Source organism: Salvelinus sp. IW2-2015, linkage group LG4q.2 (assembly GCF_002910315.2).
Source record: "Salvelinus sp. IW2-2015 linkage group LG4q.2, ASM291031v2, whole genome shotgun sequence".
Lineage (NCBI taxonomy): Eukaryota > Metazoa > Chordata > Actinopteri > Salmoniformes > Salmonidae > Salvelinus > Salvelinus sp. IW2-2015.
In genome coordinates, this window is record NC_036843.1 from 17297723 (window position 1) to 17362047 (window position 64325).

A 64325-nucleotide genomic window follows, 5' to 3' on the forward strand; every position below is an offset into this window, starting at 1 on the left:
CAAGTTAATGTTTAACTTCTGAGTTCTTAGATTTCTTGGTGGGGGGCCAACGCGAACTGGAAATGGGAACGTGCCTTTGCTGTGCCTTGTAAGTTTTTACAGCCTGGTGCCAAGGAACAACAACAACAACATGGGTAGCGGTAGTAGTCGAGGAAAGAAGGTTGCTCCTGCCAGTGTCAACGAGATAAACTCATTCAGAAGAGATGACAACACAGTCCACGTTTTGAAAGAGGAAAGACACGTGTTCAAACCATTGAAAATAACCAAATCTACGAATTTAAGTCAGTCACGAAATAGAGCACAACAAGACTGCCACAGTGAAGGACACGATTCTGAATTTTCTGTAGAGGATGATGACATTGATGTGGAACTGAATCGAGTTCTACAGGAATATGACAATCGGGAATTGCGTTCCAAGAGGAAAACGTATCAAACGAAACCTTTCATCAGGTCTAATACATATGGGTTATGTCATTCCAGTCGAGTCCACAATGAAAGCGTTTTCAATTCAACCCCTCACTGGCAGAGTTCTGAATTGTCGGAGGGGCCTGGGGCATGTTGTCCATATAACGGTTCTGTTGGAGTCGAGGACAAGAAAAGCATCCCGGTCTTCAACCAGTTTTGCAAAATTACACAAATTCAGTTCTCAAGCGGCACTCAGGAAAATGTAAGAATATTATTTTATCTAGTTCTGGTCAGTTATGATGGACAAGGATAATCAAATTGACAGCATGTTGAGCTACGATTTCCTGTTTTAAAATGACTTAACCAATGGTATGGGTAACAGATTAAAACATGTGTATGTTTTAAGTTATCTGCAAACTCTATATTGTTTTCTGCCAACTCTGTTGTCAAAACTCTTAACAGGACTTGTTGACAACGGGGTCAGCTTGTGTGGAGTCAGTGCCTCGAGCAGAAACAGACTCGTAAGTAGCCTATCCTGCTCTTTCATAAATTATTCATTTTTAGCTCAGTGTCACACACACACGATTTCTGTAGTAACTGAAGATCGGGCAAGATCAAATTCACCTTGAGCATATCAAAATACCAAGCCATTGTGCTTTGGGCAGATCAGATTAGTTCCACGTCTGCAAACAACTTGGAAACAAACAGGTGTTTTATTGTGGCTCATTTATTTATATTCTTTAAAACATGGAAATATGCTGTAAATAAAGACTGTAATAACATATCTAATTGTAATTTTTTATAATTTGGAAATAGACCGTGGCTATATATATATATATATTGCCTCTATGGCGCACTGACTGAGCCCATTTGCGCATCAGAATTTGGTCCACAGTTTCATTCAACCTATTTCTTTAGGCTATGTCTGAAACCCTCTCTGCCAGTTATTTTATTGTTCTTACAATTATTGACATATCTATCGGTTCCTCCCCAGAGTCCTGGACGATGGCAATGGTCCCTCTCTCTCCATGCCTGTCATTCTGTATGATGGATCAGAAGTGGACCTGATGGAGACCATAGAGAGAGAGTTTAGTTGACCTCACAGGAGAGACTAAAATAGCAGGATAACTTTTTAACCAAATATTCGTTTTTTGAATGGATGGTGAAGGTGCATAATGATGGAGGAATTCAGATATGATGCCATTGTTTTAGCACTACCACATATTTTTTTWAAGTAACTGGCCAGTGTTTACAGATTTATATGAAATAGGACCTATAATTAACTACAATATGAATTTAATAATTGTCCTTAAAAAAGTTGGCAATTAAGTATGTTAAAAAGCTGTTTTTCTGTGTTGAAATGGTGTGGGCGTACTACAACAACAGAATGGTGTGGGCATATACCYTTCATTAAAAATGTTAAGGCGAGTAGACTGCTGATTGCCCAGCTGCCATCTTCCTCTATGAGGAAATAGTAGGTGGTTTTTTTAGGTGGTTTTTTTCTTCTCCAATTTATGCTTTTGCCAAAAATTTGAGTATAGAATGAGTCAAAAACATTTGAGTTAAGAGAATATTAACTTTTAAAAGTGAGATTATCACAGGATAGTTTATAATAGGATACGTGACATGGTTCAATGTGCCAATAAATCAGCACAATCTACTTTTTAGTTTTTTCCAATTGCCGCCATCTTGGAGCTAAAATCGGGATCAAGTTTACTGTGCTAAAGCAGATACAAAAAAAAAAATTGTAATAGAGAGCATTATACAATATAGCAAACTCTTTATGCATGTCCGCTATTGTTTCGTAAAAACAACAATGCAGAGAGAAAAATAGAAAAATATATAACACAAGGAATAAATACACAATGAGTGATGATAACTTGGCTATATACAGTGGGGCAAAAAAGTATTTAGTCAGCCACCAATTGTGCAAGTTCTCCCACTTAAAAAGATGAGAGAGGCCTGTAATTTTCATCATAGGTACACTTCAACTATGACAGACAAAATGAGAAAAAGAAATCCTGAAAATCACATTGTAGGATTTTTAATTTATTTATTTGCAAATTATGGTGGAAAATAAGTATTTGGTCAATAACAAAAGTTTCTCAATACTTTGTTATATACCCTTTGTTGGCAATGACAGAGGTCAAACGTTTTCTGTAAMTCTTCACAAGGTTTTCACACACTGTTGCTGGTATTTTGGCCCATTCCTCCATGCAGATCTCCTCTAGAGCAGTGATGTTTTGGGGCTGTTGCTGGGCAACACGGACTTTCAACTCCCTCCAAAGATTTTCTATGGGGTTGAGATCTGGAGACTGGCTAGGCCACTCCAGGACCTTGAAATGCTTCTTACGAAGCCACTCCTTCGTTGCCCGGGCGGTGTGTTTGGGATCATTGTCATGCTGAAAGACCCAGCCACGTTTCACCTTCAATGCCCTTTCTGATGGAAGGAGGTTTTCACTCAAAATCTCACGATACATGGCCCCATTCATTCTTTCCTTTACCAGTCGTCCTGGTCCCTTTGCAGAAAAACAGCCCCAAAGCATGATGTTTCCACCCCCATGCTTCACAGTAGGTATGGCGTTCTTTGGATGCAACTCAGCATTCTTTGTCCTCCAAACACGACGAGTTGAGTTTTTACCAAAAAGTTCTATTTTGGTTTCATCTGACCATATGACATTCTCCCAATCTTCTTCTGGATCATCCAAATGCTCTCTAGCAAACTTCAGACGGGCCTGGACATGTACTGGCTTAAGCAGGGGGACACGTCTGGCACTGCAGGATTTGAGTCCCTGGCYGCGTAGTGTGTTACTGATGGTAGGCTTTGTTACTTTGGTCCCAGCTCTCTGCAGGTCATTCACTAGGTCCCCCCGTGTGGTTCTGGGATTTTTGCTCACCGTTCTTGTGATCATTTTGACCCCACGGGGTGAGATCTAGCCCCAGATCGAGGGAGATTATCAGTGGTCTTGTATGTCTTTCATTTCCTAATAATTGCTCCCACAGTTGATTTCTTCAAACCAAGCTGCTTACCTATTGCAGATTCAGTCTTCCCAGCCTGGTGCAGGTCTACAATTTTGTTTCTGGTGTCCTTTGACAGCTCTTTGGTCTTGGCCATAGTGGAGTTTGTAGTGTGACTGTTTGAGGTTGTGGACAGGTGTCTTTTATACTGATAACAAGTTCAAACAGGTGCCATTAATACAGGTAACYAGTGGAGGACAGAGGAGCCTCTTAAAGAAGAAGTTACAGGTCTGTGAGAGCCAGAAATCTTGCTTGTTTGTAGGTGACCAAATACTTATTTTCCACCATAATTTGCAAATAAATTCATAAAAAATCCTACAATGTGATTTTCTGGATTTTTTCTCTCTCATTTTGTCTGTCATAGTTGAAGTGTACTTATGATGAAAATTACAGGCCTCTCTCATCTTTTTAGTGGGAGAACTTGCACAATTGGTGGCRGACTAAATACTTTTTTGCCCCACTGTACATGGGGTACCAGTACCGAGTCGATGTGCAGGGGTATGAGGTAATTGCGGTAGATATGTACAGTTCATATAGGGTCAGTGTTTTATTCGAGACTGAGTCAAGACCGAGACTAGAAAAATGACAGTCCAATTCAAGACCATGATTGTAATTGTGTAAAATTGGGACCAAAAAATGTCCAGTACTTCTGTGTTCATATTTCAGAAGAACATATGGATTCTTTAGACCAGGGATTCGTAAACCTTTTCAGCCTGGGACCCAAATGAGAAATTCTGTGTTTTCCTGGGACCCAACCTTACGAAAACATACCCCCTTTTGGGGGTCCTAAGTGAGATTTTTMGGGGGAGGGGCACCCCACCTCACGGGCAAACATTTTTAGTGGCCCTTCTCTTGACTGCATAGAGAAAAAAGTTTTAAAGTTAATTTCCAGCAATTATACACATTCGGCAATTGGGAGAGAAAATGCTGCAGTGTTAAAGCACGTGTTCCTCAAGTCTGAACATTTTGCCATGAGAGGGAGAGAGCATTTAGCAATTTTATAAAACATTTCATGCAATTCTACTCATTTTGCCATGGGGCAGAGAAAAGAAAACTGCATTTTTAAAGCTAATTTCCTGCAATTCTACACATTGGGCCATGACTTATGCCTTGTTAATATGATATCTGAGTGAGAGTGACTAACAAAATCAATGTGGGCCCCCAGTAGGTCAGGGCCCATGGGCAAATGCCCTGCTTGTCCGGTCGGTATTCGTCCATGATAACTACAAGTTTAGATAGCTGGCTAGACTAACTTACCAATCTAAAAACTGTTAACTGAGATGGCTAATTGAGTGACAAACATAAAAAGAGAAAAACTGCTGATGCACAACCAAATTTCAAAATTGRACCTTGTGTATTCTACATGAAATGTGTGGTCCTTTGTAGCAKAGTTGGTAGAGCATGGGGCTTGTAAGGGTAGGCGGTTCGATTCCCGGGACCACCCATAGATCAAATGTATGCACCCATGACTGTGAGTCAATTTGGATAAAAGCTTCTGCTAAATGGCATATTTTCTAACTCTCAACAGTAATTTGAGACCCTGACTAAGTTGCTAATAAAAAAAACACATCTGCAACCCATACTTTAAGAAAGGCTGCTTTAGACATTCAGAATGGTGAAAAAATGCCTGCTGAGTGCAAATAGGGAGCCACTCTACAAATGATCACTAACCCAAACAGATCTATAYTAGATAAAAATACAACTTCCTCCGGTCTCCCCTTACTAATAGTGAGGACGCAACTTTAAATAATTCCCCCCACTCTTCCCTAACAGCGAATTAAGGAAGTTCTGACGAGCGCAACGAAGTTTGAGGATATTTTTCAACAAAAGTTAAGGACAGTAATGTCATGAGTAAAGTAGGAAGCCCTGGTTTCGATAGGTGATAAGATATTGTCATAAAAGGGGTGTGGATATTTGGCCTGGCAAAGCGGCTTTATGCGCTGACTGAATGGGAGCCGAAATTCTGAAGGTTTTACTCTGCTGGTCTCAGGAAGAAATTACAAGTCCTCATTGTCCGAGACCAAGTCAAGACCGAAGAAATAAGTGTCGGACACAGAGACTAGACGAAGAGACTTAATATCTGGTCTTGAGTACTACAACACTGGGTAYGGGTAAAGTGACTATAGGCCAAAGGATAAATAATAAACAGRACAGCAGCGTATGTGATGAGTCAAAAGAGCAAAAAGGGTGYATGCAGATAGTCCGGGTAGCGATTTGGTTAACTAATTATCAGTCCTATGGCTTGGAGGTAGACGCTGTTCAGGGTACTGTTGGTTCCAGACTTGGTGCATCGGTACCGCTTGCCGTGCAGTAGCAGAGAGAACAGCCTATGACATGGGTGTCTGGAGTCTTTGACAATTTTTAGGGCCTTCCTTTGACACCGCCTGATATAGAGGCCATGAATGGCACGGAGCTCGGACTCAGTGATGTACTGGGCCATACGCATTGCTCTCTGTAGCGCCTTGCGGTCAGATGCCAAACAGTTGCCATACCAAGTGGTGATGCAGCCAATCAAGATGCTCTCAATGGTGTAGCTGTGGAAATTTTAGAGGATCTGAGGGCCAATGCCAAATATTTTCAGCCTCCTGAGATCGAAGAGGCATTGTCGAGCCTTCTTCACGACTGTTGGTCTGTGTGAACCATGTTAATTAATTCTTTAGTGATGTGGGCACAGAGGAACTTTAAGCTCTTGATTAGTGCCATATTGATGCAGATGTATATACAGTGGGGAGAACAATTATTTGATACACTGCCGATTTTGCAGGTTTTCCTACTTACAAAGCATGTAGAGGTCTGTAATTTAAAAAAAATTACAGACCTCTACATGCTTTGTAAGCAGGAAAACCTGCAAAATCAGCAGTGTATCAAATAATTGTTCTCCCCACTGTATGTATATATATATATATATATATATATATATATATATATATATATATATATATATATATATATATATATATATATATATATACTGTACCAGTCAAAAGTTTGGACACACCTAATCATTCAAAGGTTTTTCTTTCATTGTACTATTTTCTACATTGTAGAATAATAGTGAAGACATCAAACATCATGAAATAACACATATGGAATCATGTAGTAAAAATGTGCAGCACCCCATCACTCTCCTTCTTGGTCAAATAGCCCTTACACAGCCTGGAGGTGTGTTTTGGGTCATTGTCCTGTTGATAAACAAATTATAGTCCCACTAAGCGCAAACCAGATGGGATGGCGTATCGCTGCAGAATGCTGCGGTAGCCATGATGGTTGTGTACCTTGAATTCTAAATAAATCACAGACAATATCACCAGCAAAGCACCTCCACACATCACACCTCCTCCTCCATGCTTCACGATGGGAACCACACATGCGGAGATCATCCGTTTACCTACTCCACGTCTCACAAAGACACAGCGGTTGGAAACCAAAAAATTCACATTTGGACTCATCAGACCAAAGGACAGATTTCCACCATTCTAATGTGCATTGCTCATGTTTCTTGGCCCAAGCAAGTCTCTTATTATTATTGGTGTCCTTTAGTAGTGGTTTCTTTGCAGCAATTCGACCATGACGGCCGGATTCACGCAGTCTCCTCTGAACAGTTGATGTTGAGATGTGTCTGTTACTTGAACTCTGTGAAGCATTTATTTGGGCTGCAATCTGAGGTGCAGTGAACTCTAATGAACTTATCCTCTGCAGAAGAGGTAACTGGGTCTTCCTTTCCTGTGGCGGTCCTCATGAAAGCCAGTTTCATCAAAGCGCTTGATGGTTTTTGCGACTGCACTTGAAGAAAGTTGTTGACATTTTCCGGATTGACTGACCTTCATGTCTTAAAGTAATGATGACTGTCATTTCTCTTTGCTTATTTGAGCAGTTCTTGCCATAATATGTACATGGTCTTTTATCAAATAGGGCTAACACAGCTGATTGGCTCAAACGCATTAAGAAGGAAAGAAATTCCACAAATMACCTTTTAACAAGGCACACCTGTTAATTGAAAGGCATTCCAGGTGACTACCTTATGAAGCTGGTTGAGAGAATGCCAAGAGTGTGCAAAGCTGTCATCAAGGCAAAGGGTGGCTACTTTGAAAAAATATATTTTGATTTGTTTAACACTGTTTTGGTTACTACAAGATTCCATGTGTTATTTCATAGTTTTAATGTTTTCACTATTGTTCTACAATTGAGAAAATACCAAATATAAAGAAAAACCTTTGAATGAGTAGATGTGTGCAAACTTTTGACTGGTACTGTATATATATAATATATAATTAAATACTGCATTTGCAGCACCATGCAGGGCTACAGACACCAACCAATCTAATAAACTATTAATTATCTCCATGGATATGTCTGTCAATGGGTAATAGACAGAATCATCCAGTGGTCTATTCCAATGTGGGATTCAACACCGTGTCAGCCCACAAAATTGCTGCAAAAACAATTCGGTCTTACAAAACATTTGTCATTGAGCAATGTCCTTGTAGTTTTGTAGTCTTAAWGTTGCGAATTTCAAAGTCTGGCATTCTCTGGATTTATGGTGCTTTCAAAACAACTGGGAACTCGGAATCAAACAAGGCCGAATCATGATGACGTCATTGAGCTTCAAGTCGTAGCTCTAGAAAGAGGCCGGATTTACAATTCTGAGTTGGATGACCGTTCAAAATGTTTTTTCCCAGTCGGAGCTAATTTATTCCCGATTTCCCAGTTGTCTAGAGTTACACAGCTCAAAGACTTCACTTATTTCAACAAGGCTTATGGGCATGCTATAATAGTTGAACAAAAGGCATATTTTTCTCTCAATGCCTACTTTTAAAAGGTATGTGCTAGGGATGTGTATTTAAGTTTCATTTCCTGACCACAGTTCTAGCAGTGTCCCCACCCTTCCTCAGAAGGAATGCACAGTATCCAGCAGGGTTTTAGAGGGGCTGAATGTGGCACATTCTTTGGCATCTCACTTTCCACTGACAGAGAAATCCAGTAAGAGATAGTGAGTTGTACTTCCCCACTGTGGTGAGAAAAATTAATTGCATCTGCACACAGAAGCGCTTACACAATATTTTGAATTGGAATTCTGAAATGTTTAATTTCAAATTAAATTGTTGTAATGAATGAGGTTACAGATTTTCTAATGTGATATTGTAATGGTGTATTACATCTGTCCTTGTATTTCATTCTGCTCAGCCTATATGCTCTAATAATGACAATAGACATTTTATAACACTGAATTTATAGTTATATTGTACATCAATTCTAAATGATTGGTTTTACCCCTCGCCTGTAAAGCTTTGAATAAATAAATGGAAATGCCTACTATTTACTAAAACTACATACTGTGTATTAATAGTACAACATACTATTTACAATGTACTGTTTAGTAAAAATGTATGCAGTAAGCAACAAATATCAACATACCACTCAGCCATAATGAAATGGCGTCATCTAATGCTCAAACGCGCTTGTTCCCTGCTATTTGTACATTTTTGTAGAGCATGTCCCCTATTCTGTTTATCAGCTGTTGTCAAATACTTGTGTGAAAAGACAATTATCTTCCTCAATAGTGTGCAGCAAATTCATAGAGATAGTTAGAGGACACAACATTGTACCTGTCCCATTATGGCGTCTGTGAGAGCATGGGCAGCGCCATTGAGGCCATCTCCATTTTAAAGTAGTACATTTTAGTGCAGTTGGTAAACAAACTGAAAGGTTGCGTACTGCCATCCGGAGTGTGTTGTCTGAACAGGTATAAAGCCAAGGTTGGCGATTTACTGCCCCTACAGTCATGGAATGTTTGCGCACAAGTAAAATTRAATGGCTGATCCATCCTTGGACCTGGATGGAATTATATGAGCCTTCCTTAACCCATAGGAAGTCCCACCCAGTTAACTACTTCAAAATGGTGAAATTCCTCAATGCCCATGATAAAACAAGTTTTTGGCCACTGGAGTCCTCTGTCATTCTCTATGCGCAAATTCTAATTGATTTAAAGCCAAAATTAGTATGACATTCTTGCACTTAAAGCATACTACATTTTCTAAATGACACATACTATAAATAAAAATTGCATACCCAAAAAGCCTTCTATTTAAGTATGGGTATTCAGACACACCCATAATGTTGTCCATTTAATTTGTTGATATACATGAATTATTTATTAAGAATGCACCACTATTGTCATTAAAGTATAATGTTTGTAATTCTAGAGAGGGAACGAGTCTTAAGTGGACCAAGTTGAATGAATCTCAAAGAAACCAGTAACTCAATGCTTTATTACTGTGTAATTGCCACTTCACCCTGTAATGTGTTAGTAAATACAAACATAAAGCCTACTCTGGAACATGTTAGGTGACCCAGTTCTACTCTGGGCTTAGGGTCCTTCCTTATGGAATATGTAGCATAGCATTGTACGGAGTTTAATGCAAAGCTAATGAAAGGACTGGAAATAGTGTATAAGAAGGATAGGACAGTGAGATAGATACCTGTCTCATGAGATCGTATAAGATGTGGACTGGGTACAACCCTTATCTTCATCATCTGAGACATGTTACATCTAGAAATGGCACAGTTGAGTCTATATAAATATAATTTATGACGTAACACACATTTGAAGTCTTATGAGATATTCTACGATGATCATCCCTCCACTTCTCTGGTAATGGAGGTGAAAATCCCTCCGGTTCCTCATCCTCCGATGGAAGCACAGGGGGTGGCGTGGTACTTTTACTAAGCTTCCTTCTCACTCTAGCGTACATTGGATTCCACCCCCTGTCACAGAAACCCTCCTCTACCAATGAGAGAGGGCTTGTAAGGTCAAGCCCTTCTGGCTCTGTGACTGTGGTTGTTATTGGCTCATCGTCAGGCAGTCTGGTTGCGCTCAATTTATGGACCAGTTCAGCTATGGTTTCATACCCAGGGGTTATCAGATCCCCTGGCTCTGTGACTGGGGTTGTGATAGGGTCATCGTCAGGCAGTGTGGTTGCACTCGAATCCTGGACCAGTTAAGCTATAGTCTCATAGCCTGTGCTTGCCAGGTCCGCTGGCTCGGTGACTGTGGTTGTGTCATCGTCAGAATGTGTGGTGGATTTATTGACCAGTTCAGCTATGGTTTGAGAGCTTGGGGTTGCCAGGTCCACTTCCACAGAGTGTTCATCAGGATTGGGCTCCCCAATGATCTCATAGGTATGCTGGGGTCAGACACACAGGGAAAGCCCCTGGTTCTGGTCCTCACCATCCACATGAACCTCTACTTCAAGCTGAGGGTTAAAGCTGGAGCTGAACTCCGCAGGGGCCTCCAGGAGGTCAATGTCATTCATGATGGGGAATTCCACAGGTGCAAGGCTGTCCACGATGGGGACGTCTATGATGGGAGCATCCAGCTCCAGGGTGTCAAGAACATTTACGATGGGGGTATCTGGAGTGTCAAGGTCATTGATGACAGGGATGTCCACAGGTTCAAGGCTGTTTACAATGAGGGCATCCAGCACCAGTGTGTCAAGACTGTTGATGACTGGGGCATCCAGGTTCTCTAAGCCAACTGGAGCATTCGGGATATCAAGGTCATTAATGACAGTGGCATCCGCATGTTCAACAGGTTCAAGGCTGCTCACGATGGGTGCATCCACAATTGGGGCTTGCAGAGGTTCAAGGCTATTCACAATGGTGACATCCATGATGGGGAGATCCACGTTGGGGACTTCCACAGGTTCAAAACTGCTCACGATGTGGACATTCACGTTGGGGACTTCCACGGGTTCAAGAATGCTCACGATGGGGACAACCAGAGGTTCAAGGATGGGGACAGCAACAGGTTCAAAGCTGCTCACGATGGTGGCATCTAGGGTGTCCTCTGAATAGACAGGTGGGGATAAAGATTCAAGGGGGGTGTCGACTTCCACCATGGCAATGGGGGCTGGGATAAAGTGGAGCTCAGGTGTGAAGTTCAGGACATCACTCAGGTCACCTACAAGGTGAGAGAAGTAGTAAATAATTGAGATGTTTCACTTAACCTTAAGCTTGGCCAAAGAGAGATTGAGCCCCATTAGTTTGAGGAAATGCACATGGGTGATTTGAGATAGCCTACCAATGTCGACGGTTGTGGGAGGCGAAGGAGATATAATCGTCATGGCCATGTGGGTTCTGTTGGCAATCTGCAAGGCACTTGGAGAATCACCTGCAGGGCATCAAAACACACCTGTTAAACTCACCCACTACACTTGTGCTGTGTGCCAATAATATATAACTTTTTCTAAAAATGTTCACTTGTTCTACTTCCCATGAATCTAATAGCAATGGATTGGTGGAGGCAAGGGAGTTTATATCAATATTCCTTATGCCAGTTATTTCCTTTCAAGTCAGTGAAGGGAAGTGAACATGTTGGGAGGTAGGAGAGATTGGGATGCAACCAGACACATGGAAGAAATACGGAGGGAGAGAAACTTAGAGAGAGTGAAACAGAGATTGGTGAAGGTAGCACCTTGATCAGGTGCCTGCCTGTGGCTCCTCCAGGGTTTCAACCAGGTGACATCCTGCTCAGCAGGAGGCTGCTCTGGGACACCAATGACACTGTCCTCAGGTCTGGGACTGAAATCTAACCAAGGAGGAGATGAAAACCAAACACACACCGTAAAACAACCACTTCTCCTCTCTGCTTGTTGTAATTAGATAACACCTGAAAAAAAGTGGAACAGTTGGGTTTCCCACCACTCTCATCTTTTCTGATGTCATTGATCATTGAGTTCTCCCTGGCGGCCAAGGCATCCTCTAGCTTCACCTGTCAATCAAATATCATCATCAGCAAATMACATCACAGCTATACTGGTTTCAGAATAACCCATCTCTCACCACTGGTCTCTAGACAAAGTACTCACAAAAGGATTCCATCCATTGCATCCCTCCCTTCTACTCATTCCTTGRTTCCTCCGTATCTCCCTACCTCCAATCTAACCGACTTCTGAGCGCCTACCCCCACCCCAAGTGTAACCCTGGACAGGACATAGCGGTCATCATTGTTGTTGCCTGTCCCATCTCACCACTCTGACCAGCTGTGACTGGGTTCTGTCCACMTCCTCACCACCATCCCGCAGCGTATAGGAATGCCTGTGGAACACAAACTAGAGAATCAGAACTTGTACAAGAAATATCTACCAATGCTTACAGTATGCTTAGCCAGCAGCATGCCACCCTGCATCCCAGTGCTGGCCTGCCTCTGAAGGTAGGCAGGGTCGGTCCCTGGATGGGGGACCAGATGCTGCTGGAAGTGGTGTTGGAGGACCAGTAGAAGGCACTATCCCCTCTAGTCTAAGAAGATCCCAATGCCCCAGGGTAGTGAAGGGGACATTGCACATTCATCTTTCGGATGGGACGTTAATTAAACGTGTGTCCTAACTCTGTGGTCATTAAAATTCTCATGGCACGTGTCGCACGAGTAGGGCTGTTAACCTCGGTGTTGTGGCAAAATTCCCAAACTGATCGCATTTCCATAATAGCCACCTAATAATCCTACTCATTACTAATTGGCATATATCACTCCTCACCTCTCCACCATACTAACTGATGTGTGGTGAGCGTTCTGCTTCTACTAAGCGACACACACAGTGCATCTGGAAAGTATTTAGACCCCTTGACTTTTTACACATTTTATTACATTACAGCCTTATTCTAAAAGAGATTTAAAAAATATAAAATCCTCAGCACACATACACACRATAATGACAAAGCAAAAACAGGTTAAGAWTTTTTTTCCAATGTATAAAAAATTTAATATATATCACATTTACATAAGTATTCAGACCCTTTACTCAGAACTTTGTTGAAGCACCTTTGGCAGTGATTACAGCCTCAAGTCTTCTTAGGTATGACACTATAAGCGTGGCACACCTGTATTTGGGGAGTTTCTCCCATTCTTCTACGCAGATCCTCTCAAGCTCTGTCAGGATGGATGGGGAGCATCGCTGCGCAGCCATTGTCAGGTCTCTCCAGAGATGTTTGATCGGGTTCAAGTCCAGGATCTGGCTGGGCCACTCAAAGACATTCAGAGACTTGTCCTGAAGCCACTCCTGCATTGTCTTGGCTGTGTGCTTAGGGTAATTGTCCTGTTGGAATGCGAACCTTTGCCCTAGTCTGAGGTTGAGCGCTCTAGAGCAGGTTTTCATCCCACATCTCTCTGTACTTTACTCCGTTCATTTTTCCCCTCGACCCTGACTAGTCTCCCAGTCCCTGAACAACTTCCCCACAGCATGATGCTGCCCAACATGCTTCACTGTAAGGATGTGCCAGGTTTCCACCAAACGTGAAACTTGGCCTTCAGGCCAAAGTGTTCAATCTTGTTTTCATCAGACCAGATCATCTTGTTTCTCATGGTCTGAGAGTCTTAATGTAATTTTGGCAAACTCCAAAATGGGCTGTCATGTGCCTTTTACTGAGGAGTGGCTTCCGTCTGGCTACTCTACCATAAATGCATGACTGGTGGAGTGCTGCAGAGATGGTTGTCCTTCTGGAAGGTTCTCCCATCTCCACAGAGGAACTCTAGAGCTCTGTCAGAGTGACCATCAAGTTTTTGTTCACCTCCCTGACCAAGGCCCTTCTCCCCCGATTGCTCGGTTTGGCCGGACAGCCAGCTCTAGGAAGAGTCTTGGTGGTTCCAAACTTCTTCCATTTAAGAATGGAGGCCACTGTGTTTTTGGGGACCTTCAATGCTCCAGATATTTTTTGATACCCTTCCCCAGATCTGTGCCTCGACATAATCCTGTCTCAGAGCTCTACAGACAATTCCTTCGACCTTATGGCTTGGTTTTTGCTCTGACATGCACTGTCAACTGTGCGACCTTCAGTAGACAGGTGTGAGCCTTTCCAAATCATGTCCAATCAGTTTAAATTTACCACAGGTGGACTCCAATCAAGTTGTAGAAACATCTCAAGTATGATCAATGGAAACAGGATGCAACGGAGCTCAATTTCACATCTCATAGCAAAGGGTCTGAATCCTTATTTACATATGTTTTTTTTGTTTTTTGTTTTATAAATTWGCAAAAATTCTTAAATCCTGTTTTCGGTTTGTCATTATGGGGTACTGTATGTAAATTGATGAAGAACATTTATTTAATACATTTTAGAATAAGACTGAATCTTAACAAAATATAGATAAAGTCAAGGGGTCTGAATACTTTCCGAATGCACTGTACTTCCATACATTTTTGCAGCTGGTACCGGGGGACCTTCAGACGAGTTTTGGGAAGCCTGTGGGCATCCTAYAGCAAAGCAACTGACATATACCTTTCCACAGATGGGGTCATGTTAATGTAACCGATTTGAAATGGCTAGCTAGGTAGCGGTGGTGCACGCTAGCAGCGTTTCAGTCGGTGACGTCACTTGCTCTYAGACTTGAAGTAGTGGTTCCCCTTGATCTGCAAGGTCCGCGGCCTTTGTGGAGCGATGGGTAACGATGCTTCTTGGGCGACTGTTGTTGATGTGTGCAGAGGGTCCATGGTTCGCGCCCGGGTCGGGGCGAGGGGACGCCGTAAAGTTATACTGTTACATTGGTGCCGTGTAGCCAAAACTGTTCAGATGCTACAGAAAGTTGGCAGATCGGCTGTACCGACTTCAGACAAGTCCCAAGACGCTTGTGGGGGTTGTAGAGCAAAACAGAACAAGATTGTGTTCATGAGAGTCTCATCGGTCCATAGATGGGTCATAATTAGTCGGCCAAATCGGACGCGACAGACAATTGTGAGAAGACTGCTTTTTGGGATGTCTCATGGTCTGACAAACACACTCTAGCTCTGTCACCTTTCACCACAGATGCGGAAGTGCGACAGGCGCATGCAGTGGACTGAAATGTATCCAATGCAAAAAAAAACATCTCTAGCTTAAACGGACAGATTTTATTATATGCTAATTAGATTTCCATAAGGGCATCGACCTTAGGGGGTTGAAGAGCAACTTCCCCTAAAAACCAACTTCTCATTTAGAAAACAGCCTTTGGTATCAGTATTTACACTGACTACAAAGTGTAAATAGGATAATTTTGGTCATAAAGTCAATCTAGTGCAAAGCAGAGTTGTGAGACTTCACAACATAAATGAAGGTTGGGTATGTTTCAACCTGACAACATCTGGCACAAGTAACCATCAATACAGAGTGCTGCTGCACACGACCCAATCGTAATGGCTGTGGTAAATTTGTGTAGACTTTGGATATCCCTATGGGGTCATTTCGGGATAGTCAGTAAATTACACATGGGACAATATGTTAAAATTCCAATAGCTCAAAATTACTTAAAAACATCAAACAAACTAAATTGTATTAATTCATATACCAATATTGACAGGATTTAATGAAAAAACTAAAAAGGTGTGCAACGTGAACATTGTGTAATTTATTGACAGTCCCTAACTAGCCCCGAGACACCCACAAACCATACCCCAAAGGTACATTTTTTTTTTTTAACTAGGCAAGTCAGTTAAGAACAAATTCTTATTTACAATGACGGCCTACTGGGGAACAGTGGGTTAACTGCCTTGTTCAAGGGCAGAARGACATATTTTTACTTTGTCAGCTCAGGGATTTGATCCAGCAACCTTTCAGTTACTGGCCCAATGCTCTAACCACTACTGTAGGCTACAGTACCTGCCACCCCGAAACAAACTCCTTTTTGAATTCAGTCATGGCCGCTATAATTTGTTAATGAACCAAATCTAAACGACACCAAATCAGGAAGTGCAATTGCCTTTTAAAAAGGTCCAATGCAGTCGTTCTTAATATCAAATCATTTCTGGGTAACAATTAAGTACCTTACAGTGATTGTTTTCAATTCAAATGGAAAAGAAATGAAAAACAAAAATAGCTTCTTAGCAAAGAGTAATTTCTCAAGCAAGAATTTAGTCAGGAATGTCTGGGAATGGTGTGAGTGGGGAGGGGAAAACTGAAAACTAGCTGTATTGGCAGAGAGGATTCGATCTCTTTCTTATTGCTCTACTAACTCATTTACCACCTGGCGATGTCACTAGGCACACCAAAACAGGCTGAAATTCAGGTGGTCTTACACTAAATGGGAATTATCATAATTTTCACAGTACTATTCCAACCTCAGTGTTGAAACGTAGAGAAAAACACAGGAAAATTACCTTGAAGACTCCATAATGCTCAACAACTGTGGGAAGCATTGGAGTCAACATGGGCCAGCATCCCTGTGGAACACTTGACACCTTGTAGAGTCCATGCCCCAACGAATTGAGGCTGTTCTCAAAAGGGGGTGCAACTCAATATTAGGAAGGTGTTCCTAATTTTTTGTTCACTCAGTGTATTGTTGAACATATACTCTACAGCAGTGGTCAAACTTTGAGTCAATATTACTTTTGCATTTAAAAAGCACGTCTAACTTTGATAACAAAATAGATCAGTTGGTGTAGCACTTGCAAGGCACAGCTGAGCATACATTTTAATAATTCGCTTTATGTTACGGGACTGATGGTACACTACATGYCCAAGAATATGTGGMCYCCTGCCCGTCGAACATCTCATTCCAAAATCATGGGCATTCATATGAAGTTGGTCCCCCCTTTGCTGCTATAACAGCCTCCAGTCTTCTGAGAAGGCTTTCATCTAAAATGTTGGAACATTGGAAACAAGTCCCCGCAGCATTCATCCACAAGAGCATTAGTGAGGTTGGGCACGGATGTTTGGCGATTAGGCCTGGCTCGCAGTCGGCATTCCAATTCGTCCCAAAGGTGTTCGATGGGGTTGAGGTCAGGCCAGTCAAGTTCTTCCACWCTAGACTCGACAATCCATTRCTGTTTGGACCTCACTTTGTGCATGGGGGCCTAGCCTGAACCATGATTTGTCCATTGGACTGCCAGATGGTGAAGCAAGATTCAGCACTCCAGAGAACGCGTTTCCACTGCTCCAGAGTCCAATGGCGGCGAGCTTTACACCACCCATCCAACACTTGGCATTGCGCATAGTGATCTTAGGCTTGTGTGCGGCTGCTCGGCCATAGAAACCCATTTCATGAAGCTCCTGACGAACAGTTCTTGAGCTGACAATGCTTCCAGAGGCAGTTTGGAACTCAGTAGTGAGTGTTGCAAGCGAAGACAGACGATTTTTAAAGGCTCCACGCATCAGCACTCGACGGTCCCATTCTGTGAGCTTGTGAGACCCACTTCGCAGCTGTTGCTCCTCGACATTTCCACTTCACAATAACAGCACTTACAGTTGATTGGGGCATCTCTAGGGTAGCAATTTGACAAAATGACTTGTTGGAAAGGTGGCATCCTAAGATAGTGCCACGTTGAAAGTCACTGAGCTCTTCAGCAAGACCAATCTACTACCAATMCTTTCCTATGGAGATTGCGATAAAAAAAAAAATTTATCCCGAGTTCCCAATGGTCTTGAACTCACTGAAGTTGGAAGTCAGATTTCTGAGTTCAGAGTTGTTTTGAACACAGCATTAGTCTCAGCAGAGAGAGGGAGAGGGCAGCAGAAGATCTGCCTCTCACGGTCCCACTCTCTCCTTCCTTTCCTCCAGCAAGGCTGACCAGAAAGAGGGGACAGTCTTCCACCWGWTWGCGAATCTCCTGTCGCACCGCATCTGCCTCAGAAACAAATTCATGTTGTTCCTATGACCAGATAGTGAAATATTCCTCCATATTAAAATAGACAGGACTAGCTGCTGCTAATAATAATAAAACCGCAGGCCTATCGGCTACTAATTCATTGCAGTTGCAGCGCAAGCAGACGTAGAGAGAWGCTTGTTTTATGTTTTGTAGTAGTGTTGAATAAAAACAGTGTTGACATTGCTGAATAAAACTTAGACATGAACTCACTCATAAAAACAGCAGCTCTTTGCTGTATTATTTGACAGTCTCTCTCTAGTCATAAAATCTATCATAGGCTAGTATCGAACTTTGCTGTGGCCGGGGTCATGGAGCTATAGGTAGGCACGGTGATAACTAAAAGTAGCAGAGATCACCCTCTGGAACTTTGATATGTAAAGTATATTATGTTCAACAATATATTGAAAAATTATCCAAATCAATTTATATTTTCAATATTCATGATTATATTTTTTATATTCATAAATGCATGTAAGAAATGTGTTTTTGAAATCAAAATACTACTCATGTTACAGAGCAAGCGGTAAAGCTTCGTGTGACACCAACTTTTGCTTTGTAGCACCTACAGATTAAACATTATGGAGTTTTAAAGGAAGCCTGGGTTAGGCCAAAATGTCATAAATATGCCGACTTTGATTAATTATTTCTCAATTATGCTTCCAGATACAAATGTCAAATACATGTCAACAATCCTGCCACCAAAGGACCCTTCTACGGATACAATTTAGTGAAAAGCARGGTCTTTTTGTTGTTGTTATAGTTTCATGAGGAATGACCCATTAGTCTGATTGTAACACAGGGAAGGTGGAGTGTGAACTCTTGCACTGACACTATCAAATCATTGGAGACATGCATGGAATGCAGTGTTTGAAGGTATGTGTATTCTCTCTCAAAAAGAGAGAAATTTATTTTTTCCTTCAGACAATGAGTGATCTACTGGTGGCATCAACATATACGCGTTACATTATGTGAAATGTGTTGTCTCGTAATGTATCGCCAGATGGATACCAGAGGAATTCCTGGAGTGTGTGTGTGCGAGCATATTAGTGCATGCATTAGAGAGATATAGGTTTATGATTATCTAGAAGACAAAACCACTCAATATGGCATCCAAAGACTCAATGTCCCTATCAGCTGTAGAGCATCAGGAGGCTGCTGAGGGGAAGACGGCTCGTAGTAATGGCTGGAACGGTGCAAATGGAATGGCATCAAACATGAACAAAAATGTGTTTGATACCATTCCCTAGATTCCACTCATTACCACAAGCCCATCCTCCCCAGTTCACCCTTGGGGAGGACACGTACTACTGCGGCGTAGAGTATGTCATGATACTCCTGCGGCGTAGAGTATGTCACGATACTTCTGCGGCGTAGAGTATGTCATGATACTCCTGCGGCGTAGAGTATCATGACATTGATCAAGCATACATTGATAATGATTCATAAGTACCCAGTGAGCATTCCTACATATACATTACTTTTCTAGTCATGGTTTACATGTAAAACCACTCTCGCCATAGCCACAGTGGGTAGGAGAAAGTGTTCTGTTATTTTAGCCTGAGTCTATCATGTACTGTAGGGAGGGGTGAACTGGTTTTAGCCTGGAGCACTTAACTCCATGCATGTTTCATTCATACATTAACCTACAATTCATACCTGTAATCCTGCCATGTATGGTCATATACTCAGGCATCAAATGCTCTCTCTTATGCAACAAAATATGTTCCTTCAGAAATGCAAAATAGTTGATCACTGACCTTCTACAGTTAGTGCAGAGGGCGAGGATGATGGAGAGGAGGAGGAYGAGCAGAGAGAACACGACGAAATCTGAAGAGAATGACCCCAACCCTGGAGCTGCCCATGGCCCCATGACCTCTCTCACCTGCACCATGGCAACTGCTGTTTTAGGGGGACACGTTAGTGAGCGAGGTGGAGAGAAAGTGGGTAGGTGAATACATGCTTTCGTGGGCTTGGTTGAAATACAAGCGTTTCATCTACTGAAATAAGTGTTTAGTTTGTTTAGTTTGATGTCAATATGTACTTARGGACACTTATGGTTACATGATTAAAGAAAAGTTGCCAAAATAGAGCAGAGTACACAAGTGTACACAGAGGATCTAGCTACACCCTACCCATGTACAGTTTGCACATAATATTATTAAAGTCATGTTTAGAGTTCTTTGTATATTCACAATGTTGACTAAATTCTCATTGGGTGATTCCTTACGAAGCTATAGGACAAAAATACCATGTTGAGGATTTTCACAAAATGTAATCCAAGAATGGTCCTTTGGATGAAGGATTGTTGACATATCTAAAAGTATAATTAAGAAATAATAAAAGTTGTCATATTTGTGACATCGGGCCTTACCCAGGCTTCCTTTAAAACTCCATAATGTTTCACCTGTAGCTGCTACAAAGCAAAAATTGGTGTCATGTGAAGATCTACCTCTTGCTCTAAAATGAGTAGTATTTTGATTTCAATGAAAATTTCCTTATAGTAAGTTATGAATATTGAAAAATATAAACATAATATATAAAAACAAAATGTTGGCTTATTTTCAATAAATTGTTGAATATACTCTACAGACATTTCAAAATTCCAGATACAAATGTCAAATATTTTCCCAAAGGAAAAAGTAACAGAGTGAAATACTTTTTTTGCCCTAGTTTAGTAAGGAATCACCCTATTTCATGCAAAACCCACCTCTGTCTGCACCCATATCTACTTAAGGAGGTGCTGGTTGCTTGCTTATGCACTTGAGGGTGAGAGGCCTGCTTAGCCCCTTACAGTAGATGGCAAGACAGCAAAAACATTGCCACTATTTTAAACAAAATAGTGAGGGATTTATATTGCTGGCAGTAAATCAGCACCAATATTTAAAAAAAATGGGCCTAAAAGAATAAACGTGCACATGAACAAAAAAAAAGGACAGGGTAGACAGATTCACTGCATAAACAAGAGGGCACTGAAGATTGCTGGAATACAATCCAACAAATAAGCCTGTAATTATGAGAGCAGAGACAACAATACAGTCCTGTCACACCCTATTACCTCCGGACCTCATCAAATACATCACTTACTGATGATTAAGTAAGAGTAGCTGACTTTTCCAATCACTTACTGCACTTGCTCAATCAGTGAATGTGATACCAGCAAAAACAATGTCTGTAGGTAAATGCAGTGTTATCAACAAGTGTGCAAATCATTCTAATCAAAGTAAAACAAATTGAAATGGTGATAAACACATGTTCATTATATGCATGGCTTCTACAGATAGCTTGTAACAAAGTTACAGTATTTCYTACAAAATAACTTACCTTGTGATTCACAGGGATAACGTCTTGACTGTTACAATCCAATCAAACMCATAACCCAAGGCCATCTGTCAACATCCTGTGTCCAATAGCAGAAAGAAAAATACTCAGTTATTAACATTCAGATCAAATAAACATCTGACKACTGATATCATTAAGATTGTTTATATTCTATTCTACCATTCCAAGTGTGACCTAATGTCAGTTCCATTCTGTGTTCTCTGAAACACTTTCACCTGGTGGGAGGGGTCTCACTGCCTCTGCCAATCAATGACCCATTGATTTGAGCCAATCAAAATGGGATGCTGTTCATTGAAACACATTTTTATAGGATGATACAAAAGCCGGTGCTCATAAAAATGAGGGCGCTCGTTTGACTCCTCGCTCTGTACCTGGGGTGTATTCACTAGGAACCAAACAGAACCAAAGGGAACAAAATGGGGGAAGGACCTACATACATTTGTAAAATAGAACGTTTTTGTTGTAAAACCCAACTGTTTTCAACAGTTTGYACTAATGATTACACCCCTGATGGGAACAATCCAAACAATCACAAAACCCAAACAACATACAGTGTATTGCAGATAAATCTTTAAATAATATTGAAATGCAACATTTTTATGAGCAAATACTGTAATCCTTGCACGAAGGAGCAGGTTGTTTCGACCACACCAGAAAACTCACACTTCAAAGAACAGTGTTAATGAACAGGTATTCCCTGACACCTAAAGCTTTGAATGTAGCCTACGGCAATCTTACAATTCACAATGTGACCGCGCCACTGTATCGAAACAGAATCCTCCCTCCTCGAAAGCCAGCCAGTTTACTCATTGACAGCCTTGAACACACAGGACAGAAGGCAAATACTGAACAATACTGGCATTTGTACGTGTTAAAGGGACATGACTAACTTTCACTGTACAGACTGAATGCTGTAATCCTGAAACACACCATCTTTCTCTCTATTTCTTTCATTCATCTCTTTCAAGAYGCTCTTGTTTTGTTGTGTGTCTTGTGTTCTGGGAATTGTGATCAAGCAGTTGTTGATGTTCTCGTACAAGACCGACAGAGTATCTCTTGCTGTGGGACAGATAAGGGGTTACTGTACAATGATATCAAACTGACTATTTAACTATATAACTATTTTATCAGTGCACAGCAGCCGCCAACTGATGTTTAACCCTTGATCACTGGTGGTGCGTAGTGTGTTGTGACCCCAGCTGTGTGTGCCACTGAGATGATAGAGGGAGAGAAAGGAGATGAGAAATACCAGTTGATATTGTGTATGACACGACAGTTTGAGGAGATTTAAAATGCAAAAAATAATATACAGTGTTCATGGAGTATATACAGTATTTACACAAAGGTCCACAAGCACACACACACTAAAAAAACTAACACACAGGTGAAGAGAAATTATTACTCACAGATTAAAAATCTTTTGCAGGGTCAGAACGCTTGACCTCTGACCTTGTCACAGACGGTCAACAGAGAGCGACACCTCCTCACCCAAATGTGCCATGTCAATGTCAAACGGCAGAAGCTTTTTTTTTCTTTAACGAGTACGACGAGCCCGACATGAACAACATACTGCTTTCCCGGGAACAGGCCCACATCCCCGTAATTTGTATGAAGAGACGACGGAGAAAAAGAGGACGGAGGTCGGGCTGCCTTCTGAGAATTCCTAGGCGATTTACATTCTTCTAGCTAACGTGCAATCATTGGAAAATAAAATCGACGACCTACGAGGAGGATTAAACTACCAACGGGACATTAAAAACTGTAATATCTTATGCTTCACGGAGTAGTGGCTGAACGACGACATTATCAACATACTGGTTATATGCTGTATCGGCAGGATAGAACAGCGGTGTCTGGTAAGACAAGGGGTGGCGGACTATGCATATATGTAAACAACAGCTGGTGCACAATATCTAAGGAAGTCTCAAGGTTTTGCTCGCCTGAGGTAGAGTATCTTATGATAAGCTGTAGACCACACTATCTACCTAGAGAGTTTTCATCTGTATTTTTCGCAGCTGTCTACATACCACCACAGACCAATGCTGGCACTAAGAACCCACTCAATGAGCTGTATTCCGAATTAAGCAAACAGGAAAACGCTCATCCAGACGTGGCGCTCCTAGTGGCCAGGGACTTTAATGCAGGGAAACTTAAATCTGTTTTACCAAATTTCAGCATACTAAATGTGCAACCAGAGCAGAAAAAAACTCTAGACCACCTTTAGTCCACACATAGAGACACGTACAAAGCTCTCCCTCGCCATCCATTTTGCAAATCTGTCCATAATTCTATCTTCCCGATTCCTGTGTACAAGCAAAAATTAAAGCAGGAAGCACCAGTGACTCGGTCAATAAAAAAGTGGTCAGATGAAGCAGATGCTAAGCTACAGACTGGAATATGTTCCGGGATTCTTCCTATGGCATTGAGGAGTACGCCACATCAGTCAATGGCTTCATCAATAAGTGCATCGATGACGTCGTCCCCACAGTGACCGAACGTACATACCCCAACCAGAAGCCATGGATTACAGGCAACATCCGCACTGAGCTAAAGGTTAGCTGCTGCTTTCAAGAAGCGGGACTCTAACCCGGAAGCTTCTAAGAAATCCCGCTATGCCCTGTGATGAACCATCAAACAGGCAAAGTGTCAATACAGGACTAACATTGAATTGTACTACACCGTCCGCTCCGACGCTCGTCGGATGTGTCAGGGCTTGCAAACCATTACAGACTACAAAAGGGAAGCACAGCCGAGAGCTGCCCAGTGACACGAGCCTACCAGATGAGCTAAAATACTTCTATGCTCGCTTCGAGGCAAATAACACTGACACATGCATGAGAGGAACAGCTGTTCCGGATGACTGTGTGATCACGCTCTCCACAGCCGATGTGAGTAAGACCTTTAAACAGGTCAACATTCACAAGGCCGCAGGGCGGAGGTCAGAGATCTGGCAATGTGGTGCCAGGAAAACAACCTCTCCCTCAACGTGATCAAGTCAAAGGAGATGATTGTGGACTATAGGAAAAGTAAAACCGAGCACGCCCCCATTCTCATCGACGGGGCTGTAGTGGAGCAGGTTGAGAGCTTCAAGGCCTTTGGTGTCCACATCACCAACAAACTAATATGGTCCAATCACACCAAGACAGTTGTGAAGAGGGCATGACAAAACCTATTCCCTCTCAGGAGACTGAAAAGATTTGGCATGGATCCTCAGATCCTCAAAAGGGTCTACAGTTGCACCATCGAGAGCATCCTGACTGGTTGCATCATTGCCTGGTATGGCAACTGCTTGGCCTACGACCGCAAGGCACTACAGAGGGTTGTGCGTACGGCCCAGTACATCACTGGGGTCAATCTTCCCGCTATCCAGGACCTCTATACCAGGTGGTGTCAGAGGAAATCCCTAAAAAGTGTCAAAGACTCCAGCCACCCTAGTCATAGACTGTTCTCTCTGCTACGGCACGGCAAGCGGTACCGGAGCGCCAAGTCTAGGTCCAAGGGGCTTCTAAACAGCTTCTATCCCCAAGCCATAAGACTCCTGAACATCTAATCAAATGGCTTCCCCGACTATTTGCATTGCCCCCCCCCCCCCTCTTTTACACCGCTGCCTACTATCTTTGTTATCATCTATGCATAGTCACTTTAATAACTCTACCTACATATAATATTTACCTCAATTACCTTGACTAACCGGTGCCCCCGCACATTGACTCTGTAACGGTCCCCCTGAATAGTCTCACTATTTTTATTTTACTCCTGCTCTTTAACTACTTGTTACTTTTATTTCTTATTCTTATATGTACAGTGGGGAGAACAAGTATTTGATACACTGCCGATTTTGCAGGTTTTCCTACTTACAAAGCATGTAGAGGTCTGTAATTTTTATCATAGGTACACTTCAACTGTGAGAGACAGAATATCTAAAACAAATATCCAGAAAATCACATTGTATGATTTTTAAGTAATTAATTTGCATTTTATTGCATGAAATAAGTATTTGATACATCAGAAAAGCAGAACTTAATATTTGGTACAGAAACCTTTGTTTGCAATTACAGAGATCATACATTTCCTGTAGTTCTTGACCAGGTTTGCACACACTGCAGCAGGGATTTTGGCCCACTCCCCATACAGACCTTCTCCAGATCCTTCAGGTTTGGGGCTGTCGCTGGCAATACGGACTTTCAGTCCCTCCAAAGATTTTCTATTGGGTTCAGGTCTGGAGACTGGCTAGGCCACTCCAGGACCTTGAGACGCTTCTTACGGAGCCTCCTTAGTTGCCCTGGCTGTGTGTTTCGGGTCGTTGTCATGCTGGAAGACCCAGCCACGACCCATCTTCAATGCTCTTACTGAGGGAAGGAGGTTGTTGCCAAGATCTCGCGATACATGGCCCCATCCATCCTCCCCTCAATACGGTGCATTCGCCCTGTCCCCTTTGCAGAAAAGCATCCCCAAAGAATGATGTTTCCACCTCCATGCTTCACGGTTGAGATGGTGTTTCTGGGGGTTTGTACTCATCCTTCTTCTTCCTCCAAACACGGCGAGTGAGTTTAGACAAAAAGCTATATTTTTGTCTCATCAGACCACATGACCTTCTCCATTCTCCTCTGGATCATCCAGATGGTCATTGGCAAACTTCAGAAGGGCCTGGACATGCGCTGGCTTGAGCAGGGGGACCTTGCGTGCGCTGAGGATTTTAATCCATGACGGCGTAGTGTGTTACTAATGGTTTTCTTTGAGACTGTGGTCCCAGCTCTCTTCAGGTCATTGACCAGGTCCTGCCGTGTAGTTCTGGGCTGATCCCTCACCTTCCTCATGATCATTGATGCCCCACGAGGTGTGATCTTGCATGGAGCCCCAGACCAAGGGTGATTGACCATCATCTTGAACTTCTTCCATTTTCTAATAATTGCGCCAACAGTTGTTGCCTTCTCACCAAGCTGCTTGCCTATTGTCCTGTAGTCCATCCTAGCCTTGTGCAGGTCTACAATTGTATCCCTGATGTCCTTACACAGCTCTCTGGTCTTGGCCATTGTGGAGAGGTTGGAGTCTGTTTGATTGAGTGTGTGGACAGGTGTCTTTTATATAGGTATCGAGTTCAAACAGGTGCAGTTAATACAGGTAATGAGTGGAGAACAGGAGGGCTTCTTAAAGAAAAACGAACAGGTCTGTGAGAGCCGGAATTCTTACTGGTTGGTAGGTGATCAAATACTTATGTCATGCAATAAAATGCAAATTAATTACTTAAAAATCATACAATGTGATTTTCTGGATTTTTGTTTTAGATTCCGTCTCTCACAGTTGAAGTGTAACTATGATAAAAATTACAGACCTCTACATGCTTTGTAAGTAGGAAAACCTGCAAAATCGGCAGTGTATCAAATACTTGTTCTCCCCACTGTATTTTTTAAACGGTGTTTGTTGGTTAGGGGCTTGTAAGTAAACTTTTCACTGTACGGTCTACACCTGTTGTATTCGGCGCATGTGACTAATAAAATCAGATTTTATTTGTATATGGTACACTACAGCCACCACTTCTCTCCCTCTTTGTCTGTCTCTGTCTCTGTTCGCTTCTCACTGATATCTGATTCCATGTGTCGTTCAGCAGCAAGTAACCTTTGAACTTTACTTCCTCATTCCCAACTCTCATTCTCACTCAATGTGACACACTTGTCATATTCTGGCATGCTTTATCCCTTTCTCTCACCCTTATCACCTTCCTGATAAGAATTAACATGTCTGCCTTTAGCTTTCAGAATCACAACTATCACAGCTCAACTTTATTACGTTAAGTTTATGTATATTTTATATGTTAAGACCTGCACAGATATTGTAATTTTATGAAACACTTTACATTCAACCCTTACATTAGTGTGTTTTTATTACTGGGAAAGTCTTACTCTTAAACAGTGCAACGAGTTCATTAAGTATTGTTGCACTGTGCTTACAGCAGTGAAAAGTAAGTACATCTTAAAAAGCAGTAAAAGCCCAGTGCCATTATGTAAGAGGTGAATACAGTGTGCAGGTTGGCATTTATTGTCATGAATCTTGACCTGGAGGCAGCTCCACAATGTCATAAAATCTGATTTTAAACCTAGCCTCAATCTTAACCCTAACCACACTGCTAATCCTAATGCCTAACCCTAAATAAAGACCAAGAAGCTTTCATGAATTTTTACAATATAGACAGTTCTGACTTTGCAGCTGACCCATCTAGTGTCAGTGTACCATTATGTGAGAGGTTAATACAGTGGCTGTGTGTTTGAGGCGAAGGTAGAATGTTGTAGAGGAGAAACATAGTAAATCAATCAAATGTATTTTATAAAGCCCTTTTTACATCAACAGTTGTCACAAAGTGCTTTACAGATACCCACCCTAAAACCACCGCATTGCACAGTGGCTAATACAAACTCCCTAGACAGGCAGGAACATAGGAATAAATCGAGGGTTAGCCAGRCCTCTTCTGGCTGTGCCCAGTGTAGTCACAGAATCATTGTTCTTGGTGAAAAAGTATTTATATTTGCTTCACACCGCTCCCTGCAGTAGATAGTAATGCCAGTAGACACTGCCTCCCTGTGGTCAGAGGTGCACACTACAAATTAAACAACCTTTTCAACCACCTCAACATTTTCTAACATGCTGACCACACCGCTCGCGTTGCAAAATAAATGTACACATACATGTTATTCAATCATTGCACCCACACTGCTCGCYCACGTCAATGAGTGTCTGCATAGCCAGGTGCTAAAATAGAACTTGGTTCTATTTGTGACGCTTGACTCACCGCAAGTCCTGCCTCTCCCATCTCCTCATTGGTTTTTAGGAGCATATACCCATGTGGGTGATTGAAAGATGAACTGAGGTCCACACTCCAGTCCAGTTGGTGGTGGTAATGCACCGTAAAGTTGGTTGACAACCGCCACATAAAGTCCCAAGAAAAATAAAAAGTCTGAAGGAGGAGAGATTACTAGAAACTAACTCAGTTTACCCTTTTATCTGTGGATTAATTGTTGGAGTAGAGGACCTTGTGCATTTCAGGTAAAATAACAACCCAATGTTTATATCCCAGGACAAATTAGCTAGCCACAGSAAGCTAGCTAGATAATTTGCCATAAATGTTTCATGCTTTTTGACCTGTCCCCAAATTAATATAGTTGGTTCAGAGTTCGTTTTGATATTTCAACCTTCGTGTCCTGATCGCGTCTGGTGTGGGTGGATAAAATCAACATGCGATGGCACYGTGTGGTCAGCATGTAAGCCTARGATCATCAATAGCTTAAAGTTAAGATATCAAGTCATCGTAGGAAGGCCTTCCAATGTATTACAATTCCCAAATGTCGGTATCCTTCCTCTTTTACCCTTTCTTCCTCTGCTCTCTACCTCCTTCCATCCTCTCTTCCCTCCCGCCTCTCAGTGTCCTCCTTCCTCAGCCTCCACTTCACCCGTCTCCTCCTGACCACAGCTGTCAGCGCACTACAGAACACCTGTACAGAAAATTACATGGCTGCCATCAGGAGGCYGCCCTCCACGTGCTCACTCATCAGGGACACCCGTCGGGAAAGGAAATCCTCAAGCACAGCTTCCTGTTGGYTCAGCGTGCAGAGGGAGAGGAGGAAATGGAAGCGCTGGTGTCCGTGGCCGATGACGCCCTGGGAAGGAACACTCAGAAATGGAGAGGAAAAGCAGAATGCTGCCAAGAGGAACAGCAACACCTGTGTGTGATATCAGTGTCAACAAATGCACTCTACAGGCAGAATCCTCTCGTCAACCTCAATTTTCTCTGTCTCTCTCTCTCTCCCTCATTCCCCTCCCTCTCTCTCTCTCTCACCTGAATTGCGTGTGTGGTCATAGCAGAGTCGTCTCCCCAGGTCCTGCTGGCCAGGGGACTGAAGTTTGCATGTACGCCAGACCGGTTTTCATAACCTGGAATAGCTTGCGGCGGAGCYGGTACGGTCGGCGGTAACAGAGTTTGGCAAAGRAGCAGCATGGACAGGGCCGCCAGGACCCCAAGGGGTGCACGTTTTGGACCCCAAGGGGTGCACGTTTTGTTTTTTGGCCTAGRACTACACAGCTGATTCAAATAATCAACTAATCATTAAGCTTTGATCATTTGAATCAGCTGTGTAGTGTTACGGCAAAAACCAAAACATGCCTTGGAGTCCCGAGGACCGAGTTTGGGAAATGCTGTGACATACTGAGTTAGGTCGCGTTTTTTGAGGTGTTGCTTTGCCAAAAACATTGTTAACACAATAAGAGTTGTACATGATCTCTACATTTTATCCTCTGGCATACAATGCTCCTTTTTCATATCAAGCACGGGTACCACAGCAACCGGCTCAAAACAACATCAACAACATCAACATGCTACTGATTAATCAGGTTACATCTTCTCAACAGTGACATCACAAAGACAGACAAGAAAGTCAACTTTGTGAATATTGTAGAATATGCTAACATTTAGCAGTAAACATACTTTTAGATGTCCTGAATAAACATATAAACGCAACATGAAACAATTTCAGGGATTTTACTGAGTTAAGTTCATATAAGGAAATCAGTCAATTGAAATAAATTCATTAGACCCTAATCTATGGATTTCACATGACTGGGGCGCAGCCAAGGGTGGACCTGGGAGGGCATAGGCCACCCACTGGGGAGCCTGGCCCAGCAAATCAGAATAATTTTTTCCCCACAAAACGGGTTTATTACAGACAGAAAAAGTCCTCAGTTTCATCAGCTGTACAGTTGGCTGGTCTCAGAAAATCTTGCAGTTGAAGAAGCTGAATGTGGAGGTCCTGYGCTGGCATGGTTACACAAGGTCTGCGGTTGTAAGGCCGGTTGCTGACAAATTCTCWAAAATGACGTTGGAGGAGGCTTATGGTAGAGAAATTAACATTCAATTCTCTGGCAACAGCTCTGATGGACATTCCTGCAGTCAGCATGCCAATTGCATGCTCCCTCAAAACTTGAGACATCTGTGGCATTGTGTTGTGTGACAAAACTGTACATTTTTGAATGGCCTTTTATTGCCCCCAGCACAAGGTGCACCTGTGTAATGATCATGCTATTTAATCAGCTTCTTGATATGCCACACCTGTCAGGTGGATGGATTATCTTGGCAAAGGAGAAATGCTCCCTAACAGGGATGTAAACAAATTTGTTCACACAATTTAAGAGAAATAAACTTTTTGTGCATATGGAACATTTCTGGGGTCTTTATACCTGTGTTCTGTTTGTCTGTTTGTCTGTTGCCAGTTCGTTTTGTTCATCATACCTATTATTTCAGCTAATGAAACATGGGACCACACTTTACATGTTGCGTTTATATTTTTGTTCAGTATAAAAGCACAACCAAATGTCAGATTTTTGGTTTAGTTGTCATTTAAATGAGTTATTACTGCACTTTCAACCATTTAATAATAATTGGGTGGGTGCTTAATTTGTCCTATTTCACACATGTACAAATGTGTATTATATGTGAATTGGACATTTGTTTTTTGCATATCCCACTACCCCTGAGACACCCTTGGAGAGTGGGGTCACGGCCAGGGATCATCCATTATTGAAGGTGACCCTGGAGCAATTTGGGATAAGTGCCTTGCTCAAGGGCACATCGACAGATTTTTCATCTTCCCCATTATCCCCTGTGTATTTATACCTGTGTTCTGTTTGTCTGTTGCCAGTTCGTTTTGTTCATCATACCTACCAGCGGGTTTCCCCTTGCTCCTGTTTTGTCTATAGTTCCTGGTTTCCCGGTTTTGACCTTTCTGCCTGCCCTGACCTTGAGCCTGCCTGCCGTCCTGTACCTTTTCCCCACTACTCTGGGTTACCGACTTCTGCCTGCCCTGACCCTGAGCCTGTCTGCCATCCTGTACCTTTACCCCACTACTCTGGAATACCAATCTCTGCCTGACCTGACCGTGAGCCTGCCTGCCATTCTGTACCTTTGCCCTACTACTCTGGATTACTGACATCTGCCTGACCTGACCCTGAGCCTGCCTGCTGTCCTGTACCTTTGCCTGCCCGTGTTTGATTTAATAAACTTTTGTTACTTCGACACTGTCTGCACCTGGGTCTTACCTTCAAATCTGATAGTACAAACTGGCCATGACTGACCCAGAAGACCCGGGCCAGCTGCGCAACGTCATCTCCTCCCAAGGAGCCACCATCAGTAGGCACGAGGAACTGCTTCATGGCCTTATGGAGGGGGTCCAAACGTTGACTGAACGCCATGACCGGGCAGTGGCCATTTTGCTGGAGCAATTCCGCGGGTTGTCTGGGAGGCAGCCTACCATGGTGGTAACCCCGCAGCCCCTCAGTAACTCAGCTGTTAGCAGCGCCGTCTCATCGATCACTCCACCTTCTCGGGAGCCACGCTTACCTCCCCCGGAACATTTCAATGGAGAGCCGAGAAKCTTTCGGGCGTTTCTAGCTCAGTGTGCCCTCATCTTCGAGCCCTCCTCCTTCCCCTTGGATCGCTCCAAGATAGCCTACCTCATCACACATCCGGGATGGCTCTCTCCTGGGCTACTGTGGTGAACAACTGCCGGTCATATGCGTTAGCCTGGAGTGGTTTGTGGGAGAGATGAAGAAGGTTTTTGATGCACCGTTCTCCGGGAGAGAAGTTGCCCGGAAGCTAATCCAGCTTCGGCAGGACTCCCGCAGTGTGGCAGACTATGCAGTGGATTTCCGCACGTTGGCAGCGGAGAGTGCTTGGAACCAGGAAGCGCTGTTTGATATGGTCCTACACGGCGTCTCGGAGGAGGTCAAGGACGAGCTTGCTGCTCGGGAGTTACCTACGGATCTCGAATCCCTCATCGCTTTGAACATCCGAATCGATTGGCGATTACGAGAACGACAGAGGGAGAGGAAATTCGATTTCGCTCGCACGTCCAGGGATTCCACCTTGCCTTCGAGTCATCCCGGAAGTTCCCAACTTCCCGACATCCCCCGAGAGTAGCCGAAGATGGCTGAGTCACCGCTTCTGCTAGGCAGAGTTGGGCTGTCGCCAGGGGAACTGGCAATACAGGATCAACACGAAGAGTTGTCTGTATTGCGGGACTCTTGGTCACACCGGTAGGAGCGAGTATTCTGGTGGGCCATATGGAGAACTTTTCTGCTTCCCTTGCTCGCACCCCTTTTCATGCCATTCTGCTGTGGGGAAACCAGGCTAAATCTCTTCGGGTCCTCATAGACTCTGGGGCCGATGAGAGCTTTTAGGATGCTACCCTGGCTTACAAGCTGAACATCCCCACTCAGCCCCTCTCCATTCCCATTGATGTTAGAGCYCTGTACGGGCGCTCTATAGGCCGGGTCACTCATAATAACACTCCCATCAACCTATTGGTGTCAGGGAATCACAGGGAGACTATTCAATTTCTGCTTATTAAGTCTCCTCAGATTCCCGTGGTTTTGGGATTCTCCTGGCTCCAGCGACACAATCCCCTCATCAGCTGGTCTACTGGTGCCATCATGGGCTGGAGTCCGTTCTGCCACACCCATTGTCTGAAGTCAGCGCAACCTGTCCGCCATTCCCGCGGAATACCAGGACCTTCGGGAAGTGTTCAACAAGGCCCCGGCCACTTCGCTTCCGCTGCACCGACCATATGACTGCAGGATTGACCGTCTCCCTAGCACCACTCTGCCCCGGGGACGACTGTACTCACTGTCGGGACAGGAGACCAAGGCTATGGAGACCTACATTGGGGACTCCCTAGCTGCAGGATTTATCTGTCCTTCGTCCTCTCCCGCCAGCGCAGAAGGACAAGACCCTGTGCCCATGCATCCCGGTCCGGAAGGCACAGCATTACGAGCCGAACCCCGGGGGGGGGGTCCAGATAACCTGATGTTTGTGGCTGACGTGGTCCGCTCCAGGGCCCACTCCTCCAGACTGGCCTGGCACCTGGGCTCCCGTCGGACCCTGGCTCTTGTGCGACAACGCTTTTGGTGGTCTACCATGGTCCCTGACGTCTCCGCATTGGTTGCCGCTTCCACAGTTTGTGCACAAAACAAGACTCCTCAACAAGCCCTGGCTGGTCTGTTCCAACCTATGCCTGTCCCTCACCATCCCTGGTCTCATATCTCCCTGGACTTTGTCACGGGTCTTCCCCCATCTGATGGCAACACGGCCATCTTGACGGTGGTAGATCGGTTTTCCAAAGCAGCCCACTTCATTCCTCTCCCCAAACTACCCTCTGCCAAAGAGACGGCCCAGCTTATGTTGCAGCACGTCTTCCGGATCCATGGACTACCAGTCGACATGGTCTCTGACCGGGGCCCTCAGTTCTCGTCCCGGTTCTGGAAGGTGTTCTGCACCCTCATTGGGTCGTCGGCCAGCCTGTCCTCCGGGTTCCACCCCCAGTCCAACAGCCAGTCAGAGCGAGCCAACCAGGACATAGAGACTACTATGTGCTGTGTYGTCTCCGCCAACCCCACCACCTGGAGCCAGCAGCTGGTGTGTGTCGAATACGCCCGCAACACCCTTCCCTGCTCTGCCACCAGTCTATCTCCCTTTGAGTGTTCCCTGGGGTATCAGCCCCCGCTCTTCCCTGAGCAGGAAGAAGAGGTCGGCATACCTTCTGCCCAGATGTTTGTCTGCCACTGTCATCATACCTGGAGGAGAGCCCGGTCAGCCCCCCTCAAGACCACATCCAGGTTTCGACGACAAGCGGATCGCCACCGGTCCCCGGCTCCCCGGTATCATCTCGGGCAGCGGGTATGGCTGTCCACCCGGGATCTACCCCTCCGGGTGGAATCCCGCAAACTCTCCCCCCGGTTTATCGGCCCGTTTCCCATCTCCAAAATCATTAGCCCCTCTGCTGTTCATTTTCTGTTGCCCCAGACCCTTCATATAAATCCTACCTTTCATGTGTCCAGAGTTAAATCCACGTCTCACGGCCCTTTGTCTCCTGTTTTTCCCTTGCTCCTGTCTTGTCTATAGTTCCTATTTTCCCAGTTTTTACCTTTCTGCCTGCCCTGAGCCTGCCTGCCATCCTGTACCTTTGCCTGCCTGTGTTCGATTTAATAAACTTTTGTTACTTCGACACCATCTGCACCTGGGGTCTTACCTTTAAACGTGATAGTTCTTGAGAGAACGTATGTTTTATGGCTTTTCAACCTCTGCCATATCATGGATTCAGAGCTATCTATCTGATAGAACTCAGATGATTTTCTTTAATGGAAGCTTCGTTAATGTCAAACATTTAAAGTGTGGTGTACCGCAGGGCAGCTCTCTAGGCCCTCTACTCTTTTTTATTTTTTACCAATGACCTACCACCGGCATTAAACAAAGCATGTGTGTRCATGTATGCTGATGATTCATTCAACCATATCAGCAACCACAGCTAATGAAGTCACTGAAACCCTTTATAAAGAGTTGTCTGTTTTGGAATGGGTGGCCAGTAATAAACTGGTCCTGAACATCAAGAGCATTGTATTTGGTACAAATCATTCCCTAAGTTTTAGACCTCAGCTGAATCTGGTGTGGTTATTGAACGAGTTCAGGAGACTAAATTACTTGGTGTTACCTTAGATTCTAAACTGGCATAGTCAAAACATATAGATTCAATGGTTGTAAAGATGGAGAGAGGTCTGTCCGTAATAAAGAGATGCTCTGCTTTTTTGACACCACACTCCACAAAGAAAGTCCTGCAGGCTCTAGTTTTATCTTATCTTGATTATTGTCCAGGTATATGGTCAAATGCTACAAAGAAGGACCTAGTAAAGCTGCAGCTGTCCCAGTACAGAGCGGCACTTGTTGCTCTTCATTGTAATATGAGGGCTATTATTAATACTATGCATGCCAGTCTCTTTTGGCCAAGAGTTGAGGAAAGACTGATTGCGTTACTTCTGGTTTTTATAAGAAACATTAATGTGTTCGAAATTCCAAATTGTTTGCATAATAAACTTACACACAGCACTGGTTACAATGATGACATACTGTAATCATGTGGTTGAAATTCCACCCTCAAAGCAACATAGATTTTTGGTTGCGATGGAGACGTGAATAAAATCCAGTGTATTTTCCATGTAGATTCCACAATACAATACTATTATAGTATATTATAAACATATATATGGTTCAAAAAGTGTAAGACAAGTGGGGTTTTAAAATGCTTTTATTGCTCAAGTGGAAAACATTTATAAATACATAACATTTTAATGGTGATATTTTTCTTGAATTCTACTCAATTATTCACAGTCAATTCTTCTGGCTTTGTGGGATCAACAAATATTGGACTTCCTTGGAAGCTTTAAATTAAAATACATTAAATAACATTTTGATTGAATTAAATTAATAGCCAAACAAAGAAAGACCATAGATATACTGTTCTGCAGACTACATCAAGAGGTTCTTGCCCAGGCACAGGTGCACCCCACGGCCACGGACAGGAAGGAGACGATGTAGCACTTCCTAGTGGCTGACATATGGAGCACCAGGACCTGCTGGTAGATAGGTACAGAGTTCTGCTGGTAGCCCGCGGCCTGGCTGCTGTTGGTGGGGTAGACACAGTACATAGAGCTGCACTTGGCTTCCCAAATGGTCGGAGGAATACGGTTCTCCACTGTAATGGGTCTGGAGATGGAACAGAAAGAGAGGAAAACCACTTAAGCAATAAATCAACAACAAATATTTAAACAGTAAAACTTACTAAATACTGTTTTAAGGGATAGTTTTCACAGGCTTTCCTTAGATCTTGAAATTAACATTTTAAGGCGGTCGAATAACTCCTCCCGAGGTCAGCATTTGTGAAAACTATCCCTTTAAGAACAGTATCGAATACTTTAGTGTATGTGTTGCTGTAAACTTACTTCCAGGTCCAGGGGGACAGGGAGCGTGTGTTGATGTTCCCGTTTCCCTCTGATTCCTCTGAAGGAGTCTTGTAGTAGTCTGAAGGAATGGTCAGTGTGTCCTCACACCTCTTCTTCTCCCCCACCTTCCCTTTGGCCATAGTCAGGCCCAGCAGCATAGACACACAACACACAACCTGAGGATGGGAAGAGATGGAAATACAAGTAAATATTACAAGTTATGTAACAAATTAATAGTGCTGAAACTTAAGCAGAAACAGACCGGATAATCAAAAACCATGGGACAGAAACTATTCTACTTGCATTTTCATCAATTAAATGAATATATTTGTCCAAATCGGATGTGATGCTGCACTGTACTAATGAATACATGAGGCAAACATTTTTTTTTTAAATCAACCAGCACGTCAGAAGTATATGGCAACAAAAGTATGGCAAATGAATCAATTGTTACATATGATGTTCAGTATAACAAAAAACCTTAGTAGTTGCTTTCTCATAGATGCTGTCTATTTTACTCACCAGGTATTTCAACGCATTGTTTTTGAGCTCCATCTCTGATGTCTTCCACATCCTTCTGTCTCCCGGAGTGGTGTATTTATATTATTGTCTTGAGTGGAAGAACTGCAAGTACTATTGATTAGAAAAGTGATAAAAATTAGATATTATCTTTGACCTGCATATCGGTGGTAGACCATTGGAAACAACGGGAGATTCTGCAGATCTAAGTTAGTTGGCCTTATCTAATCTACTACCGACGTCTTTGGGTGTGGAAACACCATAGAAAAGGGTGTTAAAGGGCATTTCCGCTACTTTTCAACCTCATATTCATTATCTCCAGCACCATACCAGTGTCTACATATGTGAAAATGGCGCGTTTATATGATCTGTGTTTAAAAAGTTTATAAAAAATGCTTCTCTGTAACCAGTGGCGACCGGTCGTCAATTTGTGGGAGGGGGGCTTGCCTGTTTTGCATGTTATTTTGGCATTAACACATGTCACATATAAGTTTGAAAACAATGTAYAAAAATATATATAMCTTTTTTTTTGTTGCCGAATATATATATTTAATTGAGTTAATAAAGCCGCATACAAACATGGTCTCTTTTTTGTTTTCTTAAGGCATCTCCAAAATACAGGTGTTTCAGCCTAGATCAGTGCTTTCTGTGGTGGTGGGGCAAGACAGCAGAAAATACGGAGCGTTGCGCCGTGATTAGCTCAGTGCTCTGTCACTCATGGGGACACCACATCACTGCCAAGACTAATAGGCTGACCACACCGCTCGCGTCGCGTGCGTGAGCATTGCAAAAAAAATGTAGAAATCTAGGTTATTCAATTATTGCACCCACACTGCTCGCGCGCGTCAACGAGCGTCTACGTTTGTGTAACGATTCTCGTCTGGTGAAGGAGAAGAGGACCAAAATGCAGCGTGGTAAGTGTTCGTCATAATTTAATTGAAAACTGAACACTACACAAAATAACAACGAGGAGAAAACGAAACAGTTCTGCAAGGTGAACAGACACTACACAGAAAATAAACACCCACCACCAAAATGGGGAAAACAGGCTACCTGAGTATGATTCTCAATCAGAGACAACGATCGACAGCTGCCTCTGATTGAGAACCATACCAGGCCAAACACATAAATATAACAACATAGAAAAAAGAACATAGACTACCCACCCCAACTCACGCCCTGACCAACCTAACACAAAGACATAAAAAAGGAACTAAGGTCAGAACGTGACAGTTTGCCAAGGGCTAAAATAGAACTCCTTTCTATTTCTGACGCAGATCGCACTGCAAGTCCTGTCTCTCCCATCTCCTCATTGGTTTATAGAAGCAGGTACCCACGGGCCATCTCCTCATTGGTTATACCCACGTGGGTGATTGAAAGACGAACTGTGATGCCGGTCGGTGTAGTAATACTATGAACGTTTAGATGCCAATCACCATATAAGTTCAAAGATGAAAAAGCCTGGAAGGAGGAAAGATGACTAGAAACGATTCGGTTGACCGTTTTATGTGTGGATTAATTGTCGGAGTAGAGGACCTTGTGTATTTCAGGTAAAATAACAACTCAATGTTTATATCCCAGGACAAATTAGCTAGCAACAGCAAGCTAGCTAAATAGGACAAATTAGCTAGCAAGTGCAAGCTAACTAGCTAAATTTCCATAAATGTTTCATGCTTTTTGACCTGTTCCCAAATTAATGTAATTGGTTCAGAGTTTGTTTTGATATTTTAACCTGCGTGTCGAGATCGCGTTTGGTGTAGGGGGACAAACTAAATGTATGCACGATGGCGCCCGTGCGCAGTCGGTTTGGGTTCCGTGTAAGTGTAGACATCAAAAGATGTAGCCCTTGGGTGCTGCCATAGAGTTACATTAGAAGTGCCCATCCAAGAAGGCTCAAGGTCATTGGCCACAGATAAAATGACATCAAATCACGTTATATCGACAGTAGCTTTGATTGGACTGACATGTCAACGTCATACTTTCAAAATCTTACCTAGCAGTCATCATCATGAATCAAGTCGACAATCTACTGGCAAATCCTTTTTAATCCTTGCCATATGAAGAGAAATAATGAAGAGAAATTATAGAAAAAATGTGTTGGTGCTCATCAGCCATTGGACGTAAACATTACACAGCAAGGTGGAAATGACAAATTCAACAACGAGTGGTTTGGAAGGAATCAGTGACAGTGGCTGTGTGGTCCCAAATCTGGGATTAAGGGGCTCTTTACCAAATTTAAAATGATAAACAACAACATAGACATTGGCCATGCTGTCAATGAGGCATGATTTGTGCCACGCTCAAAACGACTGTTAACTCGGAACTGCGAAAACTTGACTTCAGTGAGTTCAAGACAACTGGGAAGTTGGAAAATAAACGAGCTCCGACTGGGAAAATACATTTTGAACGGTCATCCAACTCGGACTTGTAAATCCGTCCCCTTTCTGGAGCTATGACCAATGACGTCATCAAGATTCGACTTTGTTGATCTCCAAGTTCACAGTTGTTTTGAAAGCACATAAATCCAGATTATGCCAGACTTTGATGACAAAATTTTCCCATGAAGGACCGTCGCGCCACCTTCCTGTTCAAGTGAACACAACACAACAAGGTGAGTCTAAAAATGTATTGTAAGCTACTGCATAAATGATGTAATATGCCAGTGAGGTATGTATACTGTAGCTAAGAAAGTAATACTAAGTGTATGTTGTGTAGTAAGATGTTAGTAGCCCATGTGCCTCGAATAATTTGGTTTATTTACCCCTCTTAATTTTGCCAACTGTTCTGACTTGGTGGTGCACATCTAACCTGTTTTAGAGAAATGTAATCATTGGATATTGTAAGAGCTTTCATTGTCTGCTTATTCCCCTTTTATTAATGGCTAGTCTCTCAAAGCACTTCATGATGACAGAGGTGAGTGCTACAGGACGGTAGTCATTTAGTTCAGTTATCTTTGCCTTCTTGTGTACAGGAACAATGGTGACCATCTGGAAGCATGTATGGACAGCACACTGGGATAAGGAGTGATTGAATATGTCCGTAAACACACCAGCCAGCTGGTGTGCGCATGCTCTGAGGACGCGGCTGGGGATATCGTCTGGGCCAGCAGCCTTGCGAGGGTTTACACGTTTAAATGTTTTACTCACATCGGCCACGGAGAAAGAGGGGGGGGTGGGGGGGGGAGGCGTGCGACGTTGGCACTGTAGCCAGTCCACGTTAGCGGGCCGCTGTATGGCACTGCATTATCCTCAAAGGTGTTTAGTTTGTCTGGAAGCGTGACGTCGGTGTCCGTGACGTGGCTGGTTTTATTTTTGTAGTCCGTGATTTCCTGTAGACCCTGTCACATACGTCTCGTGTCTGAGCCGTTGAATTGCGACTCCACTTTGTCCCTGTACTGGCATTTTGCTTGTTTGATTGCCTTGCACTTTTTTATAAACTCACTCACCGAGTCAGCGTATAGATCGATGTTGTTCTCTGAGGCTGACCGGAACATATCCCAGTCCGCATGATCAAAACAATCATGAAGCGTGGATTCCTGTTGCTCAGACCAGCGTTGAATGGTTCTTGTCACTGGTACATCCTGTTTGAGTTTCTGCCTATAAGACGGTAGAATCAAGATGGCATCGTGGTTCGATTTGCCGAAGGGAGGGTGGGGGAGGGAGGGCTTTGTATGCATCGCGTAAATTAGAGGAGCAGTGATTCTTAGAAGGGATGACTAGATTATATTATCTCTTGTGAGGCTCTGTTTGCTTCTCCTAGTGCATCGTTCTTGATTGCTGGTCCTGGGGACCTACAGTTTGTGCATGGTTTAGTTACAGCTCAGGGCCCAGTTTCACGATAGCGGTGGAATTTAGGTTTAGGAGTGTTTTAACAATGCATCTTTCCTACAATGGCCGAAGATGTAACATGCGTTTCCCAAAGCACCACACAGAGATGACAGTTGCTAAGTGCATCATTGCAGCATGTCTCGAAACTGATAGGATCGAAAGAAAGTCAGATCGAAAGAAAGTTCTCAATTTAAATGTTACCTTAACATTAGCATTATTTCACAATATTGATTATGGATCAGTTCCTATTACCACCTACAGCTGCAAATATTGAGGGCGCTTATTCTAATGCGTACCTAATAAAATGTACTAAGTGACCATTAGGCTACACATTACACATCATTAAATATATTGAGACAAATTACAGACAGTAGCCTACAAGTAGGGAAATAGAACTCAATTGATTGAACATGAAATGTATTTCGATAGGACTGAAATAGGCCTATAGCCTACTATATTTATATTTTAACGCAGTCATCTCGGTTTTCACTTCATTCATGCTTGTTTGTATCAATTGCAAAGACATTGGCAACTGTATTTATAGTACATTTTGTTCTGAAGTTATCAGCTGTCACAGAGAGCTGGATAAACCATGTGATTCTATGATTAGCAGAGATCTTCTATGTATAAAGTGACACGGGAGGGCAAAAAAGCATCTAACGATGCACTGTTCTATGAGTGGTCTGAGGCAGGCAGTAAATTTAGAGTGTTTTCAAGTGAAATATTAATAGCAATGGTTTTGGGAGATTAAATGATGCTCTTATGAAGTTTCTAACTATGAACTTAGCCTTAAAATGCTTTTGGGGAACCGGGCCCATCTCAGCAAAAAACACACCTGATTCAACTAGTGAACTCATCATCAAGATCTTGTTAAGGTAAATCGTGTACTATTGCTGGGCTGGAACGTAAACCTGCACACACAGCGGTTATAGTACTATGGATAGTACTATGGATGGTCGTTCCTGTAGACAGTTGCATGCATCTATCCTCTTATCTCAGTGATCAACCACATAGGTTGAAAAGATCATATCAGAGAAGCAACGGTTGTGTGATACTCCTACCTCCTCCTCCTACCCGGTTGTTGTCTAGTCATTCCCTTACACGCTAGGCTATGAACTACAAAACAGCTTTGCTATCTATCTCTCCATCTAGACGAAACTCTGTTCTAGATAGATGCCTCCAATGATATGGTTTCCCCATGTGCTCTCTACCACTCAACCACTGCACGACATCACACAGATGAGTGAGAGGCTGACTGCATCCAGCCACTGTCCTATTTTAGAACAGGCTACATCTACCACCACCCACATAAGAGAACGAGAGCGAGAGCAAGAGATGGAGAGAGAGCTCTTACGGGTACTCTACTATACAGTACTTTCCTTTATGGACTTCACCAACTTCCTGTGCCTTTCCTGCTGATCCTGCCTCTTCCTGTGATGCCACCTTGTCACCCTGTGTGATGTGGTTCCTAGCGTCCCCTGTTGAGGTCTCTGTCAGAAGGTGTCGAGGTGTCATTCTGAGTCTGCTGCAGTGACTGGTTAGAGTCTTGCGTGTTGCTCAGGGCCTGTACGGCTTGGAAGCGTATCAGCACTTCTGTGACCCCATTTTGTCTGGAGAGAGGATGTGTGCATGTCGATAAATAAAATGCGGCTTATTTATCTGCTACACATGAGACAACAAAACACAACAAATAAAATAAACATTTTATTTGGAGTGCGGAGTGCAATAGAGATAGCCTAATCTGTGGATCTGTAGGGGCGGTATGCGAATTAGAGTGGATCTAGGGTGTCTGGGATGATGGTGTTGATGTGAGCCATGACCAGCCTTTCAAAGCATTTCAATGGCTATTTGATGTGAGTGCTACGGGGCGTTAGTCATTTAGTCAAGTTTCCTTGGCTTCTTGGGCACAGGGACTATGGTGGTCTGCTTGAAACATGTAGGTATTACAAACAGGGCCAGGGATAGGTTGAAAATGTCAGTGAAGACACTTGCTAGTTGGTCAGCGAATGCTCTGAGTATGCGTCCTGTTATTCCGTCGAGCCCCCCGGCCTTGCGAATGTTAACCTGTTTAAAGGTCTTACTCATATCGAGCGAAATCACACAGTAGTCCGGAACAGCTGATTCTCTCATGCATGGTTCAGTGTTGCTTGCCTCGAAGCAAGCATAGAAGGCAGTTAGCTTGTCTGGTACAGTAGGCTCGTGTCACTGCGTAGCTCGCAGCTGGGTTTCCCTTTTGTAATCCATGATAGTTTGCAAGCCCTGACACACCCGTTGATCGTCAAAGCCGGGGTGGTAGGATTGGATCTTAGTACTGATTTGCCTGTTTGATGGTTCATCAGAGGTTGTAGCAGCATTTCTTATAAGCGTCCGGATTAGCATCCCGCTCTTTGAAAGCGGCAGTTCTAGTCTTTAGCTCAGTGAGGATGCTCACTGCCCTATCCCATCTGGGCAAGCGGAATACCTATGTAAGGATGCTGTTCATTGACTATAGCTCAGCCTTCAACACAATAGTACTGTACCCTCCAAGCTCATCCTTAAGCTCGGGCCCTGGGTCTGAACTTGAATGTAGGAAACAACACCTCCACTATGCTGACCCTCAACACAGGGGCCCCACAACGGTGCATGCTCAGCCCCCTCCTGTACTCCCTGTTCACCCTTGACTGTATGGCCATGCACACCTCCAACTCAATCATCAAGGTTGCAGATGACACAACAGTAGTAGGCCTGATTATCAACAATGACAAGACAGCCTACAGGCAGGAAGTGAGGGCCCTGGAGGAGTGGTGCCAGGAAAACAACCTCTCCATTAATGTCAACAAAACGAAGGAGCTGATCGTGGACTTCAAGAGACAACAGATAGAGCACTCCCCTATTCACATAGACGGGACCGCAGTGGAGAAGGTGAAAAGCTTCAAGTTCCTCGGCGTACACATCACTGACAATCTGAAATGGTCCACCCACACAGACAGTATGGTGAAGAAGGCGCAACAGCACCTCTTCAACCTCAGGAGGCTGAAGAAATTTGGCTTGGCCCCTAAGACCCTCACAAACTTTTACAGATGTACAACTGAGAGCATCCTATCGGGCTGTATCAGCACCTGGTACAGCAACTGCAGCGCCCAACGCATCACCAGGGGCACAGTGCCTGCCCTCCAGGAAATCTACAGCACCCGATGTCACAGGAAGTCCAAAAGTATTATCAAGGGCATCAACCACCCGAGCCAGGGCCTGTTCACCCCGGTATCATCCAGAAGGTGAGGTCCGTACTGGTCTATCAAAGCTGGGACCGAGAGACTGAAAAACAGCTTCTATGTCAAGTCTATCAGACTGTTAAATAGCCATCACTAGCCGGCTACCACCCGATTACTCAACCCTGCACCTTAGAGGCTACTGCCCTATGTAAATAGACATGGAATCACTGGGCACTTTAAATGGAAAACAATTAATTTTAACATACTGTTTACTCATTTCATATGTGTATACTGTACTCTACTGTATTTCAGTCAATGCCACTCAGACATTGCTCGTCCTAATATTTATACATTTCTGAATTTCATTCTTTTACTTTTAGATTTGTGTGTATTGTTGTGAATTGTTAGATACTACTGCACTTTTGGAGCTAGGAACACAAGCATTTTGCTATACCCACAATAACATCTGCTAAATATGTGTATGTGACCAATAAAATGTGCTTTTATTAGATTTTTGTAATCCATGGCTTCTGGTTGGGGTACGTACGGTCACTGTGGTGATGACATTGTTGATGCACTTATTAATGAAGCCGGTAACTGATGTGGTAAACTCCTCAATGTTATTGGATGAATCCCAGAACATAGTCCAGTCTGTGCTGGTGAAACAGTTCTGTAGCTTAGTATTCGCTTCATCGGACCACATCCGATGAACTTCCTTTTTGAGTTTTTGCTTGTAATCAGGAAGCAGGAGGATAGAGTTAGAGGCCTTGCATGRGTTTCTGCGTGTGGAGTAAAGGTGATCTAGAGTTTTTTCGCCTCCAGTTGCACTGGTGACATGCTGGTAAAAATGAGGCAAAACTGATTTCAGTTTCCCTGCATTAAAATCACAAGAAACACTGCATCTGTATGCGTATAGTCTTGTTTGCTTATGGCCATATACAGCTAGTTGAGTGTGGTCTTAGCGCTAGCACCGGTTTGTGGTGGTAAATAGACAGCTACGAAAAATATAGATGAAAACAGTATGGTCTACAGCTTATCATGAGCTATTCTAACGCAGGCGATCAAAAACTTGAGACTTCCTTAACATTAGAGATTGTGCACCTGCTGTTGTTAACAAAGAGACACACCCCTCCTCCCTTTGTCTTATCCCAGTCTGCCATTTGGTCTTGACGATGCATAGAGAAACCAGTGAGACTACACTACCGTTCAAAAGTATGGGATCACTTAGAAATTATCTGGTTTTCGAAAGAAAAGCAAATGATTTGTCCATTAAAATAACATCAACTTGATCAGAAATATAGTGTAGACATTGTTAATGTTGTAAATGACTATTGTACCTGGAAACAGCTGATTTTTTATGGAATATCTACAGAGGCCCATTATCAGGAGCCATCACGCCTGTGTTCCGATGGCACATTGTTTTAGCTAATCCAAGTTTATCATTTTATAAGGCTAATTGATCATTAGAAAACCTTTTTGCAATTATTTTAGCACAGCTGAAAACTGTTGTTCTGATTAAAGAAGCAATAAAACTGGCCTTCTTTAGACTAGTCCAGTATCTGGACCATTAGCATTTGTGGGTTCGATTACAGGCTCAAAATGCCAGAAACAAAGAACTTTCTTACTCGTCAGTCTATTCTTGTTCTGGGAAATGAAGGCTATTCCATGCGAGAAATTGCCAAGAAACTGAAGATCTCGTACAACCCCTGTCACACCCTGATCAGTTTCACCTGTCCTTGTTATTCTCTCCACCCCCTCCAGGTGTCGCTTGTTATCCCTGGTGTAGCTTGTTATCCCTGGTGTATATATCCCTATGTTTCCTGTCTCTCTGTGCCAGTTCGTGGTGTATGTTCCAAGTCAACCAGTGTTCATGCTTTTTTCGATTCTATTTTACTAGTCCTCCCGGTTTTGATATTACAGTTTTTCAGGTCCCTTTGATATGATATTCTTGAACAACGCTCATCCAGTTTGTTTTCCAGTAACTGCACATTTGCCAACAGAACGGAGGTTAATGGCGTCTATTTGTTTGATGACGTAGTCTCGGCAGGATGCCATTTTGCCTGCCTCTTTTGTTGTTGCCGCTACTTCCTCTTTTAAGTCCCGGGCATTAGGGCCTGGTCTGGAGTAAGCAGAACATCCAGAGCTGCCAACTCGTTGAAGTAGAAATTCTCATCCAAATTGAGGTTAGTGATCGCTGTCTGATGTCCAGAAGCTGTTTTCGGTCATAGGAAATTATGGCAGAGACATTGTGTACAAAAAACGTTAAGATCAGCTTAATGAAAACACAAAATAGCGGATTTGGTCAGGAGCCTGTAAGACAGCTGCTATCCACGTAGAGAAGTCAGGAAAGTAAAGAGATATTTGTGACTTGTTCTCAGCTCTTGATTGACCAGTGTAAGCCACAGATAAACAGGTTTTAAATCCATATAATTGATATAAAATGCAATAGTTCAAAAATATGTTTTACAATTGTTTTTGGGGTCAGGTGAAGTGTTCCCCTGTGATTCCTAGATATTACTTAGCCCACACTGGTAGGTTTAGTGGAGGAAGAAGAAGCAACTTCAGAGATTCCTGGATGTTTAGAAACCCCCATGTAGCTTAACCCTGGGCCTGACGTCCATATTTCCTCTGACGGTGGTGTCATAGATTGTCGCACTGTGTTGACATAACAAGTAGAAAGTCCTAGAAGGTCTGAGCCACATGAAACACAGGCAAGCCTTTCTGGAGTACCTGAACTGTCACTCCAAGATCTCTCGATTTCCATTACTTTATGTATCGCGAACTGAATATCAAACCAGTTACAGTTTTGCAACTATGAGAATATGAACTTTTACTTCAGAAAGGGCTGTAAATTACTCGCCTAAAGCTTTTGGATTTTTCTTGTAACTGAATCAAACCAATGTGTCTGGCCTGAACTCAGTCCTTTGTTGTGACCAAAGGGGAACTAGTCATGCCCAGGCCCACTATTTGGGACACACTGTGTTAGGGTTCAGCTCTGTACAGTGAAATGAATCATCCAAAACGCATCTAGATATTATCTATCATGAATAGTTGGGAATCTACCCTTACCGTTTCGTAAATGCCAATTGATACCAAAATAATAACTACATTGTCTCGATATCATGTTGAACACGATCCGGGAGTGCAAAACCATGACAAAGCAATGTGAAATGTAAGGATGGAAACTCACGGTGCGGTCCTTCTGAATCTCTGTGTTTGGTTACATAGTGATCGGCATGACAATCCAGGTCAGGGGCTGGTTTTATTATGTTCTGAGTGTTGACGCGTGGGAGTATCAAGAGCGAGGATTCGTACAGTGTCTATGATTGCATAGTTGTATTATTACTGTGATACGATTTTAACTTTGCTATTTTCCCAGGACAGTGAACATTGAGTCCCCAAAATAATTTTGATATCAAATTGCAGACAGACATACATCATCATTTGAAGCATATGACCAAATTAATTTTCCCCCTGGTGGGATAATAAAGTTTATCTGATCTCTAAAAAGTCTGACTCAAATGGCTTGACAATAGCTGTTTAAACTGACATACTGTTGCTGTGACATAGATATCTTCATACCTATCAGAGCTATTCATGACAAACTCTGGCCCATAACCATACATCTTGCCACAGCTGGCTGGTTGGCTAATGTCAGTATAAAATGATTTGGCAAACACTTTGTTGAGCCCTACATAAGTGATTTCTAGGCATAGACTAGAAATCACTGGGCACTTTAAGGAATGGAACACTAGTCACTTTAATAATGTTTACATATCTGCCATTACTCATATATGTATATACTGAACTGTATTCTATACTATTCTACAATATCTTAGTCACTTAATGTTTACATATCTGGGATTATTCATCTCATGTGTATACTATTCTACGATATCTCATTCACTTAATAATGTTACATATCTGGCATTACTCATCTCATATGTACAGTGGGGAGAACAAGTATTTGATACACTGCCGATTTTGCAGGTTTTCCTACTTACAATGCATGTAGAGGTCTGTCATTTTTATCATATGTATACTTCAACTGTGAGAGACGGAATCTAAAAGAAAAATCCAGAAAATCACATTGTATGATTTTTAAGTAATTAATTTGCATTTTATTGCATGACATAAGTATTTGATCACCTACCAACCAGTAAGAAATTCGGCTCTCACAGACTGTTTAGTTTTTCTTAAGAAGCCCTCCTGTTCTCCACTCATTACCTGTATTAACTGCACCTGTTTGAACTCGTTACCTGTATAAAAGACACCTGTCCACACACTCAATCAAACAGACTCCAACCTCTCCACAATGGCCAAGACCAGAGAGCTGTGTAAGGACATCAGGGGTAAAATTGTAGACCTGCACAAGGCTGGGATGGGCTACAGGAGAATAGGCAAGCAGCTTGGTGAGAAGGCAACAACTGTTGGTGCAATTATTAGAAAATGGAGAAGTTCAAGATGACGGTCAATCACCTCGGTCTGGGGCTCCATGCAAGATCTCACCTCGTGGGGCATCAATGATCATGAGGAAGGTGAGGGATCAGCCCAGAACTACACGGCAGGACCTGGTCAATGACCTGAAGAGAGCTGGTACCACAGTCTTAAAGAAAACCATTAGTAACACACTACGCGTCATGGATTAAAATCCTGCAGTGCACGCAAGGTCCCCTGCTCAAGCCAGTGCATGTCCAGGCCATATGAGTTTGCCAATGACCATCTGGATGATCAGAGGAGGAATGGGAGAAGGTCATGTGGTCTGATGAGCCAAAAATAGAGCTTTTTGGTCTAAACTCCACTCGCCGTGTTTGGAGGAAGAAGAAGGATGAGTACAACCCCAAGAACACCATCCCAACCGTGAAGCATGGAGGTGGAAACATCATTCTTTGGGGATGCTTTTCTGCAAAGGGGACAGGACGACTGCACCGTATTGAGGGGAGGATGGATGGGGCATGTATCGCGAGATCTTGGTCGTGCTGGGTCTTCCAGCATGACAACGACCCGAAACACAGAGCCAGGGAACTAAGGAGTGGCTCCGTAAGAAGCATCTCAAGGTCTTGGAGTGGCTAGCCAGTCTCCAGACCTGAACCCAATAGAAAATCTTTGGATTTTGTAACTCTCCTAATTTGGGAAAGCAGAAATATGCCACCACAGGTGCAGTTAACTCTAATGAACTTATCCTCTGCAGCAGAGGTAACTCTGGGTCTTCTTTTCTGTGGCGGTCCTCATGAGAGCTAGTTTCATCATAGCGCTTGATGTTTTTTGCGACTGCACTTTGCGACTGAAACTTTCAGTCGACTTTCAGTCGCTTCTATTTGGTAGAAACCAAGTCCATATTATGGCAAGAACAGCTTAAATAAGCAAAGAGAAAGGACAGTCCATCATTACTTTACGACATGATGGTCAGTCAATCCGGAAGATTTCAAGAACTGTGAAAGTTTAGTTCGCAAAGTGCAGTCGCAAAAACCATCAAGCGCTATGATGAAACTAGCTCTCATGAGGACCGCCACAGGAAAGGAAGACCCAGAGTTACCTCTGCTGCAGAGGATAAGTTCATTAGAGTTAACTGCACCTGTGGTGGCATATTTCTGCTTTCCCAAATGAGGAGAGTTACAAACTTCACACACCAGTCAGAGTTATACTTAAACTACATCTTTAATAATAATAAGCTTTGCAATAGCATTTTTGACTTTCAATGATGCGCTATCTCTAATGAACCATTGAAAGTACCTACAGAAAAGTACAAAGATCTTTTATAGCCAAGATACACCCCTCTCCACTTACACTGACGAACCACAGATCTTAGGAACAGTTCACAAAGGTTAAGATTTGTATGAAAGATATCTATAAAACATAGCAGACAGTTACTGCTGTGTCAACAGTTTTCATTGTAAAGACCAGTGTCTGGCCCTCCTACTCCAAACTAGAACCGTCTCTCCCTGGTACAGCATAGAACAGAACCATTAGCTCATGTTATCTGGAATGCTCTTTAGGTTTTATCACCCAAAGACATCGTAAATCTTCTCTGTCAGTGCTATCTCATAGAGGCCCATTCTCAGTAGAACACACACACAATAGTTAACAAAAGACTCTTCTGTTGAATAAAACAACCATTACAATGCAATACAAGCATTATAACATAATCTTGCAATTTTCCACGACACACCTCAGATTGCAGCCCAAATAAATGCTTCAGAGTTCAAGTAACATACACATCTCAACATCAGCTGTTCAGAGGAGACTGCGTGAATCAGGCCTTCATGGTCTAATTGCTGCAAAGAAACCACTACTAAAGGACTCCAATAAGAAGAAGAGACTTGCTTGGGCCAAGAAACACAAGCAATGGACATTTTACTGGTGGAAATCTGTCCTCAAAGCATGCAGATCAGCTGGCTGGTGTTTACGGACATATTCAATCGCTCCCTATCCCAGTCTGTTGTCCCCACATGCTTCAAGATGGCCACCATTGTTCCTGTACCCAAMAAGGCAAAGAACTGAACTAAATGACTACCGCCCCATAGCACTCACCTCTGTCATCATGAAGTGCTTTGAGAGACTAGGATCATATCACCTCCACCTTACCGGCCACCCTAGACCCAATTCAGTTTGCATACCGGCCCAACAGGTCCACAGACGACACAATCACCATCACACTGCCCTATCCCATCTGGACAAAAGGAATACCTATGTATGAAAGCTGTTCATTGACTAGAGCTCAGCATTCAACACCATAGTACCCTCCAAGCTCATCATCAAGCTGGAGGCCCTGGGTCTCAACCTGGCCCTGTGCAATTGGGTTCTGGATTTCCTGATGGGCCGCACCCAGGTGGTAAAGGTAGGAAATAACCTCTCCACTTCGCTGACCCTCAACACTGGGGCCCCACAAGGTGCATGCTCAGCCCCCTCCTGTACTGCGTTCACCCACGACTGCGTGGCCATGCACGCCTACAACTCAATCATCAAGTTTGCAGACAACACAACAGTAGTGGGCTTGATTACCAACAACAACGAGACAACAAGCACTCGGAGTGTGGTGTCAGGAAAACAACCTCTTACTCAACATCAACAAAACAAAGGAGATGATCGTGGACTTCAGGAAAGAGCAGAGGGAGCACCCCCCTATCCACATCGAAGGGACAGCAGTGGAGAAGGTGGAAAGTTCCTCGGCGTACACATCACAGACAAACTGAAATGGTCCACTCACACAGACGGTATGGTGAAGAAGGCGCAACAGCGTCTTCAACCTCAGGAGGCTGAAGAAATGTGTCTTGTCACCCAAAACCCTGACAAACTTTTACAGATGCACAATTGAGAGCATCCTGTCAGGCTAGTACGGCAACTGCACCACCATCAACCGCAAGGCTCTCCAGAGGGTGGTGCGGTCTGCACAACTCATCACCAGGGGTCAAACTACCTGCCCTCCATGACACCTACAGCACCCGATGTCACAGGAAGCCCAAAAAGATCATCAAGAACATCAACCCCCCCCCCCCGCCACAAGCCCTGCTGTTCCACCGTTACGATCCAGAGGCGAGGTTAGTACGGTGTCATCAAAGCTGGTACCAGAGAATAACAGCTTCAAGGCCATCAGACTGTTAAACAGCAATTACTAACTCATTAGAGGCTGCTGCCTACATTGAGACCAAATCACTGGCCAATTTAATAAATGGGTCACTAGTCACTTTATACAATGCACTCTAAATAATGCCACTTTAATAATGTTTACCTATCTTACATTACTCATATCACATTTACAGCTGAAGTCGGAAGTTTACATACACCTTAGCCAAATACATTTAAACTCAGTTTTTCACAATTCCTGACGTTTAATCCTGGTAAGAATTCCCTGTCTTAGGTCAGTRAGGATCACCACATTATTTTAAGAATGTGAAATGTCAGAATAATAGTGGAGAGAATCATTTATTTAACTTTTATTTATTTCATCGTAAGAGTCCATTTCAGAGGTGATACCAGGCTACTAACAGTCCCTCGCTTCCTCAGGTGCTGTGTATGAAGGGGGTGTTGGTAATGATGATGGGGGCAGAGGCGGCCCCCCGTGCCCATCCAGAGAAGACCGAGAGCCACACACGAACCACACTGCAGACACACAAGAAGCCTACAGAGTCAGAGTCTACAGGTCCCGTCACAGTAATTCTCCCCTTGCACCTAGACCCAAATTACTTGGTTCCTTTCCATTCCATCAGACCCATTTGGAACCATTCAATCTCCCCATGGACTTACAAGTAAGAACCAACAAGTAGCTTACACATACACAATGCAAATGTCACAATAACCAAGACACAACCAAGACACACACACGTTTTGTTCTTCTATCCTCGTGGGGAACTCAAATGTATTTGCATTCAAAATCCTATTTTCCTTACCCCTAACCATGATTCTAAACCTAACCCTTAAAAGCTTAAAATAGCCTTTGTCCTCATGGGGAGGGCTATTTACTACCCCCCCCCCCCCCCCCCCCCACACACACACACACTGTTTTTATACCTTTCATACCTTTAAGATGCTTGCTTTGAAATAAGTATGAGACTGTGCTCTGTTGAATACATTGTGATCTCTAATATCATCCTCTCTCTCCAGCACTACCTATGACGATAGACGCTTTCCCCCCCATCATCTCGGAGGTCAGGTGCTCTCTGAAGGGATGTCTGAACATCAAGGGTAAGGAGGACTGGCACCTGAAGTCCAAACCCATCTTCTACCAGATCCTGGTCCTGAGGAAGGTGATGGGAAGTGGGAAGAAATGCCACTACCGGCTGGAGTCAAAGGTCATCTCGGTGGGCTGCACCTGTGTCAGGCCTACCATCAAACAGTAATGCTATTAGAGTGACGAGGTCCAGRCTGTTGGCACAGCTGGTTGGGCCATGGTGCTGGCAATATCAAGGTTGAAGGCTCAATCCCTACATGCATAGAATGTATTGAAAGTATTTGTGTGTTAGTTTTATGTAGCTTTGGCTGTGTCATTAAAAGATTGATTTGAATAATAAAATATGGATATATTTTCTATTGAGCTTTAAATCGCACAATTGATTATGTATTGTTTATTTMGGGGTTATTTAATGTATTGGATAATATGTTCGTATTTATTTAAATAAAGAAATTCACATAATCAATTCAAAACAACTKTTTTTATTCCTTTTTGTCATCTAAAATTGAGCACAATTTCTGTACAGTAACAAACAACCACATCATACCCTGACCTCTGTTCATCTCAGTAGAGTTACAATGATGTTGGCTCAGACAGACTCAAGTTTACCAACCAAACTCATTAATGCAATTTGAGTTAAAACCTTTCCTGAAGGTGTGAGCTCAAAGCACAATGTATGATATCAAAGTGGTTTTACTGAAGCATACACACTCAGGCTCATGCTCATACTTACACTCACGCTCACGCACATGCCCCCACTTCCCCCGGCCCTCCAATCACAAACTCCACACACACACCAATGGCACTGTCGTCACATTAGTGAGAATCCTGAGCAGAACTCTGTTTCAGCTCAATCTTTTTTGTTGTACTGGTCAGATCCTAAAACATTCCGCTTCAGTCGTTGACTTGACCACCTCTCACGTGTCATCATTAACATCTCATAGTCTCAGAGTCTTTTCTCCAAACAACTGAACCCAGAGGGCTACAGGCTGGCGAATGGCCTCCCAAAATGGCTCCCAAAATAAGTTCAGCTTGTGTTGTGATCAGGCCGTCATGACACCTACAACACAGAGTTCAGGGCAGTTAGCTAAGACACAAGCGCGCGCACACACGTGACTAGTGCACATGTAAGTAAACATACAAACAACAAGGATCTCTTATACTGACTTTTACTTTTTTAATTGATATAGAGTGACATATCACATACATCTGTAAGTAGTACATATACGTGCAATACAGTCTATTCTACGACTAATCACAACTACTATGTCTGCAAACATACAAAGAAACTAGCAGTACAGATGTAGGATCTTAGTTTGCCACAACAGGAAAATAATCCTGCAGCAACAGGAAATGTGATTATAATTAATGTGATTATAATTCATAGAGATTTTGTGGGTGTTGATACATTTTTCATTCGGGCAAATCAAGTCTGACATTTCAAAGTGGAAATTACAAACTTTAGAAGCCTCAAACACATCTGAAGTTTGCATTTCAGCATGTTTTAGCTTGCGTATTACATTACTAGGAGTTTTAGTTAACTAAAACATCAACCTCTAAGAAAAATGACAGAGGCAATAACTAGTTTTTCTGCTCCTAGTACTGTATTATGCAAGTCAGCTGAGTTAATTCATATATTTATTCCATATCATGCCTATATCTTTCACTACTGCAGAGAGAGAATACTCTCCTTAAAAACCCATATTTTAATGTAAATTCGCAGCAACAAAAGAGGGATCAAATTAAGATCCTTAATCTCTACAAAATATCAACACTAGACTACTCACCTATTTATGTACATAAGCTGACATGCCAAAAAGTGGTGAAAAGTGTGATCCAGCATGATGTGTAGAATGCTTTAAATTTAAGTATGTGTGTCAGTGATTTTATTGACCAGAATATATTTCAATTTCTTGCAAATAATTATGTATTCATTTTATTTTCATTTTATTTAGCCAGGATAGTCCACTCAGTTACAATTTCCACTGTTTTCCAGGGAGTCCTGGGTTCATGGTCTATTATAAATGCCAAGCCTACAAAATGTGCCAATATCTACTCAGTGTGGTTTATAAATTGTGCATAGCGCTCTTATACTCCGCTACACTCAAGGGCACTACAAAACTACAACTTGATTTTCTGTCTCTCCACCATTGCTCTGAGGAAACCACCTCTGCCTGCTCTGAAAATAACCAACTTCCATTTTTTGCTTTTGTTGACTTATAAGCACAAAAAGATTGTATGCACACCTCCTATTCCATCACTGTGAATTCTCGTCTGTCAAACAAATCCCATTTCCATTTTAAGAAACTGTCTTTTTTTGTTGTCTTTTCTCTTCTCTCCTTTTCTCACTCAACAAAACAGAGGCCCCACGCTCTCTCTCCATCTCTCTCTCTACCCGCTCTCCTCCTTGTGCTCTCTGTTTTTCCTCACCTCCACAGCGTGCTTGTCCTGAAAGAGAAACACAGAAACCACCCTTTAGATTTCCTGTCCGTTTCATATCAGGGAAGAAAATATTGGTCAAAAGTAATGATGATCTATGGATGTTTAGTCAGTAGAGTGTATCTCAATTACATGTGTATGTCTTGATTGTTTCTCAAACCAGCTACATTAGATGGGGACAATAATAGTTTCAATTATGTTACACAGTATTCATTCTGAACTTTAATATCACAAAAAAGAACATATCTCAACTGACTAGAACTATTCTGCCATAATATAGATGATATCCATGACAGATTAAAAAAAGAGAGCTATAGTCAGGGTTGGAGTCGATTCCACTTAATTTCACTTCCTGTATTGAGTGAATTGAAATGGAATGGACCCCAACCCTGCCTAGGGTATCAGCTGAGTGTAACTCTACCTTCTCCTGCAGGCGTTCCAGCATGGCGGCCAGGTGTGCCTCCCGTTTCTCCTTGTTGTGCTCCATGCGCAGCTCCAGCCGCTCCTTGGCCAGCCGGATGAAGCTGTTGTGTTCCTCCAGGGCCTTCTGGGCCACCTCACGCTCATGTTCCCGCTTTTCTGCCAAGTGCTTCAGCAACTCAGCCTCCTGGCACTAGGGGGTGATAGAGGGGTGGAAGAGAGAGGGGTGAGTGGATAAACAGAGACCAGAGTGGGCAGAGAGCCCCACCACAATCCCTATCCCTTCGATAAAACAAAGCAGTCCCAATTAACACTTCACGAACTTCCATCTCTACCCCAACAAACTGGGAACAGACAATTCTGACCAACATTCTGTGAGCATTCCACCATACCAATCTAGAAACAGTCAATGCTGTCTTTCTGTCTGTCTGTCTTTCTTTCCTTTCCTTTCTGACCCCTGACCTTTGACCCCTCACCTTTCTCCTCTCTTCCGCGGCATCCAGCTTCCTCTGGATCTCCTCCAGGGAGGGCTCCCTGCGTGGGGGTGTGATGGCGAGGGTGTTCGGACCCCCGTCGAATGAGGGTGGCTTCAGGATGACCTCGAAGGCCTGGCCGGACCTTCTCTTGTTCAGCTCAATCACCTCCATATCCCTGATGATGCACAGGTTCAGGTCCACCACACCTGCAGAGGGCAGGCAGAGATGAAGCAAAGTGTGAGATTGTATAAAGGAAGAACCCAAAGGAAATTGGAGACCAATGAAGGGGGGGGGGGTTGCCATTTGTGTAGCTGCCATTTTTAGCGTCCTCAAAAAACAATATTATATTTATGTGATTACTGGCTCATTGACTGAACTGGCTTATATGATGTGCTGTGGGAATGGTAGGTTGATGATTGTGTTAGAATTGTGAAAAAACTTTTACCTTCTTTCTTGGTGGGCTTTTCTTTGGGTTCATGTAGGATGCAGGAACAGAAGATGGAAGCTAGAGGGAGCTCCCGCATCTTGTCTCTGTACGCTGCAGGGGAGAGAATATTAAGTGAGATCAGCATTAGTCTCTCTCTATCTCTCTCACTCACATACGAGCACGCAAGCACACACACACACAGTACCTGCAAGAGTCATTCTGCCTCTTGTTTTTCTTCTAAAGACACTGTGGTGAATCAGATATTTCTGAAAGGCGAGACAAAGAAAGTTGCTTTATCATCAGATCCTGAAATCTGCAAACACATGTTAAATCCCTGTATTGCTATAGAATCCCACTACCATTACAATAAAACTGGCCCATCGTGAGCTACTGTGAAGCCTTCATTCAACCCACTCATCAAGAGCACTTGAGGCCCTGCGCTTGTCATGAAACGAGAGAGGGAGGGGTGTGAAAGAGATAGGGGGGTGGAGGGAGAATGGGTGCGAGTACCATCTTTATTCTACCGCAGAAGTGACCTAACCATTCTCAAGCCCTCTGTCTCTCCTCGTGATAATCAGATGGACAGATCACACTCATTATCAGAGCATGATGGTACTGTATTGTTATGATTAAACAAGGCGGGGCCTACCTAGCTTGCTCACATAACATACAGGCCTTATTGTCTACAGCAAAAAGAAGAGAGTGATGGAAGGAGAGAAAAATACATCTATTGAATTCTTGATAATAACTTAAATATTTCCATTTATGTTGGCTCCTGCTCTTCAAGCAATCACTGTGACTCACTTGTGGTACATTCATTTCACCACAAAAACAACAAAATAATCCACACACAGAGAATCTGAATATTTTCTCTCGCTCTCTATTTGTTTTTTCTCCTCTTTCTCTCCATCCACTCTCTTTATCACGGCCCTCTCATTTCACATACTTACACAAAGCTACCTCGCAACAGTAGCTAGGCCACTAGGCCACACAATACATTCCCCCCTACATACCCAGGAAGAGTAGCAGCTGATTTCGCAACAGCTAGTGGGGATCCTAATAAAATACCCCCTAAGAAACTTCAGTCACGACTAGCTGTAGGAATACTGTTCCATATTGAACATTGCTGTTGTTGAGCCTGCCTACTGTGAGCATTGACTGAGAAGTAAATCCTTGAAATCAACATGCTTTTCTGACTTACACTGGCTTCCAAACCAAAGGCCCCCACACTATCTCACAGACAGGAGTGAACCTTGCACACACACATACGCTGAGATCTCTCTCCACTATGCAGACTCACAATCTCCTCATTGCATAACAACATGCATAAAGTCATCTCAGTCATATTGTACTGATCATCAACGTCAGCTTTCTCACATTAAACTGTTTTGTCAACAAGTAAAGTACTTTTTAATAAATGCATAATAAGCAATACACGAGGTATGAATTGCATAAACTGCATTTATGTGAATTAAAGCCACTTTACAAAATAATCTAGGGCAGACTGTTTCTTGTAAGCATCACTACATTTCAATGTATTATCTCCATCTGTGGTTAATCTGTTCAGCCAAACACTGAGCACACACCTCTACAGCAGAGGTGATGTAAACTCCCTGTGTATCTCGGGGGATGTCATAGTCAGTGTTGCACAGAGAATGTCCATCATCTGACTGCAGCAGAGAGGCATCTCATACATACACTCAGATAGTTAAAGCCTTTTCAAATATGAAACAMCCCAATATTTAGTGAACAACAGACAGACTTAAATCAGCAAAATATACAAGAAAAGAGCTTTGGAAATTAATATAACATTGTTGAAATTAATATAATAGGACAATTATCCTGGATGCAGAATGCAACCTGCCATACTTTTTTGTTGTTTCGGTAGTTTAGATGGACTCACCCTGTGCTGAGCAATGCTGGTGGTACTCTCCTATGTCTTTATCTTGCTTCCCTCTTTCTCTACTGTTTGGGCTGTGCTCTCAGCAGCATCAGCACCACAACCAGCTATTACTGCATGACATCACCTCCTAGCCATCCCATTGGCCCAGAGGACTCCAGGCCCCTGATTGGCTGGAGAGCTGGTGGAGAGGAGGGAGCGGGGGTAATGTGGGGGAGGAATAGGCAGGGGTTAAGGGGATGTTCTTTAACSCTTTGCTGAGTGGAGGCAAGCTGCAAGGATAGCAACATCCTAAATAGTGAGAGAAACAAGATAGAGGTATTTATACAACACATGAATTAGGGTAATTACTATTTTAGCACTTTGGTAGATAATCTGATGGAGGGCACAGACTGACATGTATCAGTGATTTTGCATGAGCGTTGCATGCACTTTTTCCTTTGCAACGCATCAGGGCTTGACTTGGACTGAAATAGGTGCCAGTACTAATTTTGGGTGCCGGTACTCTTTATATTTAGGTGCAGGAGATCCACAATACCTTTGAGCAACAGGAGAATAAGCAGTAGAACATTTGAGGTGCCGGTATCCAGCTCCAGTGAGCTCCTGCCCAAGCAATGCAACGCATACAATGCACTCTGTACAAAAAGTGATTTGCAAAATCAGAATCAGAATAATGTTGAATGAAGAGCTGGTTGTGGCTGGTTTGAGTCAGTCAGGTTTTAGCAGTAAATGTCAGATCTATTACTGTCAGCACAGATGGATCTATGTCTCATCATCTTCAGTCCCAGAGATATTGATGTCAGGCTACACTCACCTTGCCAACAGCCCTGTCTGGATCAGCTACCGCACACACAAGCTCATGTGTGCACGCACAGACACACTGTGTCTGGATCAACTGCGGCCTGTCAAAGGCTATTTAAAACGGTCCATCTGTTCTTCTGGTTCTCCTCCAAGTGTCTCAGTTTTAATGGTATTTAAATAAAGTTGAGATGTAAATAGACTTTTTAAATAGTGATCAATATATACACTGAGTGTAACAAACATTATGAACACCTACTCTTTCCATGACATAGACTGACCAGGTGAATCCAGGTGAAAGCTATGATCCCTTACTGATGTAACCTGTTAAATCCACTTCAATCAGTGTAGATGAAGGGGAGGAGACAGGTTAAAGCCTGGATTTTTAAGCCTTGAGACAATTGAGACATTGATTATGTATGTGTGCCATTCAGTGTGTGAATGGGCAATACAAAATATTTAAGTGCCTTTGAACGGGGGGGGGGTATGGTAGTAGGTGCCAGGCACACTAGTTTGAGTGTTTCAAGAACTGCTGCTGGGTTTTTCCACACTAAACATTTTCCCATCTGTATCAAGAATGGTTCACCACCCAAAGGAAATCCAGCCTACTTGACACAACTGTGGAAACCATTGGAGTCAACGTGGGCCAGCAACCCTATGGAATGTTTTCGACACCTTGTAGAGTCCATGCGCCGATGAATTGAGGCTGTTCTGAGGGCAAAAGGGGGTGCAACTCAATATGAGGAAGGTGTTCTGTTTTGTACACAGTGTAATTTGCTTGCATTGAAGTACTTTTATTGGTTCCATAATTTAATGAAAAACACTAGAAAACATGCAGGGTGTGCAGGTTTTTATTCCAGCCCAGCACTAACACACCTGCCTCACTATCAATGAGATGTGTTAGTTAGTGCTGGGCTGGAACAAAAGTCTGCAGACCCTGCAGCACTGTGGGACCAGGACTGTCCAGCCCTGTACTGACAGTGAGACACCACAACGCTAGATCCCATTCAAAACTACATGTTCCATGATGCCATGCTTGGAAGCGGTGTGTGGAACAGATAGGGTTGCAAAATTCTAGGAACTTTCAATAAATCTTTTTGGAGGATTCCCGGAATCAAGAAGGAATAAGCAGGCAATCTGGAATCCTCCAACAAGGATTTCTGGAAAACCAGGGAATTTATTGAAAGTTCCTGGAATATTGCAACCCTAGGAACAGAACACTAAGTGCTCTAAGAACATCCCAGTCACGTCAGGAACACAGACTCCCAGCATGACCATGTCATCACTCAGGGTTCACAGCACAAACAGGGAGAGACTAGCTGGAGAGAAAACKGATCAAGGCAGGATATGAGAGATAAAAGAGGGAGAATTTGATACAATAGGATGAAAGGAACCTGAGCCATCCACCAATTTACATCAATTAAATTATCTAAAAATTAAAACCTACATTTCTGTGTGAAGACTAACAAGCATCAATAGCAGGCAACATTAATATTGATGATTGTGCCCTCAAGGCGAGAAGTCGGCTGCATTCGAATGATGTCATAATACATGAGTGTTGTAAGGCAGGGGTGGAGGGCAGGGACTGCAGAGTGCAGGGATTCAGGAGGCAAATGAATCAAACCCATTAACACAGCACGCAGTAGAGAGAGGTGGTTTTATCATCTCAAGGTGCATTGTAATTAGACTCACAGTGTTGGGGGTGCAAAGAAGGGAGGGTGCCGACACACACGGTGTCCTCATCTCCTATTCTGCTTGCACCAGCCCAGATGATGTCATGCAGCTTCATGCCAGCAGGAGAGTCGTGTGCAGAGGGGAGAATGTGAGAGACAGAGAGAGAGGAGGGGATGAGAGTGGATGCTGATGAGAGAATGCGCCTGTGTGGGTTATGAGCAGAGGAGAGAGATACAGTGCATTTCAAAGGATGCGGAGAGAAAGAAGAGGAAGGAAAGAAAGAAAGAGAGGGAGGAAGAGAGTGGGAGCGGTTATGTGCGGAAGAACAGAGCCACAGAATTGGAGGCAAGAAAGAGAAAGAGATTGATGGCGAGAAGATGGATGATATTGTTTTTATTACACATCTCCATTGTCTATCACTGCGTTGGACTATGCAGTCTTACCCCTGCAGAAGTGACAGAGCAAACCCATACACATTTATTCAGTGTAAAACAATGACATAAACATTCCTAGAAGGGGTAGAGGGGGATGGGAAGAGGAGGAGGCTAGGGTCGATGACGATGTGTTGCAAGGAAAGCCTAATCATCACCAGTAACACTCCAATTATGTCATTTCCAGCCAATCACGGATGCTTCTTCTTGTCTTTGCAGATGCAGTGCATGTATCTGACCCCTCATCCACATAGATCACATAATGACACAGCAAACAATGAGGACAATGTCACAAGGAAAGATAGGCATTATTTCACTTAAACGTAATAATCATATACACCAGACGTCAGATGATGCAACAACAGTCATGTTTGCATGGGGTGGAGTGGAGACCCACATGGTTTAACAGTAAATCTATATAAGGGTTGTGAGGGGAGAAGGGGGACAGAGGTTTTCAGTGCTATAACATGTTTGTAAGGGGGTGGCACAAAGGTGACATAGGTTTACGATAAAGATATTAATTTAGCTTGGTATGGTGGTCTCTTGTTTGTGTGAAGGGGTGGGGAGGTCTGCAGTAAATCTATAAGTGCTGTTTGGGGAGTTGGTGTGGGGGGCTTGTCGGTCTGTAGCGAGCCTCTGTGTAGTGGGATGATGAACTCACTGCTTCAGTCCCGTGTTGTTGACCACTCACCCATACCAAACTCCATCCACTATTCATTAGACTGTCGTCATTATTCCTCTCTCTCTCTCTCTCTGTCTCTCTCTCTCATTATACAGCCTCTGCAGTGACAATAGAATTCAGGGTTTCAATCAATTAAATTATTATCTGAAAGAGCCTAGGGCAGGAAATAGAAGAAGAGGACAGAACAGAAGTAATATGTAATATGTATGCCGCAGCAATGTATATCATTCCTTTCATCTCCATCAGATACAGTACGAATGGATGATATGCTGTATTCCAGAGGGCCAGGTCAACACACTTCCTGAATCTACTTAAACTCCTCACACTCCAAACCCAGAGGATTATGTCATAAGGTAAGACTCAATATTGTACTGGCGGCATGAGTCATCCGGCTAAGGGAGACTGCTGGACCAAAGTTACCTTAACGATAAATCAGATGAAATCAATTCTATGACGTAAACCTTATTTCATATTTCTAATATGCCCGCGGGACAATATAATGATGTCATCTTGCAGAATGCATGTCGTCATTGGACACCACAGATATATCCTCTTCACTGAAAACAAAGCTTAGGTCTTTGTTACGACGTGAGAAATTAAACGTGAAGGCAAGTTAATGCATGAAATAGGAAGCACAAAGTTAATGTTATTGCATGAAAAAGATATGTACGCTATGTTGTGCACAGACAAAAGCTTATATGACATTTGACCGCATTCTCTAGTCCCCAAAAAGAGTTCAGTTGTGTCAACTTGTCGTGCAAACTAGATTTCTGTAGATTGTAGTTACACCATCCTCCTCATACAGCTTTGGCTTTTTCCTTGTAGACGTGATCACTTGTAGGCGTTTTGACATTTTCCTGCTGAGCTGTGAATTCCTCTGCCACTCTCCATATCCTGTTTTTGTTCTGTGTCTAGCGGAATTTGTAGCCCACGAGCTGTGAGGGGAGCGGAGGGTGTCAGGGAGAGGGATAAGTGTGAAGGGTCCTGTAAATGCCATTGCGGAGGTGAGTCACCATCGCCGGAAGAACACAGCGACACAGGAGGCATCTGGCTGGTGCAATTGTTTGTATTGCCACAACAATTTTATCTCATCTCTTCTGAGAGTCGGGGATCGTGTGTGTGTGTGTGTGTGTGTGTGTGTGTGTGTGTGTGTGTGTGTGTGTGTGTGGTGTGTGTGTTGTGTGTGTGTGTGTGTGTGTGTGTGTTGGTGTGTGTGTGTGTGTGAAAATCTGTGGTAAAACCCACTAATCTTGAACAAACTAAGGGAAACTTTGGCCATTAAGAGTAAAGACCGATCAGTGATATAATCCACCCGTCGTCTCTCTTAAGGCTATATCAATTATTGTTGTGCAAAAAGAAGAGTTGTCAGAGCAAATGAAAACTATATCTACGGTACAGATCTGGAAACATTGACGAGTTAGGGCCGAATGGAGAGTCAGGGTGTGATTGGGCCCAGCCGACTCACCTAAGGCACTAACAAATGTGCTACAAGTCATAAGCGGTCCTTCTGTAGGCTAATGATGTCATTTGCCTGCAGAAAGGCAAAAGGCTGTATTCTCAGTCTTCACATAATACCATGCTGCTGTATTTGTGAATGTGGGAGAGACCGTTTGATTCTTAAGCCAGGAGAGAAGGCGTCGAAATATATACACTTACAGTCAAAACGCTCATGGCATTCTCTCAACCAGCTTCACCTGGAATGCTTTTCCAAAAGTCTAGAGGGAGTTCCCACATCTGCTGAGCCCTTGTTAGCTGCTTTTCCTTCACTCTGCAGTCCGACTCATCCCAAACCATCTCAATTTCATTGAGGTTGGGGATTGTGGAGGCCAGGTCATCTGATGCAGCTCTCCATCACTCTCCTTCTTGGTAAAATAGCCCTGACACAAGCTGGAGTTGTGTTGGGTCATTGCCCTGTTGAAAAACAAATGATAGTCCCACTAAGCGCAAACCAGATGGGATGGTGTATTGCTGTAGAATGCTGTGGTAGCCATGCTGGTTAAGTGTGCCTTGAATTCTAAATAAATCAGTGTCACCAGCAAAGCACCCCAACACCTCCTCCTCCATACTTTACAGTGGGAAATACACATGCGGAGATCATCCGGTCACTCACACTGCGTCTCACAAAGAGATGGCAGTTGGAACCAAAAATCTCCAATATGAACTCCATACCAAATGACAAACTTCCACCGGTCTAATGTACATTGCTCGTATTTCTTGGCCCAAGCAATTCTCTTCTTATTATTGGTGTCCTTTAGTAGTGGTTTCTTTGCAGCAATTCGACCATGAAGGCTTGATTCATGCAGTCTCCTCTGAACAGTTGATGTTGAGATGTGTATGTTACTTGAATTCTGAAGCATTTACTTGGGCTGTGTAACGATGTTCCTCCTCCTCTTCATACGAAGAGGAGGAGTAGTGATTCGACCAAGGCGCAGCGTTGGAATAAGACATGATAATTTATTAAACATGATGTTTTTATCATATATATCAAATAAAATCAGAGCCGGAGATATTCGCCGTGTACACCGAACGCTTTTCAGAAGACAATGTCGAGCTCCCCCGCGCGCCGTCGAAGACAAAGAAAATACCGGACCTGTCACTCCAAAAGCTCTATTCGGCCTCAGATCAAGCTAGACACCCCATTCAACCTTCCACTGCCTGTTGACATCTAGTGGAAGGCGTATGAAGTGCATA

At 43.2% G+C, this 64325-nt stretch overlaps 3 protein-coding genes, 1 long non-coding RNA gene and 1 pseudogene across 8 annotated transcripts in view; 2 read left to right on the plus strand and 3 right to left on the minus strand.

The window, feature by feature from the left end:
• Positions 1–6179, plus strand: part of LOC111963045 (uncharacterized) — a 6521-nt gene extending 342 nt beyond the window's left edge. The window contains exons 1-3 of the long non-coding RNA XR_002877204.2: positions 1–667; positions 868–926; positions 1400–6179. The exon at positions 1–667 is cut by the window's left edge and continues 342 nt beyond it. This is a non-coding gene — a long non-coding RNA (uncharacterized lncRNA). The remainder of the gene's footprint in view (positions 668–867; positions 927–1399) is intronic.
• Positions 6180–10382: 4203 nt separating this feature from the next.
• LOC111963415 (calphotin) lies at positions 10383–21587 on the minus strand. Of its 2 annotated transcripts, XM_023986836.2 has the most exons (8): positions 21531–21587; positions 21354–21429; positions 19790–19931; positions 12453–12519; positions 12124–12193; positions 11897–12010; positions 11504–11593; positions 10383–11383 (listed from the first exon to the last, which is right to left on the minus strand). In XM_023986836.2, the coding sequence occupies exons 3-8, from the start codon at positions 19921–19923 to the stop codon at positions 10614–10616; spliced, it is 1245 nt and encodes a 414-aa protein (XP_023842604.1). In that variant the 5' UTR covers positions 19924–19931; positions 21354–21429; positions 21531–21587; the 3' UTR covers positions 10383–10613. The 2 variants fall into 2 exon arrangements, with proteins under 2 accessions (XP_023842604.1, XP_023842603.1); XM_023986835.2 differs by lacking the exon at positions 21531–21587 and having other exon boundaries at positions 21354–21440.
• A 14017-nt stretch (positions 21588–35604) lies between these two features.
• Positions 35605–36755, minus strand: LOC111963047 (interleukin-17A-like). Its single transcript, XM_023986267.2, has 3 exons — positions 36705–36755; positions 36183–36358; positions 35605–35946 (listed from the first exon to the last, which is right to left on the minus strand). The coding sequence occupies exons 1-3, from the start codon at positions 36753–36755 to the stop codon at positions 35715–35717; spliced, it is 459 nt and encodes a 152-aa protein (XP_023842035.1). The 3' UTR covers positions 35605–35714.
• Positions 36756–51728: 14973 nt separating this feature from the next.
• On the plus strand, positions 51729–52613 carry LOC111963048 (interleukin-17F-like; annotated as a pseudogene).
• A 236-nt stretch (positions 52614–52849) lies between these two features.
• On the minus strand, positions 52850–58160 carry LOC111963416 (stathmin-4-like). Of its 4 annotated transcripts, none has more exons than XR_002877251.2 (7): positions 58053–58160; positions 56355–56415; positions 56168–56260; positions 55723–55928; positions 55248–55439; positions 54634–54835; positions 52850–53447 (listed from the first exon to the last, which is right to left on the minus strand). XR_002877251.2 is itself a non-coding variant. In XM_023986841.2 (7 exons), exons 2-7 carry the CDS (start codon positions 56365–56367, stop codon positions 53439–53441), a joined length of 531 nt encoding a protein of 176 aa, XP_023842609.1. In that variant the 5' UTR covers positions 56368–56415; positions 58053–58160; the 3' UTR covers positions 52850–53438. The 4 variants fall into 4 exon arrangements, 3 of the variants coding, with proteins under 3 accessions (XP_023842609.1, XP_023842607.1, XP_023842608.1); XM_023986841.2 differs by having other exon boundaries at positions 54818–54835; XM_023986839.2 differs by lacking the exon at positions 52850–53447 and having other exon boundaries at positions 53543–54835.
• Between the last annotated feature and the right edge of the window lie 6165 nt (positions 58161–64325).

Coding starts and splice junctions, on each gene's coding strand:
- LOC111963047 (XM_023986267.2), bottom strand. CDS start 36,755: ATGTGGAAGACATCAGAGATGGAGCTCAAAAACAATGCGTTGAAATAC. Junction 36,359..36,704: donor ACAATGCGTTGAAATACCTG/GTGAGTAAAATA, acceptor TCCCATCCTCAG/GTTGTGTGTTGTGTGTCTAT. Junction 35,947..36,182: donor CTGTCCCCCTGGACCTGGAA/GTAAGTTTACAG, acceptor TTCCATCTCCAG/ACCCATTACAGTGGAGAACC.
- LOC111963416 (XM_023986839.2), bottom strand. Junction 55,929..56,167: donor AAAGCCCACCAAGAAAGAAG/GTAAAAGTTTTT, acceptor TGCCCTCTGCAG/GTGTGGTGGACCTGAACCTG. Junction 54,836..55,247: donor TGGAACGCCTGCAGGAGAAG/GTAGAGTTACAC, acceptor TTTCTCTTTCAG/GACAAGCACGCTGTGGAGGT.